The sequence below is a fragment of the Brachycentrus maculatus genome, unplaced genomic scaffold (genome assembly GCF_059751285.1).
Source record: "Brachycentrus maculatus isolate JH-2025_06_01 unplaced genomic scaffold, ASM5975128v1 h1tg000711l, whole genome shotgun sequence".
Taxonomy (NCBI): domain Eukaryota; kingdom Metazoa; phylum Arthropoda; class Insecta; order Trichoptera; family Brachycentridae; genus Brachycentrus; species Brachycentrus maculatus.
In genome coordinates, this window is record NW_028281442.1 from 699,617 (window position 1) to 771,705 (window position 72,089).

Sequence of the window (72,089 nt, forward strand, 5' to 3'; positions counted from 1 at the left end):
TCTCATAAGTTCAAAGTTACTAGAATTTCAACGACCTCTTAAGTTAAACGTAAGCGGAATTTCAACGACCTCTTAAGTTTAATTTGTGGAACTTCAATGACCTCTTAAGTTTACCGTTAGCGCAATTTCAACGACCCCTTAATTTTAGCGTTAGCGGAATTCCAATCTGGAAAACGGAAATTCGATTCGGTGTTCAGATTGAAATTATCCCGCGGATTTTGTGCTCCGTCGGTAAGTGGGACTCGGACGTCCAGCAGTCGCATCCGTCTGACCAAATTAACCCAGATTTATTTAAAGACTTCGGATGATCTTAGCAACACGGTCGGCAATACGTCGAGAAATCGGCTCAGTTTGTTGGGAAATTTCGGATCGACCGGTGAAAAGTCGGAACGCAAATAAGAATCTTTAAGTTAACAGTAAAGAATTGACGTTAACGGTAAAAAAGTGAAAAAAATTTAACAGTTTAAGTTTAAAATATCACTAATGTTTTAAGCAAATATTTATAATTTTTTACATATAGAGTGAAATCCGTTTAAGCCGAAATAATATGGACTATAATTTTTTGTACCGAACGAATTTCGAGTTAAAAAAGTGAATTTTAATATTGTCTTTTGTCGTGATTTTAAAGATTTAAATCAAAACATTTAATCACAGTGTTTTGAATGTGTTCGAATACTTATTCACAAATCTTTATTTTCTCTGCTTAGGAGTTATTTTGACATCTCATAATTAAAATTAAGTAGGGTAAAATGGTGAGAGTTGAAGAAAACAATGGATGTTTAGGTATTTATAGTGCTTATGACCTGTCAAAGAATAGTCAAGTGATCAAAGTGATCACTTGACTATTCTTGTGTAAAGTACACACGTGTAGTAGTCACCATTTTACCCATGATTGACAACCATACAATTTTTTTTGAACTCCTAGATATATGATTAATCTCATAAAACATTACAAATGAGTTCAAAACAGTCATCTTTGTTGGATTGAAAATTTTAATGTATGCAAGATCCGAACCCGGATTGTTTTTACATACTGGGAAACGATAGAAAACATGATTTATAATTTTTTGTGCTTTCAATTTGATCAGTTATTTATCTATATTGAGATGTCAAAAAAAGTAAATGTGTTTGTATACACCCAAAATGTTGTGAAGGAATTTATGTTTGGTCTTTTCAGTATGTACAATATGAAAGCATTCTGCGTAATCGAGCAATATTTTTTTTCGGGTTAGTCGATTGTTCGCTGTATCCATTTTCACTGTAAACGATTTTTACCGTGTATAAACAGAAATAATGTTCTCTGTTTTCTAAATACATTTTGGATGAAGTCATCCATCAAGTTTTCCTTTAATTAAAATGACAGCTGTTTCATCTTCTGACAGCGTTATTACGAAATTTAAAAGAAAATATCACTTTGAAACATGAAATTTATTCCACATTTTTGACATTTTTTATATTTTGACAGATGAAGAACAATATAAAAGTCTGGGCATTTGCAGGACTTAAAACCTGTCAAATTGTGAAATTTAAATTGAAAATAAAATGGACCTTCGTTATATCGTTTGCTAACGTAAAGAATTTTCTTCATATATTTCTTATGGTGGTATTTAGATCAAGCTAATCTTAAAGTAATTTGCTATCGACGAAATTCCATGATATGTAGTTTTTAAAAATATTTGGTAGTAATTTTAACATATGGAGTTATTTCTCCATGAAGACCTCATATGAGGGCTTCATGGAGAAGACAGTTATTTTTTTTTTATATCTTTTTAATATATTACAACATGTGAGTTATTTCCGTTGTCAGATGTCGCTTCAATGAAAATTGCGTGCTCCAAAATTAGACTGGAATTTAGGACTTATGACTGTACTATCATAATATATTTTATGAGCCCCTTGTTCTATTTTGTAAACCAGTTCTGTTGAGTCATGTTTGTGTATACAGGATTAAAAAAATAATTTCTCAAAAATTTTACAAATTATTCTTGATGATTTTTAATATAAATAATAATGACATTTTTTTCACTACCTCTATTTATACTAAAACTCCATTTAGGTTTTTTTTAGTCTCTTGAAGAAACGTTAAAAAAGCATTGTTTTTTTTAAAAAAATATTGTAATGATTTAATAATTCATATTGTAACTCATTGCAATATATTCAATGTTTTCGTACTCGTTTATGCAAAAGCAGTATCTGGCCACATATCGCTCACTCTTTTCAACAACGTCATAAATCAAAAAACATGATTTTTCTGGAGATCGTTTTTAACGTTTAAAAATATAATACAATGTATTAAAAATAAATATCACGCCACTTATTAACCTTTTTACTGTGCTACAGTTCTTTTAAGGTAAAACCCGAATGTTTTTCTCCATTTGAAAAATATTTAGTATATATAAAAAAATAATTAAACAATACCTTTTCTTCAAAATGCAAAAACAACACTTTCTGTCCTGTAGTGGGTAAATATTATGTTAAAAATATGCCGCTTTTGTTGGGATATAGTACATTTTTTGGGCATTCCGAAAACATGCATGACTGAAAATTGATGATTTTTGATTTATGACGTTCTTGAAAGGAGTGAGCGATATGTGTTGCCTACTTTCAAAATTCGCCAGATCCAATTATATAAGATTTTAAAATGAATACACTCACGGAATGCCAATTGTGGGTTTTATTGTTTAAAATATTTATATATTTGAAAACCCTGCTAAAAATACTTAAAAACAGCGTTGTATTTCTAATTCCGCTATATTCATGGAACTTGGCTTCCGACCCATATCGGCCAATCACAGAGCAGGGATAGCAAAAAAAAAGATGATGTCATTATCAGTTTAGGTGTTTTTTTAATACTGAAAACTTTTCCAAAAAAAATCACTATTGCATATTATTTTATCTAATGATAGACATTTTTTTAAACATAAATGTTGCCGGAGAATTTTGCATTTTTTGAAAAATTGACTCACATGGATCTGGCGGTTTTTGAAAGTAGGCGACACATATGTATAAATCAAGAATAATCAAAATAACGTATAAATCCTGACCATCGTCACTAGTTTAAATAAAGTTTACTTTAGAGTGTAAATCACTTATATTTATTTTCACCCCCCACTGGGAGTTAAATCCAGGACCTCCAGCACGGTAGCTAAATTGTGTTTATTCAGTGCATAAATATTTCATATATATTTATATTTTTTAAAATATAAAAATGTCTATATTTCCATTGTTGCACAAGTTATTTAACACTTCGGGCCTTTGACATTTCTTGCTGAAACTGAAAACTGAAAAGTGTCCACAACTCCGATACCGCTCATCTATCAGAAACTTCTGAAAACTTTCAGGAATACGGTTTGGGGCCTGAAATTCAAAACAACGCGGTTGTTTGTAATAATTGTTTCGGAGAACTTTGCTTCAGTTTGCCTTTGGAGTAATCAGCCAAGATTGTTATACATACAATTAATTTATTATTTCAGTTTGTATAAGAAAACCTGAATAATAGATTATTTATTATTATAATCAAATCAGAAACTTTTATTTTGAAATCATGAATAATTTTAATAAAATAAAGCCATCTATAAACTTTGGAGATAATATTAAAAGAAAAATCGCTTTTTATTTCACAATAATCTCGCTAGATGTCGTTTTAAATGTGCACGTGAATGGGCACTAGAAAATTTTATGACATATATACTGCTTCCAAAAATCATTTTAAGGGGGTCGTAAAAATAGGCAGAATAGTTTAAAGCAAAAGTGACGACTAAACCCAGCCGATGACAGGTTGTAAGCCTTTCAAATACCCGAAAAACCGTTTAAAAACAATTCTTTCTTTATATTAACATATTGATAATAAATATGTTATATCATTTTTCAATTATTAAAAAAAACTAAAACTCTCATAAAATATGAAAAATACATATCTCACACAGACAATCTTTACAACAGCATGCAAATAATACTTCATTAATTTTTGACATCTCATCAAAGATGAAGAAGATTATGGAAGTCTGAGCATTTACGGGGCTGACGACCATCATAGGCTACTATAAATAATCAATTTAAACACGTGTAACATTCACTAATTCTTCCCATGACTGACAACCACACTACTCAAATTCTTGAACCTTCTATTTATTTATCATGCAAATTCCAAATAAATTGCTTGAATTGACTGGATTTTCAATTTCAATTTCAGTGCCTCGTCAATGCCCAGACTTTCATATTCTTCTTCACCTATGTTGAAATGTCAAAATAATGATCTGAAAAATAATTCCTAATTGGATATAATCCAGATTTGTGAAAAAGTATTTGGACACAATCAAAAAGTTTTACTTCTATATGGTATTTATAAATGAACGTCCTACCCAAATAAGTGAGAGCAACTGCCACTAGATTATCTCGTAAACATATATATATATATATATATATATATATATATATATATATATATATATATATATATATATATATATATATATATACATATATATATATATATATATATATATATATATATATATATATATATATATATGTATATATATATATATATATATATATATATATATATATATATATATATATATATATATATATATATATATATATATATATATATATATATATATATATATATATATATATATATATATATATATATATATATATATATATATATATATATATATGTATATATATATATATATATATATATATATATATATATATATATATATATATATATATATATATATATATATATAAATATATATATATAAATATATATATATATATATATATATATATATATATATATATATATATATATATATATATATATATATATATATATATATATATATATATATATATATATATATATAACATTTATTTTTTTAAAATTTTATTCTTAAATTTTATTTTAAAAAAATAAATGTTTAGTAGCCGGGAAGTGTTTTCTCAAATGTGAATGTCAATACATTTAAAATAAAATGAAGTGTTTATGGAAGATCGTGATATTAATACATTGGTTCGTGTTGTGTTACGCCAATGTACAAGAGAAAAAGGTGTTCAAAGTTGGTAAGTAGAATATATATTAATTATTACTATAGTATTTTAATTTCTTACAATTAAAATAAAAAGCTGTGTTGTGATCAGTGAGTTTTGCTACCATGCTGGAGGGCTGGGTTTGTTTCCCAGGGGGGTGACAATAAATAATCGATTTTCACTGAAATATTTATAACATTTAATATATATTTTTTTACAAAAAGAGAAATATCTTTTAATTTTTATTTATTATTTACAAAAATGCTTCAATTTCATACTATTTCTGTGAGCCATTAGAAATAATTATTAAATGTTTGGATTCGAACGAATAAACTATGACTTTAGAGTCCGCGACACTAACCACCCGACACCCTTGATAAGTATCTGAAGCGCAGGGCTGATCACCCTCCTTTCATATATTTTTTAACAATCAAGATAACAATGATTATGGTGCATAGGGCACTGCATGAAATTGATGCAATGTTTAGTTGATTTTTAATTATATGAAGGGAAGTTGATTAGTTATACGTTTCAGGTTCTAGTATATAGTAAAATTATTAAGGAAACACTTGTTTTTTACCACTTGAGTTTATTCATGACTACTAGTTTCGGAAGCTAAACTTCCATCGTCAGGTCTGAATAATAGTGTTTCCTTAATCATTTTTACATGTCGTACCACAAAGTAAATACCGAAACAATAGATAAATAGTAACATTAAATAATTTTTAGAGCGAATAAACGCTTGTATTTATTTTGACCCCCTTGGGAATCGAGCCCGTGACCTCAAGCATAGTAGCCAAGTGAGCTAATCACTGCACTATGGAGTCGGACAGATAAAATACAGAAGAAACATTTGTATGTGATCAAAAGTGGGTTGTTTCTTTTAATGTCAGGAACATGTGGACATTATTTGTAGATTAGTCATAAAACAGTAGAGTTGCGTTCTAGGAAGAATTTAAGGAATGCGTTCGCTTGCCAAGTGACGTTAAAGGTAATATATGTATCTCCTACGACTGGTAGATTTAATTGTGATTTTTTATATAACGTCTTTGAAATTGTCGGAAACTTCTTAAAAGTCATTTTTTGCATTGGCTTTAGTACAAACAATGATAATTTGAGTTTTACTAAGTATATGCTATTTAATAAAAATCTATTATGACACGTGTTTCGATGCATTCTGCATCATTTTCAAACACTGCTAGATGATGCGCATACCGTTGTCTTCTTCGTTGTCTTGCCTACCAAACGACGTCTAGGATCTCGCATATTTCTCTTATATGTAAAAAAAAGCTGCATGTGTGAATATTAAAATATTTAAATTGAAACTCATTAATTTTTATTGAAAAATTGATCAAATACGTAACTAAGATATCATAACTGCATTATCACTAAAACCTTAGGAAAAAAACTATGTGTAACAAAAAATCAAGAAAATGTTATAAATAATCGTTTAAAAATATCATCCGTCCCTTATACCATAAATATGTGTGTAAATATAGACAAAGTATTATTATTAAACCATATCCGCCCCCTATGTGGAGTGTATGGAGTCCACAAATTGTCTTCAGGCTTTTCTGTCAGCTCCTAGCTCCCTTGCATCCTCCCAAGTCAGATCCGCGTCTCGATTTTTTTTTACGGGAACTGCCGACGAATTGTCAGCAGTGGTCGTCCTGGGCGGCGCGAACCTGATGCCTTGTAAAAGAGGCAATCTTGATTAAGACTCTCAGGAGGCATGCGGAGCACATGGCCAAGCCAACCGAATTGCCTTTTCTTGACAACAGTTGTGACCAAGATTTGATGCGTCCTACGCCTTATCTCTTCATTCCTCCCAAAGTCAAATCACCGCTCGCTTAAAATTCTTCGCAGCAACTATTCTCAAATTTGTTGTTGTTTTTTTTTTAAACATGATTATGTATATACATACATATAAATATTAGCATGTAGATAAATAAACATATAAATATGAATCATATACTGCATACATTCATTAAAAAATTAAAAAAATATATCTTTTTGGCAGAGACCCACTAAGCCACCTTGTGTCTCTTGTCAGTAGAGTTCTTATAACATACGTTAAAAAATATATAAAAGTATTTTCCAAAAAAAGAGAAAATAAAATATAAAATAACTATTTTAAAATTTTCATAGAATGAGTTAAGGGATCTTGCATCCCTTATGTCACAGTTGTGACCTCCCTGTGAATTAACTCTTAATCAGAAAATCTGGATTATCTTCAATTACAGGAGTTATTTTCACATTATTTTTTCATACATCGCATCAAAGAATGATGAGATGTCAAAAAAAATTAAAATAACTCCTGTAATTGGAGATAATCCAGATTTTATGAACAAGTATTTGGACACACTCAAAATATTGTACATAAATTAGCTGGTCAAAATAACTCTTGATCATTTACCCATTATTTTATTTTGCCTTTATTCCATATTTTGTTTTGACGTCTGACCTCCGTCGGCAACAAATTAAAAATCGACAATGTACCAACCGTAAACTTTTGTTTTCAGGGGGCATCTTTCACGAGAGTAATTACGATGCAGAGGTTGCCTTCAAGTACGCCATAGACAGAGTCAACATGTATAACAAGGATTTCGAGATTTCACCCATCGTCAGGACAATTACAACTACTGACAGCTTTAAGGCTGGCAAAGTCGGTGAGTTGCTGAAGTTTTGCCATGATATATATATAAAATAAAACCCTTATCCGCACCCCAATGGTGCATAGGGCACTGCGTCATATAAACGCAGTGTTATCTTGATCGTTTTACACATGAAGGAAAGGTGATCAGCCCTCCGCTTCAGGTACCAGTCCAGGGTAATATTGAATAAATATTACAGTGAAAAAAACACTCATATTTATTTTACCCCCCCCTGGGAATCGAGCCCGGGACCTCCAGAACGGTAGCCGAGCGTGCAGACCATTACACTACAGAGACGGACAAAAGTGCTATTATAAGTACATAAATCAAGAGTCTGTGCTGTCTGAAAAATATATGTTATTTACAATATAATTTATTCCCATGTTAAAATAAAGATATGGAAACATTAAACTCAATTGTGTCGGGCTATGTTCCCGTGGTTAGTGTCGCGGACTGTCGAGTCAGAGTTTCTCGGTTCGAACCCACTCTACTACAATTTGATAATAATTTCTAATAATGAGTAGCTTAGGCTCACAGAAATACTGTTAAATTGAAATATTTTTTTTAATAATAAAAATAAACAAAAATATTTCTTTTTTTCTGAATGTTTTTCGCAGATACTTTGTGGCACATTTTATAAACTTTATATAATAAACAACTTTGTTTTTAACCATTTTTTTATATTTTATTTTTGAAATATGTTTTTTTTCTCTTTTTTGAAAACAAAATCAAAATAATTGTGGAAAAAATGTATGTTGGGTAAATACAACTATTTCTGAAAATCTATTGTGACACGTGTGTCGTTACATTCCGTCTGTCATTTTTAAACACATCCTGTCGATGTTCAATAACCGAAACATGTGTCACAATAGATTTTAAGAAACACTGGTATTTACCAAGTAAAATTTAAATTAAAAATGGATAGATATAACTATAAAGTGCCTGCCAAGTCAAATAATGAAAATAAATTTTAGCAGTTAACGTTGGTTTGTTTTCGTAATTTTTTTTTTGAAGACCCTGTTTTGTGTGTATGTTTTTCTTCAAATTTCATGATGGAATTCCATTCAAATGATTTTACTTGAATGAAAATAAAACCATTTTCCGCTTGGAAGTGTACCAACTGTTAGTAGTTTTATTTCTGCAGAAGTAAATTTCATTACGATGGAATTCCGGATGAGATCATGTCAACAAAAAACATCCATGAAATTAAAATGATATGTTTTGGTTACTTTCAACATTGTTGTCACATATTTGATACACAGTAAAAATAAGGGTTAGAAATATTTAAGAAATAAAATAAAATAAAAATACTAAATATTAAATATTTTGAATTTACGCAATCGAAAGACTGAAATTTGAAATATTTAACCGTTTTATGTACACAATAATTTATGTATGTATATTACACTCGGTTTCTCTCTTCTCTGCTTCTACATATTACTAACCACATTCACCTTATAAATTTGTTCCTCTATCCTTTCGATTCACATGCACAAACCATCTCAACATCCCTTCCTTAATTTTTGAATAGTGCTTATCAGTCTTGTATTTATCAGATTTTGTTTTACAAACAATTCAAATGTATATTAATTATCCAAATATTCAAGGGGATGTTATAACAAGAGAAACATAAAAGGAAGACCGAGGAAAACTTGGCACAATCAGGTATGTCAAATACTTGAAAGCGGCCGGGTCAGGAGTCGTAATAATCGTCGGGTATGTATGAGGAGATGCATGAATGTAGAAGAGGCAAAGAATGTTTGCAAAGACCTAGTGGTTTGGCGTTCGATTCTCTCTGCCTACCCCTGCGGGGAAGCGGCGTGATGGTTAGTTAGTTAGTTAGTTACTTTTTTAATCTGGAACTTAATTATTGAAAAGAAAGACGGAATGACTTTTATAAAACTTTTTCTTGAAAAATATTTATTGAATGAATTTAAAAAATATTTTTTATCAATGTCTCAACAAAGATGAAGAGGGATATGGATATGGGAGTCTTGGCATTTACATGGCGTATGACCTATCAAGCTGGTTTAAGAGATCACTCTATACACGAGTAAAATTCAGGGTTACAATTGTTCTGGTGATTATAATGATAATTTATTTACACAGTAAATAAATTATCTGGTCAAATTATAAGCTAAAATAATAAAAATGAAAATGATATTTTCTGGCGTTTCTCATGTCGTTCACTCCTTTCAAGAATGTCATAAATAAAAAATCGTCAATTTTCAATTGTGCATGTTTTCGGAATGCCCAGAAAATGTACTGTATCCCAGCAAGAGAGGCATATTTTTAACTTAATATTTACTCGCTACAGGGCAGAAAATGTGGTTTTTGGATTTTTAAGAAAATGCAGAGTTTATTTTTTTTTTTTTAAATATATTAAATGTTTTTCAAATGGAGAAAACCAGGTTGTACCTAAAATGATCTGTGGCACAGTTAAAAGTTCAATAAGTGGCTTGATATTTATTTTTAATAAATTGTGTTTTATTTTTAAACTTAAAAAAACGTTCTAATGAAAAATCAAGTTTTTTGATTTATGACGTTCTTGAAAGGAGTGAGCGATGTGTGTGATAATGATCCATGATTCGGACCTCACATACTAATAAAAGAGTTTCTGGCTAGTTAAAAAGCTTCTTTTCATCTCACCAATAGATGTCTCTAATGAAGTTCTAGTGATTCACGAACAATGTTTCAAAATTGGTTCATATATATAGAACTTCCGAGAATTTGAGTAGTGTGGTTGTCAATAATGGGTAGAATTGGTGAATGTTACACGTGTGTAAAGTGATCACTTAAACCAGACTATGACGGTCGTCAGCTCCGTAAATGCCCAGACTTCCGTATTCTTCTTCATCTTGATGAGATGTCAAAAAACATTATTATTTTATGTAAAAGATAAAAAAAAAATGACTGAATGCAGTCAAAATGAGATCTCTCAAATGAATGTACGATAATACAATGTACGATAGATATTTTAATGGCGATATAAGGATAGAATGCAAGGTTAAAGTAAACATTATCAATAAAAAAAGTGTTTTGATATGGTTTAGGCACGTGAATATAATGAGTGAAGAAATAACAGTAAAACAAATTTGTGAGGTGAATGTGGTAAGTAATAGAAGGAGAGGACGACCGGGAAAAACTTGGCATTATTAAATATTTCAAACTTCAAAGAAAAAAAGATTTCAGGTCAGGAGTCGGAATAATATGCGGATTTGTGTGAAGAGAAGCATGAATGCAGATATCAAAATAGTTTGCAAAGACAGATTAATTAGCATTCTTTTCTCTCTGCCTCTCCTTACGGAAAGTGCTGTGATGGTTAATAATAAAAATAAATTTGGGTAATATATAAAGCGTCATTTTCTTTAAATACTACCTCAAGGGCGCTTCAAGGGTTATTTGTTTAGTTAGTTTAAAATGATGTTTAAGCATGCATTTTAAAGTATAATTTTTTTCATAGCATGGTATACAGGAAGTACCTAACCGATATTCAAAAAATAAAAAAGATTTTCAATGAGGTTTCATTTCATTGCCCTATTAAAAGATTAATTGTTATCTCTTGGGATGCCGTTAAAAGACTTCAGATCTATTCTTTCTTTAGGTTACAAAAAACCCTCATTCTTTAAATTCACATTCTGAAAACATCCCTCATGACAAATGCGGGCTCTTTAGCCGAGTCAACAAAACTTGAGAGGATATTTGAACTGCAAATATACTCTGACATGTTCCGTGCACAATACACCTGAATATTTAAAATCTACAGGAGGCTTTTCAGAGGATGGAAAAAACCGCAGCGAGCCTCCAAGCTTTCCATTTTCAGGTTTTTCTTTAAATCAACTGAAATAATATGAAAAAGGTTTTATGAAAGCGCCTTTGTAGGAAATTTACTGAAACAAGAGGCAGCGGGGTGAATTGCCAAGATAAATATTTCAGTGAGGGGGTGATTCGAATGAAAATGAACTACAGCTATGTTTTTTAAATTTTATTTTATATCGAATTGACAAAAAATAGTGAAAAATAAAATTGTAATAAATTATTTCATGTAACTTATCCTTTATTCTAGTTTTAAGTGTTTTTAAATGTATGTATGCAAAAATGCTTTAAAAAACAAATTAAAATCATAAATTAAGGTTATTAAAGGTAAATATTTTACAGTTAAACAACTAATTAACTAACTACCATTCCCGTCACTTTTCCGCAGGGGTAGGCAGAGCGAATAGACTCCTAACCTAACCACTTTTAAGTATTTCACATCCCTGATCATGCCAAATTTTCCTTTTATATAAATAACTGAAGGCGGGACATTGTTTAGTGGAAATATAGGCAATAATGGTGATGAATTTTAGAAAAGCATGTTATTGATTAAAAGTTATTACCTCTACCATACTTGAATAATTTTTAGCTTGTTAGTTTTTGTGATCACCTGTAATTGAAAACATCTGTAGTATTCAAAACTAGTCGTGTGAAATAAAATAAAACTCGATTCATCAACTTCTTCAAAACCTTATCTGCACCCCAATGGTGCAAAGAGCACTGTGTCATGTAAACACAGTGTTATAGTTAACATATGAAGGAAAGGTGATCAGCCCTCCGCTTCAGACACCAGCCCAGGATAATATGCAATAAATATAAAAGCGAAAATATCACTTATATTAATTTGATCCTCCCTCCCCTGGGAATCGAAGACGGGATCTCTAGTACGATAGCTGAGCGTGATGGCCATTGCACTACGGAGGCGGACATAATAAACAAATTAGTGGTATAATATGTACAAGTGTTTAATTTTTAATGATATTTTTTGATACACTGATAACAGTTACGATTACTTGTAGGATTCAAAGATATCGCTCACTTCTTTCAGGAACGTCATAAATAAAAAAAAAAACTAGATTTTTCAGGAGAACGTTTTTAAAGTTAAAAAGTATAATACAATGTATTAAAAATAAATATCAAGTCACTTATTGAACTTTTTACTGTGCAACAGATCTTTTTAGGTAAAACCTGAAGGTTTTTTCTCCATTTGAAAAATATTTAGTAAATTTTAAAATATAATTAAACCATTCCTTTTCCTCAAAAAATATGCCTCTTTTGCTGGAATAAAGAACATTTTTTGGGCATTCTGAAAACAAGCACAACTGAAAACTGACGATTTTTGATTTATGACGTTCTTGAAAGGAGTGAGCGACATGCCGAATGCCAGGTCGTAATCCCTGAGATGCACAGATTTTCATCCTCTTTCGAATAAAAACGATAAATGCTTAGCTTCTGGTTGAGACGTTTACAATATGCATAAATTGGGTAAATAATCTAGTGTGTGATATAAAAAAAATAAAAGACAAAAGGTTGAAATTTTGAATGCTGAAAATTCAGTATTGTGATTGTGATATTCAGAGTGAGCGATATGTAACGTTTTTTTCTCCTTTTTTTATTCTAGCCTGCGAGATGACTACAGAAGGAGTCGCCGCGATCTTTGGTCCAGAGTCCCTCGAATCCAAGGGGATAGTCGAGTCTGTCTGCGAGAACCTGGAGGTCCCGAACATCCAGGTGGCCTGGGATCCCGAGCCTTCTGGAAGGGTGACGAAGATGTCCATCAATTTCTATCCCGACCAGCAGCAACTGTCCCTGGCCTTGGCTGCTTTGGTAGCCGACTATGACTGGAACAGCTTCACCATATTGTACGAGGATAATGATGGTATTTTTTTTATTTATTTATTTAAACTTCACGTACAGAAATGAAATAAGTACATTATATATCAAAAACATATTATTTTTTTGACATATCATAAAAGATGAAGAAGAATATGGGATTTTATTAATTGATTCGACAGTCACTTTATGGTAAAATCTATCCATTTTTAATTAATGTTTTACTTAGTGAATACCACTTTTTCTACGTGTTATAGTGTTACTTAGTAAATAGTGGTATTTACGTAGTAAAACATTCATTAAAAAAAGAATATGGAAGTCTGGGCATTTACGGGGCTGACGACCGTTAAAGGCTGGTTTAAGTGATCACTTTACACACGTGTAACTTTCACCAATTCTACCCATTATTGACAGCCACACTATTCGAATTCTTGGAAGTTCTATATATATGAACCAATTTTGAAACATTATTCTTGAATCACTAGAGACATCTATTGGTGAGGTGAAAATAAGCTTTTTATTGACCAGAAACTCTTTTATTAGCATGTGAGGTCCGAATCATGGATTACAATCACACACATGAGAAACGCGAGAAAATACTTTTTCATTTTTATTATTTAAGCTTATAATTTGACCAGATAATTTATTTACAACATTTTGAGTGTGTCCAAATACTTGTTCACAAAATCTGGATTATCTCCAATTATAGGAGTTTTTTTTTTCACTTTTCACACTTGTAACATTCACCAATTCTACCCATTATTGACAACCACACTACTCATATAATATGAAAATCACTCCTGTAATTGGAGATAATCCAGATTTTGTGAACAAGTATTTGGACACACTCAAAATGTTATAAATCTTCTACTATTTTAGATTCATGTACTGATCTCATACATACTCGCCTTTTATTCCGACTCCTTAACACTTTTAAGTTCTTAAAATACTTGATTATGCCAAGTTGTCTTCGGTCTTCCGCTACTTCAATCCACTACAATACCAGTTACCAGTAACTGTATTTGTCTAACAACCAAAAAAGGAAAGCTAATCTGGCAGTATCCGATAAAGTCTGGAATTGTTTAATGAATGAATTTTTTTGTGGTGGTTAAAATTGAACCTTAAACCGGGTTAAAATCAAGAAGCAAAAATACTTTCTGGAGTCGTAAAACAGCGTCGTTATACGAAAAAGCTTGCAATTACATTGTGAAACGAAAGTTAAAGAATCAATTTAACTTTTATTACGGATTTGCAGTCAATAAACTAATAAACACAACGCTAAAAGTTTAATTGATCCGTTAAACTTTTCAAATAATAATTCCCTCATCATTCATTGCACTTTATTCAGCGAACTCTGAAGCAATAAATAATAGCATTATGCCCGCAGTCTATAAATCATTGTTTGAATACAAAGCTTTAAGCTTTATTAAAAGCTCTCTCCATAATTTGTAAGCTTTTCTATCAGTAAGCCACTTGACCGGGAAACTTTATTAGCTTTTGAATGTTTTTTTTTTTATTTTTATTATTTTTTTATGTGGGGTTAAAGTACAGAACGATGGGTTGATAAACAGTTATATGTATATTTATGTATATATATATATGTATATATATATATATATATATATATATATATATATATATATATATATATATATATATATATATATATATATATATAAATTATCTGGTCAAATTATAAGCTTAAATAATAAAAATGAAAATGATATTTTCTGGTGTTTTCATGTGTGTGATTATAATCCAGGATTCGTACCTCTCATACTAATAAAAGAGTTTTTGCTCAATAAAAAGCTTCTTTTCATCTCACCAACAGATGTCTCTAGTGAAGATCAGTGATTCAAGAACCATGTTTTAAAATTGGTTAATATTTATCGTAGTCATACAGGAGAAAGTGACCAAGTGCATTTGTTTACAAAAACGTGATCATTGACTATTTGATATCCTTCTAGCTAAATATTGCCCTGAAAAAATCCCAAAGGATTTTAAACTTGGAAGTATAATATATTGACTTGTTAAAAATGACTAACTGCATTGATGTTTATTTTCTTGCCAAGCAAAAGTGACTTAAATGGTCCTCCTGAACATTTTACGTTTTGCCAGTTGGTCACTTTCTTCTGTACGACTGCGATATATAGAACTTCCAAGAATTTGAGTAGTGTGGTTGTCAATAATGGGTAAAATTGGTGAATGTTACACGTGTGTAAAGTGATTATATTAAACCAGCCTTTGACGGTCGTCAGCCCCGTAAATGCCCAGACTTCCATATTCTTCTTCATCTTTGATGAGATGTCAAAAAATAATATGTACTTTAAACTTCATACTCGTACATGGTTCAGTGTTGTGGTAAATTTCTCAGGATTGATTCGCCTCCAAGAAGTGTTGAAACAGCACAAAGCTACCGATCCTCCCATCACCTTGAGGCAGCTGGAGGTCGGGGAAGACAACAGACCGCTCCTGAAGGAAGTCAGGTCTTCAGGAGAAGTTCACATTATTTTGGACTGTGCAGTCGACAGGATCCTGGACTATCTCCGGCAAGCTAATGAGGTCAAACTCATGGAAGACTATCAGGTATAGCCATCAAACCATAATGTTTTAACCAAACCGTTATTTTATAAAATTAAACAACTTTGTTTTAACCACTTTTTTAATATAAGTACACTTTAACCTACCGGTTTCATACTGTTTTAGGGTGATTCCATTAGTTGTTATTTGGGGTTGCTACGCAATGCATAATAAAAATAACATTCAGGATTTTTCACGGAGTGAGTGGAAGTTTTTGGTAAGGGAATGTAATTAATTATGAGTATTTTAATGTTTTAAAATTTAATAAGCCCTGATGATGACAAGGTTCTTGTCGAAACCGGTAGGTTAAAGTGTACACATAATAAAATATGGTTAAAACAAAGTTATTTAATTTTAAAAGTTCTAAGATTTAACTCCGTATAGACAGTACTGACCAAAGATAACATCTTACCATTCTTTGCTAAATTAGAGGTTATCGTTACAAAACGTAAAATAAAGAAACATAAAGCACATACATATATTAATTTTTTTTAATTTTCCAATGATGTGGGTACACAATATTTTAACAGCTGTAAAGAAGCATGCTGTCCACCATGAACAATATTTGCTATTTCATATGTTGCTATAGTTTAACAGGTGGCGCTGCCATCACGATAAAAAACCGTTTTTGTCAAAGGTATAACACCTCTCAAAAGTCTTAATTTCAAAGCAAACGGTAAATAATTTAAAGAAATTTAAGATTTTGAACAACCGAACATTTAAATTTTTATTTATAAAGATATCACATATTTTTTGGTTCTATTCAATGAAGTATTCTATACAGCAATATTCACAGGAAAAAAATAATGAAGGTATTAAATTTTCATTGTCGGTTTGTGTTAACAGTACTTAAGGATTTTTTTTTAATTTTCAGAGCTACATCCTCACAAACATCGATTCCCATACAATAGACTTTGCCGAATTGAAGTATGGGAGATCGAACGTCACCTGTTTTAGGATGCTGGACCCCACCAGCTACGAGCTGAGGAGCGCCGTCAGAGACTGGGAAATGGGTGAAAAGATGCATAGCAGAGTCACCGACATACAGCCTGAGAACGTCAGGGTAGGTAGCTTCCTGAAAAACTAACTACTACCTAGAAGTTCCTAGAGAGAACGCCACATCAGTCAGCCGTTGCAAACAATCTTTGTCTTTTCCATACGCATGCATCTTCTCATACATATCTACTGATTATTTCGGCCCCTGACCAGACTACAGTCAAACATATAAATGACTTAATCTCGTCAAGTTTTTTTCGGTCTTCCCCTGAAATCATTTTTCTAAGACGTAAAGAATGGGGTAATCGATGATGCTTATCGCAGCCTGGCATTCTTTCCTGATTTCACCATTCGTCATCTATAATACTTTGTTTTGTCGCATATTTGTTTGCGAGATTGCATTTCGACTGCGTTCAGTCTACATAATTTTATCCTTCTTTTACCAACGATATGCTTCGCTTCAATACATTAGCTTTACAATATTTTGAGTGTGTCCAAATACTTGTTCACAAAATCTGGATTATCTCCAATTACATTACAGCTGTCCAAACTCAAAACACAGTACAGGAAATTTTTTTGTGGTACGTTTTTTTTTATGGAATAAGTAGATTCTACTTAGTCCAGAAATGCAAAAAAATGTACTACAAAAAAAAGTCCTTTACTGTGTTTTAAGTTTGGACAGCCGATTAGCTTTGGTACAACTCCGTCATGTTCTGAAAGGTTAGCTTTCGCTTATAGACTTTTATTTGCTATAACTGAGTTCAATGTAATACACTATGTTCCCAGGATTAAATCTCCTTTCTTTATCATTATCAATCTTTCCCTTGAAAATGTACTTCTCAAATATAAGAAATGATCTAGCTGTATCAAAAATTTTCTATGTAGTAGTACCATATTTTACGCCTTGGTCTAGATCAATCTTTTTCAAAAACCGTTACATTGGATGAAGCTTCGTTATGAATTATTGACTTTTGATTCTGAACCCTCGTTTCAATCTTTCTTTAGCTTGGAGCTGCCCTGATGAACGATGCTGTGAACCACTTCAGTAAAGCTCTGGTGGACTTGTACCAATCGCAGGGTGTAGAGACCATGCCTGTTCCCTGTGACCAGTCGAACATATGGTCACATGGACTAGGTCTAGTGCAGTACATGAAAGTTGTAAGTACAATTATTTTATTGAAACTTCTTCCTTTGTGCGTGTCACGTCTGACGTTAACTATCACTTGAGAGTAATTGTCCTTGTCTTAGGCAGGTCTAAACAGCGTCTTGATGGCTCTGATCTCCATCCAATCTCGTATATTCCGGAACCAGGGGACCTGTCTTTTGCTCACATCTCGTCGACCATTTTTCCTTTTATGATTAAGTGAAATAGCTCGTACTTCTCTACTCTTAGCACATGCCGCAGATAGGAAACCTTCCGGACTTTGATATAAGTCAACAACTGTTTACCTACTCTTGCTCTTTGGAGTACACTCACGTATTAACGTGACCATATCGGTCCATGGAATGCGAAGCATTCTACGATGTAACCACATGTGGAATGCCTTTAACTAGTTGATAGTGATGATCTTGAGGGTCTAAGATTGATTTCTTGAATGTTTTTCGCAGATACTTTGTGGCACATTTTATGAACTTTATAAAATTAAAAATTGTTTTTTGGGTGATTCCATTAGTTGTTATTTGGAGGTGTTTCGCAATGCACAATAATATTTAGGATTTAGTTTTTGGTAAGGGAATGTAGATAAGTAAGAGTATTTTAATGTTTTTAATGTTTTAGAATTTAATAAACCCTGATTATGACAGGGTTCTTGTCAAAACCGGTAGGTCAAAGTGTACTTAAAATAAAAAAAAAGTGGTTGAAACAAAGTAGTTTAATTAATTAATAAAGTCCTAAGATTCAACTGCGTAAAGAAAGTACTGACCAAAGATAACATCTAACTATTCTTTGCTAAATTGTTAGTTAGAGGTTATAGCTACAGAATAAATTAATCATTTTATCAACAAAAATACGTACAAGCGTCTTCTATTCTGCATTTTACTTCGGCTTCTGATTACTTTTCGGTTTACTTTTTTAACAAAGACACTTCCCAGGTACTGAAATTTGTCGATGAATAATTACAAAGCAGAAAAAATGATTACCTAGGAACTTTAAAAATTTTAAAATTATTTGAAATAAAGCGCACACTCGTTACTGTTACGAGTATTAAAAAATAATGATGTTATCTGCAAATATTTTATTTGTAAAATATAACGTACATTAATGCAACCACAAAGCTTATTTTCAAATGCACCTTTGAAATGATAAAACCACATTCAATTAAAGCCCACAGAATCGAAAAATTACATTACTGTTAATTAAGGGGTGATCTCGAAAGATAATCCATAAAATATTTTTAAGTGTTGTTCAAATTCAAAAACGATTTGTGTATTGGTGATTTTATTCCCGATTTTGTTCACAGATTATTTATTTCCGTTGGTGCTAATATATAACTTTATATTTTCATTCTTTATTTTATTTCTTGATTCGGTAATAACTTTGTGGAATGACACGTTGATTATTATTAAAAATATTTGACACTTGAATATACCATTTTATTGAGTTTTATTTGTAAATACGACTAGTTTCGAAAACTTACAGATGTTTTCATCTTCTGATAAAAATTAAAACTAACGAACAAAAATATATTTAGGGGTATATAGGTTAATAAATATAGAAGAGCGGGGGGGGGGGGATAAAAAACAACATGAAAACATCAGTAAGGTTTCGAAACTAGTCGTATATATATATAAAACTCATTAAAGAGGTAAATTCAAGAGTTTAATTTTTAATTCTTTAATAAAATACAAAATTATATTACGGAGGAATATAAAAATTCTGAGCCCGCATCTATTAAATTTCATATTGATATTCTCATTTTTAAAGTAAAGTTTAAGTAAATACATGTTATCCCTGGAAGAGGAAGGTTAAAAAAATGCAATATGGATATTTAGTTATGGGTAGAGTAGTGGTTAACATTACACAAGTGTATAAAATGATGACTTAATCCAGCCGAGCCCCAGGTTGTAAACCATGGGATGCTCAAACTTCCATCTTCTTTCGTACAAAAACGATTAATGCTTCGTCTCACGATGAGACACCTGTAATAAATATCATGCAGAATTCTAGTGTTGTCATTTAAAGCGTTTTGAAAACATGGTACTAGTAGCCAGTATTATTTAGCCATGTTTATCATATCTGGTACTAGAAATTGATACTTCATGTCCAAAATTATTATCATTGTCGTTCCAGTGCAATAAATACGCTGTCACTAATAATATCCCCAGGGAGTCACCTAAAGTGCAATGCAAATTCACTCATTGCACTTCCATACACATACACACACACATACACCCTTATTACAATACAACCACAATTAAATATAATGTGAAATGTGTTTCCCACACGGTGTCACAAAAGAATTGTCGCAATTAAAATACAAGAGATAAAATACCTCCCATCAAAGCACACAAATCATAATTAACACACTTTATGGAAACGTCTGTAAAACCATAAGATAAAAACCAAATTTCATCAGACAGAAAAACATATACTTCTGTTGGTCAAAGCAACTTTGAATATTATAATTATACGTTACGTAAAACAATTATACGCTAAAACAATCCTAACGTATGCATGTAAAAATTGTTGGGTAAAATATCCAAAATTAAACACGGTTATTGGATTGAATTACACTTTTATTTACATACGTTACGTCAAACAATTATACGCTAAAACAATCCTAACGTATGCATGTAAAAATTGTTGGGTAAAATATCCAAAAATAAACACGGTTATTGGATTAAATTACACTTTTATTTACATGCGTTACGTCAAACAATTATACGCTAAAACAATCCTAACGTATGCATGTAAAAATTGTTGGGTAAAATATCCAAAATTAAACACGGTTATTGGATTGAATTACACTTTTATTTACATACGTTACGTCAAACAATTATACGCTAAAACAATCCTAACGTATCACAGTGATTCGCCCAGAACAAGCCAGCAAGACAAAAGTCAATTCAATGAATCGACTTATTGATGATAACATGATAATAACAACCCCCCATTAGTCACAATTCCAGGTAATTATTATGGCAAATATTCCAGAACGATGAGTCATAAGCGGTTGAAATGAAGTGATAAGGTTATTCCTTTTTTGTAAACAATTTAGTTGCTGTTTTGCAGTGCTTTCAATAACATCTTACAAGACTTGAAGTGAAGAATATTACTATTGCTGTAATGGATTTTACTTAAGAGGGTATGAATTTTTTTATTTTATTTTAAATTTGGTTCAAATGCACGACAGTATGAGTTATGATAGAGTTTGAAAAACTACGTAAAAATTGTATTATTTTTTTTCGTTTTAAATTTTTGAACGTATGCATCTTTTTGTCCCCAGATGTATCCAGGCTAATTTTTTGATATTATGTAGCTACATTTATTAGCTATACAACAATATATAATTTTTATAAGACATGTCGTAGCAATTTTCATTTATTAATTTTTTTCAGATCGTGAGTGCTCTCTCTCGAAATTAGAAGTATTTGAAGAATGGCGGAAACATGCGAAAGAAGAACGAAATTTTCGTCTGATGGATTTTATTATTAAAAAAATTAGTGTTACGGATATGATTTTTGATTCAAAGAAGCATTTACTGATAAAATTTTAAAGTGTTTCGTCAAAATTCTCTGAAAAGTGGGCTGCAGCTAATATGAAGACGGACCATTTTTTAAACAAAAATAAAAATTGGTTAGAGGGCGTAGATGTAAAATTTAATATAAAAATGCATCATCCCTGCGCTTCTTCATCATCTGGAGGAAGTCAACCTCAAGTCTAGTACACAGTACGGTGGTTTTTAAAACATTCATTCTTCCAGTCGGGGAGCTCTCGGAAGAATCTCAAGAGGCCCGAAATAAAGATTGTCGTAGATTCCGCGAGCACCATACTAGGAAACTGTCACGTACTTTATTGTACAGATTTATTGAATATGCTTTTGAAAACATCCGATCCTGTAATTAACTCACTCAGAGAAGTACCTAGAAAGAGAACCGATAAATTACCGTTGGAAGTTCTGAATTTAATTGTCCTGCCTTCAATAGCAGAACATCAGGTGGCAAATAACTTTCATCCATGTAACGATGGTGATTATTTAATATCTGATTCCTCTATTTGTGAGATTGATGATGAGTCGTGATAATGATTATTAGTTTTGTGTATTATTTATTAATGTTATTCTATGTTTATGGGTACAATAACAATAACTAAAGGGGGCTTCTGACAGCGACAGTTTAATCGCATTTTATGATAAAAATTGCTATAATTCTACAATAATATAGAGAAATAATTATTTGCCTACCACAGGTTTAATTTTTTGTTTAATCATTATTTAAGAATTAACGCGATTTTGGTCATAAAATGCCATTGATGTGTGACTATCGGAGGCCCTCACAAGTTGATTGTATAGTATTAAGAGTAAATTTATTTGTAAAATTAATGATGTGTTTAATTGTGTATCCGCGTCCGTAGTGTAATGGTCAGCACGCTCGGCTACCGTTCTGGGGGTCCCGGGTTCGATTCCCAGGGGGGTCAAATAAATAAAAGTGATTTTTTCACTCGAATATTTATTCCATATTACCCTGGACTGGTACCTGAGGGCTGATCACCTTTCCTTCGTGTGTTAACGATCAAGATAACACTGCGTTTGTATGATACAGTGCCCTATGCACCATTGGGGTGCGGATGAGGGTTTGTATTAATTGTGTATATTATGTATTTTCTTGTTATAACAATACTGTTTTTTTTAAATACTTTTTTTATTTCGTCCTTAAGTATTTTTTAATTAAAATATTCCCAAAGCTTCAAAATTATCAAAAAATGCATAATTATTCGAAAAATCAATAAAATAATATTGATCAATACCAGAACAATCAAATCGTAGAATAAAATGTTTTTGTCCACCTAGCTTGTTCTGGGTGAATCACTGTGCGTATGCATGTAAAAATTGTTGGGTAAAATATCCAAAATTAAACACGGTTATTGGATTGAATTACACTTTTATTTACATATATATGAAAATAATAATTTTGAAACAATATATATATAGAATTTAAGTTTTTTTGGATTTCTAAATAATTCATAATTTCAAAATGTCTTATCACAAAGTAAATTCCGAAACAATAAATAAAATATGTAATTATGTATACTATATGATGAAATATAAATAAATTAATAAAATCATTTGTTTCACAAAAAACGACTAAAAAGTTTTTGCATTGCAATATTTATTTGATATTACCCCTAATTGGTACCAATTACCTAACCTTCATTTAATAAACATAAAAATGTTTATTTTAAGTGTGCGTATATGGCAACTTTTTTCCACCCACCCAGTATGGATTAATTTTATTACACAATGTATATTGTGATACTAAAACTTTTGATATACCCAATACCGCAGGTTTTGCCAGGCATTGAATATCCAAAAACTATCGGTCACTAATGCATTTTTATGGAATGGAAAATAGGATACGTCCATTTTGAAATAAAAGCCTTTTTCAAATATTCTTTTGAAAATGTGCACTGAAGTCGGCTGGTTAAAATTTTACATAGAATGTAATACTACCTACATATCGCTCACTCCTTTCAACGTCATATATCAAAAATCGTCAATTTTCAGTTGTGCATGTTTTCGGAATGCCCAGAAAATGTACTATATCCCAGCAAAAGCGGCATATTTTAAACTTAATAATTACCCGCCACAGAAAGTGTTGTTTTTGAATTTTGAAGAAAAAGGTATTGTTTAATTATTTTTTTAAATATACTAAATATTTTTCAAATGGAGAAAAAACATTCAGGTTTTACCTAAAAAGATCTGTTGCACAGTAAAAAGTTTAATAAGTGGCTTGATATTCATTTTTAATACATTTCATTGTATTTTTAAACTTTGAAAACGATCTCCCAAAAAATAAAGTTTTTTGATATATGACGTTGTTGAAAGGAGTGAGCGATATGTAAGCTTATATTTTTCCGTTACAAGGGATTTACTGATATTAATCTGACTAGTATAGTCGCACCAGTTAAGGAACATCATTGACGATTTCTAATAGAACTTTTTGATTTTCCTTTACATAAAGGGTATTTTTTTTACAACATTTTGAATGTGTCCAAATACTTTTTCCAAATCTGGATTATCTCCAATTATTGGAGTTATTTTTCATATTATTTATTGACATCTCATCAAAAATGAAGAATAATATAAGTCTGGGCATTTACGGGGCTGACGATTGTCATAGGCTGGTTTAAGTGATCACTTTACACACTGTAACATTCACCAATTCTACCCATTACTTAAATTCTTGAAAGTTTTACAAATATGAATAAATTTAAATTAAGAAACATTGTTCTTGAATCACAAGAACTTCACTAGAGACATCTATCGGTGAGATGAATTATTTTTTGTTCTTCTTCACATTTTGAGTGTGTCCAAATACTAGTGTGATAAGTAGAATGGCGATGCTGCACGTGTGTAAAGTGACTCAAAAAGTTGTGAATAAAATAATTGGTTAAATTTTTAACTGCATAAAGTTAAGTATCATGTTTTCAGGCGTTTCCCAGTATGTAAAATAATCCGTTTAAGAACTTGCATACATCTAAGTAAAAGCTTTCCCAATCCAACCCTAGATGGCTCCAGTGAACTAACGCGTAGTGTCATAAGATATACATATAGGAGTTCCAAAAATTTCATTAGTGTAGTGTCAATCTTGAGTAGAATGGTATATTTGTGTAAATGATGACTTAACCAACCAATTACTATGGTTGAAATCCCTGTATACACCCAGCCTTGCATATTCTTCTTCATCTTTGTTCAGATTTCAAACACATTTTTTTTTATACTGGACACTTCTTTAAGTTATATTTGGTGCTATACGCATATACCCTATTTCAATAACACTTTTTTTTACCTAACGTGCAAGTGACTGTGAAATCTAGATACGGCTTATGCAACACCGCTTTTCATGACTCTACTCAGGCTTAAACTTTTTTAAGGTGTATAGCCTGTGCCTATTCGTGAGTGGATTTACTCTTTATGCTTAAAGTTACTATAATTTCATGTAATTCATGAGTGAATATTCTAGGCAATTTTTTTTTGAATTACCTAACGTCCAAGTGAGTCTGAAATCTAGCTACGGCTTATGCAACACCGCTTATCATGTCCCGACTCAGGCTTCAACTTTATAAGTTTCATGGCCTTTGCCTACTCGTGAGTGGATTTACTCTTTATGATTAAAGTTACTATAATTTCATGTAATTCATGAGTGAAAATTCTAGGCAAAAAAGAAGAAAAGCGTGCTTATTTACTCGTGATTTATACCGTGTCACAAACGCCAAATTGACATTTCATTTTAAAACAATTTTTTATTTATATTTTTGGAAATTCAAAAATAAATACTAAGATATGAAACCTTTTATGATATGTATATGAATATCATGGACGTATGAAGGGGATAATTTGCGAACGAAATAAATACTTGAATTAATCCGAAAAAGATGAGCTCTACGCTTTTAACAAGTCCACAAAGTGATTTAAGAGTAATTATGACGTGAATTAACCAATTTATGTTGACGACATGCAAGTGTACGAACGAAAGTTTAATTACCGAGGGGAAGTCGACCGGATATCCGTCATTTCAGGGGTGAGTGACGATTAAAATCTCGTTTAGGTAATTTGAATAAATAATCCACTCACCTAATACGTCACTTTCGCTGAAATTTCGTAATATGAAGTTATGCTTGGATATTGAGAAAGGTGTGTTGAGATGGTTTGGGCATGTGAAACGAATGAGTGAAGAAAGAATGGTAAAACAAAATTATGAGGTGAATGTGATTCGTAATTAAAATTTTCTGAGATAAGCGGAATTGAACATATCGCTTACTCCTTACAACAACGTCTTTTGCATTTTTTCGGAATGTCCAGAAAATGAACTATATCCCAGCAAAAGCGGTATATTTTTAACTTAATATTTACCCGCTACAGGGCAGAAAGTGTTGTTTTTGCATTTTGAATAAAAGGTAATGTTTATTTAAAAAAAAATAAACTAAACATTTTTTAAATGGAGAAAAAACATTCAGGTTTTACCTAAAAAGATCTGTTGCACAGTAAAAAGTTCAATAAGTGGCTTGATATTTATTTTCGATACATTTTATTATATTTTTAAACATTAAAAAGGATCTCCTGAAAGTTTTAGTTTTTTTTTTATATATGACGTTGTTGAAAGGGGTGAGTATATACATTTTTTTTTTTTAAATCTGAGTAAAGGTATATTTGTATATCAAAATCAGACATGTATTTTTAATTTTAATTTTTTGGGTTTTGATTTTAACCCTGTAATTATTATTGTTACAATAGCGCTTTGTATGCTCTGAAAAATCCACATTTAACCGAAAAAATAACAATTGATTTATTGGAGTACACCCGTAGCTTTATACAGTTTTTCGTCTGCCAGTTTATTACCGATGTAAATTTTGTATTCCGTTACATTTGTGGAAGTCCTCACCAAAAAGTTACATATCCAGTATTGCACAAAAAATCCTTTAAATGCAAATCTGTTCTGTTTACTGCATTTTATTGAAATCTTAATTAGAGTCGCGACAAATCGTGACCAATATGAAATCATTAAATCGCACCAAAACGTAACAATTTTACAAGCTAGAATTCCTGATTACTTAAAATCATTTATATTGGAAATGTAACGTTTTGGCAAGGACCTCCACATTTCACTCACAATGAAGCTTCACAGCGCAGTGTCCATACTGTCGCATAATCAATTCACAAATTAAATTGAATCGGAACAAAAATCGACACCATTTTGCCTGCAAAAAAAAAAACCATCACCACGTTACTGAATGCCCGTCGAAAGGGAAACAAATTGCACTGAATTTATTTCTCGAAACGAGAAACGGTTTGATTATTTTCCGGTAAACCGTTTAGCAGATGGAAAAATTTAATGGAAACATTTATTAAGCTCGCACCGTCGAGCGAATGAATTTGTTCTCATGTTTTATTGTTTATTTTGCAGTGTGTCGATATAATGGTTTACCCTTTTTTACGTATTTCAATCTACGTTGCCATGAAAGCTAGTAATTGGAAGACCACGTAACGGGATCAGGAACACGAGATTCGATCATTCTATGAGTTGATACTTGTATATGTATTTAATATAAATTTACTAAAATATGTACCGTAAAACGGGCCTACTTGAACTTTGATGTGTAACTTGAGCCTAGTTCAAAAAAATATTTAGATCGTGGTATCGATCGAAGATTCGTGACAATAAGTGTCACCTGTCAGGGAAACAATGAATCATGTCAATGCGTTCATTATTTTAGACCAAACACAGATTTTTTTTTACTGGGCTCAAGTAACACATCAAAGTTCAAGTAGCCCCGTTCTACGGTTAGTGAGTGTGACTTGGTGTGATAGATATTCGAATGGTGATATAAGGAAACAATGCAAGGCTGAGAAAATTAAGAAAGATGTGTTGAGATGGTTTGGGTATGTGAATCGTGTGAGTGAAGAAAGGGCTGTAAAACAAATTCATGAGGCGAATGTGGTTTGTAATAAAAGCAGACAAAGACCGAGGAAAACTGGGCATGATTAAGTATTTTTAAATTTTAATTGAATTTTAAATTTTAAAAGTCGTTAGGTCAGGAGTCGGAATAATCAGTGTGTATGTATGAGGAAATGCATGAATGTGGAACAGTGGAAGATTGTGTACAAATAGAGTTTATTAACCGTAGGGTGGATAACTAGTATATTTTGTATACGAAAAGCATTGATAAAATTGTGGTATGTTAATAAAACACTCTCCTTATCATCCATTATTTACTTTGTATAATACCACTTTTATAAAACTGGTATTACACAAACTATGTAAACAATGGATGATTAGGAGAGTGTTTTGGACAATAAGTGTCTGATTAATCATAAATCGTTATTTCAATACACACTTTATGGAAACGATCTTTATGGAACCAAGACCAAAACACACAAAAACTAACACACACTGTGTTTGAAAATGATGCGGAATGCATCGAAACACGTGTCACGGTAGATTTTAAGAAATAGTGGTATTAACTAAGTAAAACATTAATTAAAAACATTTTTTTTGGTCAAAGGAACTTGAAATATTATACAATAAGACTTTATTGTATAATATTTCAGGTAGCAGGAAGTACAACTGCACTACCTGCTTTTATTATCTTTATTAAAATATAATTAATTAACGAATAATATGTATAAATGAGCTCAAAATTAAATAATGGAGGTGAATAGATCTGAATTTAATCACATCATTCGGCCAAGTCTTATTTGTAGTACTAAAAAATAGATTGGACCTTTCCTGAAATAACGTGATCATTTCTAAAAAAAGCTCTTTAATTATACAGTCTGCAATTGCGAAAGGATGAAAAATGGATTGGATTGATTGGAACAAGTTTCTTGAAAGAAAATTGGAAAGGATTTTCCCGAATCCCAATAAGTTAGCTGGATTATGCAGCCTCTGCACGTTCCGTTGTTGGAGCAACACAACAATAAAGTGGAAATTATTCAAAGCTTTCACAACATTTGGCGCACTTCGACTTGTATCAGGATGCAAGCAATTTTGGCTTTGCATTTTCTGACGTACACCGGGCAAAACGAATTTGAATAAGATGAAGATACAACCGGTTAGTGACATATATTAAGAAGTAATTTAGATCCATTTGACGTTTACAGGCGCCGTGGCGTCGTAGGAAGAAAGTACCAAAAATAAATCTTGTATTTAAAAAAACAGCAATTCTTCAACTATTAAAGGGTGAAAAATACTCAAATCTAAAGAAAAGTTCATGTTTGAGATACCAAAATGCAATACTAAACAATTCCATCAAAACTTAAAATATTTGGGAACAAAATACTCCAATAACCTTCATATATATAAAAAAATAAAACTATTGAAATTCTAAAAAATAAATTATATACCTTATATACATGATAATGATAATAAACACACTCACGCAAAAAAAAACACGGTAAAAATGTAATAAATATAAATAGGATCTCTCACAAACACAAAAAATTAACAATGAGTGTAAGTCCCTCTCCAAACACAAGAGCTTAGTCACTTTATATGAGAGAACAGCGAAACTAATTTTCAGATTGCCAGAAGTAGTAATGTCTAGCAAATGAAATAAACCATAAAAAATCTTGTAATTTTAGAAAAATAAGTAAAAATTTATTTCTCAATTAGTCTGGGTGTTTGTTATCCATATTTTTTATATCTACCAATATTTTACCCTAAAAATCTTTATTTCTGATACTAATAATGATGATGATTATTTTACGCCTTTACATCAAATTCCTTGCACCAATTAAAATTTTTAATTGCTTTTCTTTCTCAAAGATCGCTTCAGAGGGTCTTACGGGAATGATGAAATTTGACGAAGACGGAAAAAGGAAGGAATTCATACTCGACATAGTTGAACTCTCGAAGAACGGGTTCAAGAAGATTGGCTTTTGGGACGCGACCAAAGGAGTCAACTACACCAGGACTACCGGGGAAGTCCTCGACATCCTGGCTGAGAAGTGGCAGAACAAGACCTTCATCGTGACGTCGAGGATCGGAGCTCCTTTCCTAATGATGAGAGAGGCAAAAAACGGAGAAATATTAGTGGGAAATAATCGGTACGAAGGATATTCTATGGATCTGATCGATGGCATATCGAAAATCTTGAATTTTTCGTACGTCTTCGAGCTAGTGCCTGATGGAAGATACGGATCTTACAATAAGGAAACGAAAAAGTGGGACGGTCTTGTACGAGAGTTGCTTGATAGGGTAAGTACTGAATAGTATTCATCACAGTGCTGATCCATCCATCTAACATCCATCCATCTAACATCCATGGGGAGGCAGAAATAATAGAATGACACACCACTCTGTCTATGCAAAAGTTCTTTGCCTCTTCTATATTCATATATCTCTTCCTTCTTCGTCAGCCGTCTCTTCATTGCTGGATGTAAGCGTCTTCTATTTTTTCCAGACTTCTCGTGTTTGAGTTTTTGAATTAACTTACCACCCGCGATGGGGACAATGTCTTCGGCCCATTTGTTCTGAGACCGGCCTATTCCCATTTTCATGTCCCAAGTCTCAATCACAGAACTCGGGATGACCTGATGGAACCGGAGTTCTTCATGCATACCCGAAGATTGTTTCACTTCCTGACCTGACCATCTTCAAGTATTTGAAGTACTTAATCTTTGCAGATTTTTTATTCAACCCCTGATTTGCCAAACATTTAAATAAAACAGCTACTCCACACTGAGAATCCTCCATTTTCTGAACTTTTACAGCCAAAACAGCAACTCCACACTAACAATTCTTCAGAGTCTGATCTCTTGCAGCTAAAACAGCTTCTGCATTCTAAGAATCCTCAAATTTCTGATTTCTTGCAGCCAAAGTAGTGTCATTTTCCTGTATCTTGCTTTTTAGTTCTTTACTTTATCATACATAGATTTTCCACTCATTTAATATGTTTTTATATTTTTTAATTCTATTTTCATGTTTTACTTTTAAATCAATAACGAGTAGAAGTTCCATAGCAATTTTTCCATCACCTACATTTCCATTTATTATTTTTGATCCATCTTCTTATAATTCAACAACATTATCCACTTTTTCAGTATTTTAAACCCTTTTTTCTATCCATGTTCAATTTTTATATGTTTTTTATCATTTTTTTAAACTCAGAAAGCAGATCTGGCAATCTGCGACTTGACCATCACCTACGACCGCCGAACGGCTGTTGATTTTACGATGCCGTTCATGACTCTCGGTATCAGCATCCTGTTCGCCAAGGCTGATAAGAAGGACCCTGATCTCTTCTCGTTCCTCTCACCGCTCTCCATTGAAGTTTGGATCTACATGGCTACCGCGTATCTTGGAATTTCTGTACTCCTGTTCATTCTCGGAAGGTAACGTTGCAATATTTGATAGCTTTTATTTTGAAAATACACCATTTATGAAATTATTTAAATATTATTTAATGTTTTCAGAGAGATCAAGGTATTTTCTGTGATATACATTTATATTTTTGGTTTTGATATTTGTCATTCTCAATCATTTTGATCAAGGGCTTGTTGGTCTATAATACATCATTACTATTCGATAATTCAATGGACCATGTTTATTTGATTATCCTAAAGGGAAGAGTAGATATATTAAAAAAAAGACATTAATATTGATGAAATCTATTTGTTATATTAGCAGGTGCAAGGTAGAAAAACGTTGATCAACTATTTCATAATAAAAATTATAGACATAAATCATAGCCCCAGTAAACTGCGATTTAAGCAGATAGTACTTAACGATCTGCGTCGATGAGATGCAGTGCCCTATGCACCATTTGATGTGTCACCAATGGTGAGAAGAATATGAGAATAAGATTCGTTGTTTTATATCTACAATTGATGTTTTACCTACAAATATATTACTATGGTATTTTAAAGCATATGCTAAGAATTTATTTATATATATATATATATATATATATATATATATATATATATATATATATATATATATATATATACATATATATATATATATATATATATATATATATATATATATATATATATATATACATGTATATACATTTATCATCTCTTCCCTTATTTTTATGAAATCGTATTTTGATTTCGTTTGACTTTTCTATTTGTTTTTATCAACAACATCTTTGAATAGCAAGTAGTCTATAAAAATAATGATAAATATATCCATAAAAGCTCATATTACTCATTTTATTACATTGTTAATAGCGACAGGATATAAATGTGTTCTACAGAAGCAGATAAAGGGTTTTTATGCCTCTCTAGGATGGCTCCTAAAGAATGGCTGAACCCTCATCCTTGTGAGAAGGATCCGGAGGAATTGGAAAATACTTGGAACTTGCTGAACTGCCTTTGGTTGACCCTGGGGTCTCTCATGGCTCAGGGTTGTGACCTAATGCCAAAGTAAGGTTCAAAAAGGTCAAGAAACCGTCACCAATATATAAGAGATTAAAACCCCCAAGAAAAGTATGACCAATTGAAGAAATTCAAACATAAATTATTTTGTAAATCAGTGATTATGGACAAGTTTGTATATACAATATCTATAAAATAAAAGTGTAAATGTTAGTTCGTTCAAAATTTCAAATCTCCTTAACTTATTAACCGATTAGTTTGTAATTCTGACACAATGCAGCATCAATATGCGCACCTATTTATGTTGGGATAAAACACCTGTAAAATGTGTTTTTTCATGTTTTAAACGATTTTTTACTACAATGGCAGCGCCATCTGTTCAAAGTAACACAAAAACCCACAATACTAAATACTGTTGATGGCAGATAGCGTTCTTCTTGGCAGCTGCTGTCACTTATCATATCCAATATTTACGATACTATTATTGATTCATACATTTATAATATGTTATTTTCATTGCTTCACTACATAGTGAAATTATGCATATTTAAATGTGTGTTTGACGACGTCATCGTTTTGACGCTGTCAAAGAAAAGCCATGAAATAAAACATGGATACATGGTTACTGGTGTAAATATGTGTATTCATTATTCATTAATTTTCAATGATATAAACGACATGAAAATTGCTTTTACCATTAAATATTATTATAAAAAGAATACAAAGTAAAAAAATATATAGAAAAACAACCCACTTCCCAGATACAATTTTATCCACAGAACCTCACTCCCAGACAGGGTAATTTTTCTTTGTCTCTTCGTAAGATAAAACGAATCCCTCTCTAAGTTCATAAGCACTGATTTAAATAAAATGATTTATCAATTCAGCCATCTTTACGTGGTACTTTCTGAAGGGTGATTTGGGTATAGTCTGTCCTAAACTATGTGATATTTTTTACTGTTGAATGTTGGTGTTGTTCGAGTGGCCCTTATCCCACAACTGGAGCATTAATTCTACCATATTAACTGTTAATTATTTGTATCGATAGATTTCTTGTCAGCTGCTTTGGTGTTTCATCGAAATGTTTACTGTCGTTGTTTTTAAAATTTTAATTTGAAATAAATTTATCCTTTTAACTGTCAAATACAGATTGAGATGTCTTTTAGGATAATTCAGAAAAAATAAGTGGTGACCATTTTTATATTATTTTTTGACATCTCATAAAAGATGAAGAAGAATATAAGTCTGGGCATTTACGGCGCTGACGACCGTCATAGGCTGAAAAACAACTACCGCTATTGGAGATAATCAAGATTTTGTGAACAAGTATTTGGACACACTCAAAATGTTGTAAGGTGTCCATTTTTGTTGACTCTACCATTTTAATACCACAAGGTATTCAAAAAGTTCATTATCTTAATCAAGTTTCAGGCGTCTGTTACAAAATTTCCATATTTGCACATTTGAATTTTCTTATTAATTTACAAGTAAAAGGTCAAGAGGTAATTCACAATAGGTTGCAATATTGCAACGTATTAAGAATTTCCTACTCAATTTTCTAGATAAGCTCAACAGTTCCATATTAAAACAGGTAGAAACATCTCTTAGGATAATTATGAGAAACTAAGATATAACGATTTTTGCCAATACTACCATTTTAATACCCTAAGTTAGTCAAAAGGTTGATTTAAGTTATCAAGTATCTCGTGTCTGTTCCAAAATTTCCTTGTTTGCACGTACGAATTTTCTAATTAATTCACTTGTAAAGGTTAAAAGTTCAATATTGGAACTTGTTGACACATCTCTTAGGATACAACATTTTGAGTGTGTCCAAATACTTGTTCACAAAATCTGGATTATCTCCAATTACAGGAGTTATTTTCATATTATTTATTGACATCTCATCAAAGATGAAGAAGAATATGGATGTCTGGGCATTTACGGGGCTGACGACCGTCATAGGCTGGTTTAAGTGATCACTTTACACACGTGTAACATTCACCAATTCTACCCATATCGACAACCACACTACTCAAATTCTTGGAAGTTCTATATAAGTATATGAACCAATTTAGAAACCTTGTTCTTGAATCACTAGAATTTCACTAGAGACATCTATTGGTGAGATGTAAATAAGCTTTTAATAAAGCAGAAACTCTTATAGTATGTGAGGTCCGAACCTTGGATTATAATCACACACATGAGAAACGCCAGAAAATCCCATTTTCATTTTTATTATTAAGCTTATAATTTGACCAGATAATTTATTTACAACATTTTGAGTGTGTCTAAATTGGTTCATATATATAGAACTTCCAAGAATTTGAGTAGTGTGGTTGTCGATATGGGTAGAATTGGTGAATGTTACACGTGTGTAAGGTGATCACTTAAACCAGCCTATGACGGTCGTCAGCCCCGTAAATGCCCCGACTTCTATATTCTTCTTCATCCTTGATGAGATGTCAATAAATAATATCTCTTAAGATAATTATGAGATCCTAAAATATGACATATTTATGCTGAAAGACAGTTAAAAGGATAAATTGCGTTGATTGGAGGGTGTACGAGTATATGCCTACATAGAACACACGCCACTGTCAGTAATATGAATGCATAGAAAATTTGATGGTGATTTAAAAAATATATGGCACATTACTTTCTTGTGAATGCAACGAGTACACCATATCATATGGGATTTAAAATATAACGCTCGGACTCCCTCCTATCAAAGCTAAAACTAAATTTATGTATTTATTATAATATTCAGCATACATATGTATTTGTGATGTAAAAGTTCACTCCATCACTGGGTGATTCAAATTTTATGTTTTCAGCCCTACCTACGAAAAAATAATGCAAAAAATGTATTTATTTTTTGTAGTGACTCTATGTGAGATTTTTTTGTGTATTGGATTGAAACATAAATTTGAAGATACAATTATAACAATGTATTCATTGATTGACTTAAAAATATTTATTTATATATTTTAATGGATAAATTACAATAATACAAACATGCATTAACAACTTTCACCCAGTTAAAAAAATTATTATATTTTTCCACAATTTAAATGCCAAATAATTATATTATATTACGAAAATAAAACATCTCATACAATTTCCAAAAATATTTGAAAATATCGTTACAACATTATTTGTCTAAAATACCAAGTAAGGTAACGTGGTATAAACCAAAGAAACAACTGTTTTTTGTGATATTCATAATTTTTTAATTTTTTAAAATTTAATTTAACCCTTTGGCTACCAAAATCTGATAAATTGGCTTTCCGTACTTTAGTGAGAAATACCGCATCCGGAGAAATATCGGATCAGGCGTCATGATTTATGAAAGTATCAGATACAGGGTTGTGTATTTTTTTCTATTCCAACTATATTTTTACTTCAATAAGTTAAACATCGATTTATGAATGAAATAAGGTTGCATATAGGATATTTAGTTGACGCCTCCGTAGTGTAATAGTCAACACGCTGGGCTACATTACTGGAGGTCCCGGGTTCAATTTCCAGGGGGGTCAAATAATTGTAAGTGATTTTTTCACTCTAATACATATTTATTCAATATTACCCTGGACTGGTACCTGAAGTGGAGGGCTGATAACCTTTCCTTCATGTATTTATAATCAAGATAACACTGCGTTTAAATGATGCAGTGCCCTATGCACCATCGGGTGCGGATAAGAGTAAAAAAAACTCCAACAGATATATCGTAGACGTACAGGAGAAAGTGACCGATTAACAAAATTTAAAATGCTCAGGAGGGCCATTTAAGTCACTTTTGCTTGGCAAGAAAATAAACATCAATGCAGTTAGTAATTTTTATGAAGACAACATATTATGCTACCAAGTTTAAAATCCATTGAGATTTTTTTCAGGGCAACATTAAGCTAGTAAGATATCAAATAGTCAATGATCACGTTTTTGTTTAAAATGCACTTGGTCACTTTCTCCTGTATGACTACGATATTGTCTTGGTGGCCAAAGGGTATTTTCGTGTCCTCATAACATTTGTCTGCGTCTGGCTACTGTTGTCGTCTCTCGCCCCATCTCCCCGCAGGATGTCCCCGAAGGAGTGGTCCAACCCTCACCCCTGCGATAATAACAACCCCGAGTTGGAGAATATCTTGACCCTGATGAACTCAATGTGGCTGATGATGGGCAGTTTACTGCAGCAGGGGTCTGACATCATGCCCAAGTAAAAGACACCCCATTCAGATTAGCACTTTTTACACCTGGCTTGCGTTAGCTTAGACTGCCTTTTTTCTAGACGTAGAACCCTTTATTTTTTACTCGACTATTTTCCTTATTAATGATAGAAGTGTGTGTTCAGGACAAGAAAAGGTATTAAAAGAAGAGCGAATGAAGAACAAGTAAAAGTGAGTACATTGATGAATCACCCAGGATCTCACCAAAGGTCAAAACATCCCGAATTTTCTTTATACCTTTAAACAAATATATGTTTTGTATTTAAACATTGCTGGTTTATGACCGCTTATGAGTTTTTTTTAATGTAAACGCGACTAGTTTTGAGAACCAAAGATGTTCTCATCAACAGGTCTCGAAACTAGTCATGTTAACGTTGATAAACTCGGAAGTGGTCTAATAAAAGTGTTTCATTGAAATCATCATGTTATTCCACAAAGTTAATGCCAAACCAGTAAATAATATAAATAAGTGTTTCTGATAGAACTCAAAAATATGCTAGAAGAACCTCTTTTTGTTTGTAACATGTACAAAAACAATCTCCTTCATTGAATTGAATGTTGCAGTAATATCAAGATGTTGATACCTCAACAAGATGTCCATTTTTGGTCGAAATATGAAAGTCTTGGCATTTACAGGGCCAATGACCTGCCACTGGTTAGTTTCATTTAAAGAGATCACTTTATATTCTGTGTAAAATTCAACATTCTGGCCATGATTGATATTCCCATACTTTTATACTTCCATATTCCCACCTCAAATAAATTTCTTCGTCCATGAGATATCAATAAATGTCTTAATGCATAAATAACTCTAGCGTGAAGCAAGTCTAGCATTTGTAAAAAAAATAAAAATTCAAAATATTGAAAACAGTTATATCTTTTATCCTTAGATAATTCATCTGGATTTCATGAAACATATATCGATAATCCGAGAATCTAGAGCACTGAACTGATCGAGTGTACACTGCGGATAAAAGCTAGAAGAAGAAAGATAATGATCGATTCTATGAGTGAATAAAATGTATGAAATGATTACGAATGGAGTATTTAGAAATATTGTATTTCCACGCATATAAATAAGCTAAGGTTATGCTAAAAATCAGTAGAACTTACCTTGTTACAAGTCTTTTAGAAAAAATCCTGAATGTATTTCATAACTGCTTACGTGGAGTCTTGCATGTTGCCTGGTAGCTTTAACCCTGGCGGGAAGCAGTGAGGATGAAATTTACATCTTTCGATCAGGTTTACAAAGTTGAAGCATAGAAGATTAAAAATACCAAAAATGATAAAAAAGGTTAATACACAATGAAACGAACCACTGAAATTCACGATCCCAAAAGAATTTACTCCTTACATATATTATTATATAATGTAATGTTGCATGCATAGAAACTAACATAATCGTAGATAAATAATAATTAACTATGTTTAATATTCAGATAAGCAACAAAAAGGTAAGTGAATTTTTATATATTTTTTATTATACCTTCAAATTATCATTTTTACAAAAAGTCGAAATAATTTAAGTAAACATTAAAAATATTTCTTAAAACACAGCAAAAATTATAATAAAAAATAAGTGATTACAAGAATCAAAGGAATGAAATCACTGACAGCCGTTGAAATGCGATATCTTACACGAATGAGTGGAAAATCGTTGTATTTCTGATTATTTAAAATGAAAATACTAGATATGAATGTAAAATTGAGTTAGGGATAATTAAAAAAGATTTTTGAGATGTAGAAAATGTTTGATGAGAGAATGACCAAAAGAGTATAATTATGTAAATATGAATGGAAGAACTGAACGAGGATGGGCAATAAAAGATTTGGCACGACCGAATCAATTAGAACATAAAATCTGTTCCTGTCAAATGTATCCGTAACAGGAGGGGCATGTATGGGTAGATGTATGGATGTAGAAGAAGCTAAGAGTGTTGTCAAGACACACGAGTATAGCATTCCATCTTCTCTGTTTATCCTTATTGATACCGTAAAAAAATATTTAAAAGCATTGTTTTGTCAAAATAAGAGTAAATTAATTATAAAACATTATTCTTATACTATTATAATGTGAACAGGGCTGTATCCACAAGAATGGTAGCAGGAATGTGGTGGTTCTTCACCTTGATCATGATATCCTCCTACACTGCCAATCTAGCCGCTTTCTTGACGAACGAGAGAATGGATGCCACTATCGGAAGTGCGGAAGACTTAGCCAAACAGACCAAGATCAAATATGGCGCTGTCGCAGGAGGTTCCACGTCCAGCTTTTTCAAGGTAAACTAAATAAGCCAACCTCCACGCCGCTTTCCGCAAGGGCAGACAGAGAGAAACCTCTCCCACTGCATGCCCAGATGTGATACAGAAGCATCTAGGCTTCCTGACAGACCTGCTCTTTACGTGAAAACTTTTGCAGGATTCAAATTTCTCAACGTATAAACGGATGTGGGCAGCCATGGAGTCTACCAGACCCTCTGTATTTGTGAAGACTAACGATGAAGGAAGGGAGAGGGTTTCCAAGGGGAAGAGGCTTTATGCCTTCATCATGGAGTCAACTTCAATCGAGTACATTGTGGAAAGGCATTGTGATCTTCAGCAGATTGGTGGTCAATTGGACAGCAAGGGATATGGGATTGCCATGCCGATGAGTAAGAACGTTTCTCGTTGACTATAAAATACCGAAACAAAATATAAAATCATCATCAAAATATCAGTCCATGAAAATCCATTGTAGAAGGCAGAGTTTTGCTAGATTTTATTACGAAAATCGCTATAATAATTAAGATATTATTACTTTATAAGGGTGTTACACATGGCATACTTATTGGTCCCATTTCAACACTTTGAATAAGAAGAAAAGAAGTTTCTTTTTACTTTTTCCAGTAAATGAGCATCTATCATGGAACCATCTAAATTTGTTACTTGATCATAAGCGTCTTGTTGTGTTCCTGTGGTTAGTGTTGTAGACTCTGAATCAAAGACTTTAGGTTCAAGCCTCACTCTGGCATTCTTGATTTCAATGATATTTTAAAACAAAAGCTGATTATCTGAACAAAATATTCTTTTGATAAATTTTTGATTATAATATAAAAATAATGCTTTTTCATGAGATATTTTTTTATTATTCCTAAATAGTATTTTTATAATAATTAATGTCATTTTTTGGTATTTTTAAGACTCTCCGTACCGGACAGCTATAAGTGGAGCGGTTCTAAAAATGCAAGAAGAAGGGAAATTACATCAATTGAAAACAAAATGGTGGAAAGAAATGTACGGAGGAGGATCGTGCAAGGTAAGAACATATAAAAAAAAAATGTCAAAATATTCATGTTAACGTTAAAGATATATTGAATATCGTTTTTTGCTTTAGATTCTTTAACAAAAACATGATCAAGTACAATGATCAAATGTTACTTGTGGTATTGCTCTGAAGCGTGAACTGAGAAATATAAGAGATTGGACCAGAATAAGAAGAGTGAGGGAGTTATTCAGATGACAGGGAAGTTTAGTTAGAGTATACGCGATATCAAGAAGACCTTTTAAATGACCAGAAGTGGAATAAGGAACACCCTCAAAACAATCAAACAATTTTAGAACTGCTACCATAAATTCGTTGATTGATGATAAATTATTATTTCCTGTTATTTCTCAGGATGACTCTGGAGGAGATGACGCAGCCAGCGCCGCAGAACTTGGTATAGAAAACGTTGGTGGTGTGTTCGTTGTATTGGGGAGCGGTTGCGGTATAGCCTTCTTCATAGCGGTCATGGAATTCCTGTGGAATGTACGGAAAGTCGCTGTCGAGGAAAAGGTAGGATCATACCATATATTGATAGCTTTACTTACGTCATGTATCATATTCATCAAAGCAAAATGAAGAACAATATAAAAGTCTAGGTATTTACAGAAATTACGGCCTGTCTATTAATTTAAGAGTAACATTAGCTATTCTACTTATGATTTTTTTAATCAAATCCACTCTGAAATTTTGGGACGATAAATCCTTCAGTTGACACTTTCTTTCACATGTGAGTTCTTGGCACCATCTATGATCGGGTTGGGTAGATTTTTTTTAAACAGGGACGTTCATGTGATGTAGGTATGATTCTTCCTGAATTATTAAGATACTATGAGCTATTTTATATCCATATTCTTCGCCATCTATGTTCAAATATCAATAAAAAAATTAATCTTAAGTGGACAAACCCCCATTTGTATAAAAAAATTGAACACTCAAAATATTGTGAATTATGTATTTTTAATAAGTTCAACCCTAAAAATAGGTCTATTTTTAACTGTGAACGTGAAAATCTAGTTAATAGTTTACGAAAATATCTTCAAAGGTCCTTACTGATTTTATACCGTCAAACATACTGTTATTCATCGAAGTTTTATTATGGATCATGTTTACAAGTTGCGATCATAATCATTCCATTTCATTATCATAACAAACGATGTAATAAAACAACTCTTACTCACAATCAGCCCAAAGTCCTAACCACGATATAGAAAAACTACAACACAACGTGAATTATAACGTAGATTTTCACGTCTTACATAAGAAAACACCCTTATGATATGTACTGTGCCTTCGATCAAACAAAATTATTAAGATATCGCAAGTACTAAAGCATTCTACAACATCAAAATCAATGATTTTTCTTCTTATAAAATTGTCTTTTGGATTTCACGCTGCGCAGCGATTACCGTACATATCTGAGTTTCTAGCAAATCATAACGAAGAAGACAGCATACTAAGCTAGTTCTCTGGAATCTTTTAATTAAGGGTTTTTTTTTGCATTTTTTCTCAAGTGCAATTAGGGAGGGAGTAAAAGCGGAGTTGCTTTTTCCCTAATGGCGTCCACAGGATAGAAGGGATGTCTGGGAATATGGATTATGAAGTAGAAATACTCGCTTTTTGTTCCACTTCGATGTTAATTACTGTAAGTAAGTGGAATAGTTAAAGGCACCGAAGTTATCTAACGAATAAAAATATATTAAAAATATTATTTTCATAATTTTCTTTTGGTGTGTACAAATCCTTGTTTACAAATTTGGGTTTCTCCACTAAGGATTTATATTTACATTTTGACATCTCAGCAAAGATGAAGAAGAATTTGAAAATCTGTCTAATTACAGCTCTTATGACCTGTCATAGGCTGGTTAAGTGATCAAAGTGATCAAAGTACATACGTTTAATATTCACGTTTGTACCCATGATTGACATGATGCATTTATGGAATAAAATAACAACTCGCTCACTCCTTTAAAAAATTCATATAAAAAATTGTAAATTTTAATTTGTGCATGTTTTCGGAACGCCCAGAAAATGTACTATATCCCAGCAAAAGCGGCATATTTTTGACTCAATGTTTACCCGGTACACGGCAGAAAATGTTGTTTTTGCATTTTGAAGAAAGGGTATTGTTTGATTATTTTTTTAAATGTACTAAATATTTTTCAAAAGGAAAATAAATCTTCAGGTTTTACCTAAAAAATTATGTTGCACAGTAAAAAAGTTCAATAAGTGGCTTGATATTTATTTTTAATACATTTTTTTATATTCTTAAAGATTAAAAACGATCTCCAATTTTTTTGAAATATGATATTATTGAGGAGTGAACGAACTATGTATGTAATTTTTTCCACATAAATTTAATTTGACCAGCTACCGGGTTTCATCGTAAACGACATCATCAGACTGGACAGACACCAGTGATGTCTGTCCAGTCTGATGGTGTCGGTTATGACGAAACCCGGTTGCTGGTCAAATAAAATTAATGTGGAAAAAATTACATACATAATTGTTATTTTATTCTATAAAATGCAGTTCAACCAAGAAACGTCAGTACAAAACTTAAACAGTGCATTTATATTCACTGGCAGGTACTACAGTATGCAGGATGTATATGTTCATCTTTTCAGACAAGTCAGAATCTCTTTACTCTTTGATGACTTAAGGTTTTTGTTATTTTTTGGCAGGTCACGTTAGGGGAGGCTCTGAAGGCAGAATTGAAATTTGCCCTTAATATATGGGAGACCACTAAACCTGTGCATACTCCATCATCAGAATCTTCATCGTCATCGTCCTCCGCTAAAGAAGACAGAGAAGGAAGAGGCGTCTCCGAAGCCAGGAGTGTGGCCGACGTTCTTCATGCTGCTTCTTCTTTCATGAGATTGGACAAGATCTTCTAAAATAGCGATGTTGTGAATGATTATATCATTACACTCTCCTTATCATTCATCGTCTTCGTGAAATACAATGAAAAGACGTTTTTGAGTGGTATTAAAAAAGTGATTGATGAATGATGAGAAGAATAATATATTACCATACCAAAAATTCAATAATGCTTTTGAAATACAAAATAAATTATAATATTCATTGATTTGGCATTACTTTGTAGCATAACATGATGATTGATATAATATATAAAAATAAAACATTTGTATAAAACCACTTTTTTGAGTTTATAAATGCAAACACGACTAGTTTCAAAAACTACAGATGTTCATATAAGAAGGTGAAGGTTGAAAATTTGTATTTTCACCTGTTGATGAGAACTTCTGTGGGTCTCGAAATAAGTTGTTTTTACGATAAAAAAATGATCTTCAATGAGTAAGTGTTTTATTTTCATATTGTTAAAATTATTCAGAAGCAATGCTAAAAAATATCTGCAGTGAGTGTATTTATATAGTGTAGCAATACCTTCCTTATGGAATCATAGCCCAGATGTGTAGATTTATGACGTTATTTTAATAAATAATTCATACTAACTAACTAACTAACCAGTACGCCGCTTCCCCGTAGGCACATATATAGAGGATAGAACGCCATACAATTCTGTCTCTTGCAAACATTCTTCACCTCTTATCCATTCATGCATCTCCCTCATACATAACCGCCTATTGTTCTGAATCCCAACCTGAGCGCTTTCAAGTATGTGACATATTTGATCATGCCAAGCGTTCCTCGATCTTTAACTGCTTCTATTCCTAACTACAATCACCGCATAATTTTAATTTTCCGTTATTTTTTCATTTTATCGATAATGCTTATCTCAGCCTTGTATTTACTTGTATTCCTCATTTCACCATTTAAACATCCATCATTCAACATTCTGTCTACTTTCATCCTTCTTTGGCCAATTCTATGCTTCACTTCCATACATCAGGGATGGTACAAGGACTGCATTGATAACTGCCAGTTTAGCTTTCACTGATAGGTTTTTATTTGCTATTCACTCTGTTCTCAGCATTCACTCTCCTTTCTATATCTTTTTCAAATAATAATTTAAAAATGACAACATACAAAAGTAATGTTATATCAGTCTTGCATTTCAGATACCCTAGTAATAATCCCGAGTAAAGTATTATTATTTGTTGTATTATACTAGGAGATAAATGTAAAATTATACAAATTTCTTCGTTAATTCTTTCGGGAATCAAACCTCAAACATACACCTTTCGCTTTGTAGCTAAAAATTATTAACATTATACACAGAAGGTAAAATAAGGCAATTTTTATTGAAACTTAAAATTAACTTTCGTTTGGTTAGTAAACTGTGTACAGCTTTACGAAGCTTTTGTTATAAGTACACGTTTTTCTAATTAATTTCACAAGGTTTGTGGATTTCATTATATTTAATCGTGTAGGTATTTCACTCAATTTATTTATTTATATTTCATTATAGTACACATAATTTAAAATTGTTTAAACACTGATTTTTGTAACTTCTATTAGATTTACATAATGAAGATATTTATTGTTAATTCAATAATTGATTCGGCAGTCAATTTGTCTATCCATTTTTAATTTAAGTTTTACTTAGTAAATATAATGACTAATGTTTTCGCCTTATTATCTATGTTCCCACTGATAAGAAATAAAAAATAATACTCATTATTGAATAAATAAATAAAAATAAGAAACAGCCCTTCTTCATCCTTCAACGTCTCAAGGACCCAATTATGAAATTAAGAATTAGCTTCACATTTCGCTCACTCCTTTCAACAACGTCATATATATAAAAAAAACTTGATTTTTCAGAAGATCGTTTTTAAAGTTTAAAAATATAATACAATGTTTTAAAAATAAATATCAACCCATTTATTAACCTTTTACTGTGCAACAAATCTTTTTTAGTAAAACCTGAATGTTTTTTCTCCATTTGAAAAATATTTAGTACATTAAAAAAAATAATTAAACAATACCTTTTCTGCAAAATGCAAAAACAACACTTTCTGCCCCGTAGCGGGTAAATATTAAGTCAAAAATATGCCGCTTTTGCTGGGATATAGTATATTATTTTGCCATTCTGAAAATATGCACAACTGAAAATTGACGATATTTGATATTTGACGTTGTTGAAAGGAGTGAGCGATATGGTGTTTGAAAATTGAAACACATGTCACAATAGATTTTAAGAAATAATGGTATTTACTAAGTGAAACTGCAATAAAAAATATGGATATTGTAACATGATTTGCGTATATATTAAAGTAATAAAAACATTACTATTGTTTCTGCGTTAGTAACTAGCATTTTAAAGTGATCTTTGCTTTTTCGTAATCATTAGGTTAGTTTAGATGCCAGATTGACAATTTTTCGCACTAAATAAATTATTTTAAAGATATTTATGTTTCATATTATTTTTTGACATCTCATCAAAGATGAAGAAGAATATGGAAGTCTGGGCATTTACACGTGTGTAAAGTGATCACTTAAACCAGCCGATGACGGTCGTCAGCCCCGTAAATGCCCAGACTTCCATATTCTTCTTCATCTTTGATGAGATGTCAAAAAATAATATGAAAATAACTCCTGTAATTGGAGATAATCCAGATTTTGTGAACAAGTATTTGGACACACTCAAAATGTTGTATATTTATGTTTTGTGTTTTATATTGAAATATTTCTTTGTGATTGTGCATATCTTAATTTTCTCTAATGTATATTTAAGGATCAAAATAAAAGACATGTGAAATATATTCCTTATATTTATTTACTCTACCATTATTATTTACTTTACTCATGTCTGTTGAGATATGTAAAAAAATTAAATAAAACCCTTATGCGCACCCCAATGGTGCATAGGGCACTGCATCATATAAACGTAGTGTTATCTTGATCGTTTACATATGAAGGAAAGGTGATCAGCCCTCCGCTTCAGGTACCAGTCCAGGGTAGTATTGAATAAATATTACAGTGAAAAAATCACTTATATTTATTTTACCCCCCTTGGGAATCGAACCTCTAGAACGGTAGCCGAGCGTGCTGACCATTACACTACGGAGGCGGACAAATAATATGAAATAAAACTAATATTTGGAGATAATCTTGATTCGTGAACAAGTGTTTGGCCACACTCAAAATGTTATGAAAAAAATAACATAATAATCTTTGAAACAGAGATATCAATAAAAAATGTTAGAATTTAAAAAATATAGTGAAAATCTGAGTACAAAAATGGTTTTTTGAAAAGCGTTATTTCATTTTATTATTTTTTTCATTTATGAGTTCAAAGGATCTTGCATCTTTTATGTCACTGCGATCATATTAGGTCTATTGTGACCTCTCTCTGTATCATAGCTCACTGCCAAGACCTACGTGAGTCATGTAGCTCATGACCTGTTTTGGTGGTAAGAGCTTCCCCTTCTCGGAGTCTAGTAGAGGTCCTCCAAGGATGTGACTTCGTTTGCGAGCGAGTGCATCAAAATTATAGAGTGTGGATTATTGTTATCCTCCATACAAAATCTGCGTACTGGGGAGACGTGTCGTCCAATTTTTGTCATGTGTTTCCTCAGTCTGCAGTGTCCTGTCAAGGTCCTGGTAAGAATCGTTATTTGTGTTTTGCTAAGCTTTAGAGCTTCTGTGGTGGATTTCCGTGAGTACCCCATGATCAGTTCCTTTGCGTGTTAAAGCATCCCTAAGCTGGGATAAATCCCTAAGCTGTTGGACCAGATTTCTTGGCGAAAAGCGATATACCCTAGTTCTATTAATAATTCTTGTAAAGGGTCCAATTTAAATACGTAATCAGATTTAATTGAATTGAATCAAATAAATGAATCGAATCTAAATAGTATCTTTACATCACTTTGAGTCCCTTTGTACCTTAGAAGTTTGACCCTTATTCCAACCCTTAATTGAAGGGTGTAATTGATTAATTAAATGGGAATCCCTCACCTTTCAGAAGGTGTCAATCAAATGAAATATCTTGTAGATGGTCGCTAGGAAAAATGTCTGAAAGCAAATGCGATGAAAATCTTCCCTAAGAAACGACATGAAAATTCGATTTTTTTTATGAAATTTTCTATTTTTTCACTAATTAAAAATCTAACCCTTTGGGGGTCACTTCAATTACTTTAAAAATATGAGAGAATTTTCATTTTATTTCTTTATTAAACTTCTAAAAACTTTACTAACTAAGTATCACGCTGCTTTACTGCAAAAGTGCTGTGAGATAATAGAACGCCACACCAATCTGACTTTGAAAACAATCTTCGCCTCATACATTCGTGAATCTCTTCACTTATACCCGCCGATTATTCCGTCTTGAAAAAGAGTTGGTAAGTTTCCTCGGGACCTCCAGAACGGTAGCCAAGCGTGCTGACCATTACACGTGCTGATTACGGAGGCGGACATAACTGTACAAGATCAATTCACTTTTATTATTTTTTTTTCAAAACATATTACATACATAAGTCATATATACATATAATCTTCCCGATGTGTAATTTCTATTTCTCATTTTGGGACATGAAATTAAGGTTTACAAGACTGGAACACAAATAATAAAGTGACAAAAAAGATTTTCTTTTTTTAAATAACCAAAGCATGGCAAAATATAAAAACAATAAACAGGTATAACAAATAGCCATGAGAAGCATATTTAAAAGAAAAAAATTTGAAAACCATAAGGTAAGAAGCATATTTAAAATAAACAAATGAGAAAATATAGAAAAATGAGAAAATGTAAAAAATATAAGGGAAAAACAAAATAAGAAAATTTTACATCCTCTCTTGCAAATCTGGTTACAAAACAATTTAGGGTGTAAAAAGTTAAGTCTTCGCTATGTTACAGTAGAACTTAAAAACGTTAACGAACTCAGATTGTCCCCATTACAAGCTTCGTAATAGTATTAATAATGTACGCTCGCAGTCAATTGAATGGTCCACTTCGCCTGTACATTTCTCGGCAATAAGGCAGATAGGGTGTGTGGTATTTCGACCACGATACTTCCCTTATAATTCAATGCACCTCCCCGTAATAGCGTTAAACCTGAAAGCATCCTTTTAGTCCGTGAGTCCGCCTTACTTATGTATGAGCTCAGAGGTTCCTATTTGCCAGGACTCGATTATCCTTAGATCCTGTACGTATTTATTTAAAGGGCCGAAAATACTGGAATGCTTTTCTTCCCGCGAGATTTGTTTGCGAACGCGAAATCGTTTTCGTTCACGAGAAAAGAGTTAGAGTTAGATATATATATATATATATATATATATATATATATATATATATATATATATATATATATATATATATATATATATATATATATATATATATATATATATATATATATATATATATATATATATATATACATATATATATATATATATATATATATATATATATATTTATATATATATATATATATATATATATATATATATATATATATATATATATATATATATATATATATATATATATATATATATATATATATATATATATATATATATATATATATATATATATATATATATATATATGGAAATAGAAAGAATCAATAGGATATATTTATTCTCAATATTATCAATATTAAGAGCATTAACATTTTAGTATTTTTATTTTTAATTTTGTACTTTTTTCAATAAAATTTTAGAAATATTAGTATATGACCACTTACCAAAATTTTTGTCTACCGGTTTCGAGACGTACCCGTCTCATCGTCAGGATACAACTGTTGTAGCAATTATCTTGACTGCGATACGGGTACGTCTCGAACCGGTAAAAAAATCTCAGTGAGTGGTTATACACTAATATTACTTTTTTTATTTTTAAATATATACAAATAGGATTTTTTAAAAGATTTCAAATTGAATGATGATGGCTAGTTAGTTTATTTTTAAAGTAGTATTAGGAACAATCTATTAATGTCAATTTTATATACACAAAATCAATTTTATAGACATATTTTACCATTTTGTGTTTTTTTTTTTTTTTTTTTTTTTAAACAACTTTTTTTGTAGAACTTCACAATGTTGGTTAATTTACCATAGAGATGGGCTCAAAAGTTTGTAAAATGAAGTCATTTGGGTAAATACTATTTAAAATTTTATACGGCGACTCTCTGGAGCTGACTGAACAAATAATTGAAAAAGTACGCAAACATTTTACCGAGATTGGTCGCTTTTTTGTAAAAATCTACATTCACCGAGGGACTCAGAAAGAGAGGTTGATTTGAATCGTTCGATTTGCGACTTTTCCAATCGCAAAGAAAAATAACAAAATAAATTCGATAAGGGATAAATCTAATTTTGATTTTAAAGGAATGCCCTAGGACTGGAATTCCTTTGATTTTCTCGAATTTCTTTCTTATACATATATTGATACATATATATATATATATATATATATATATATATATATATATATATATATATATATATATATATATATATATATATATATATATATATATATATTGTATATATATATATATATATATATATATATATATATATATATATATATATATATATATATATATATATATATATATTTATAAATACATATATATTTATATGTATGTATCGTAGACGTACAGGAGAAAGTCACCAACTAACAAAAGGTAAAAAGTTCAGGAGGGCCATTCAAGTCACTTTTGCTTGGCAAAAACATCAATGCAGTTAGCCATTTTTACCAAGTCAATATATTATACATACAAGTTTAAAATCCTTTGAGATGTTTTCAGGGCAATATTAAGCTAGTAAGATATCAAATAGTCAATAATCACGTTTTTGTCAAAAATGCAATTGGTCACTTTCTCCTGTATGACTATGATATATATTGTATGTATATATATTTATATATGAAGGGTGGTTACTGCTTTAAATCAGACAATTCTTTAACATTAAATAGAAGTAGGTATGATACTACATAGTAAATTAAAGAAATTTCTAGATATTACATATGGAAAATGAAAATGAAAGGGTATTTTTCACCCACAGCTCAGATATCAGCACCTGAAAATAATTCAATTATTTCAGGGAAATGATATTTCAGAAATTCATGGAATTTTTCTTTCGTTTTCGTGATATTAAATTATTTTATGATACTCGGTTAATTAGGAACGTATAAAAATGCTGAAATGAAGATGGATATGATGTAATACATTACAAATGTGACATTCATGAAAAGATTTATCTTTATTAAATAAAATACGGGGAAACTGTGGCGTAGCGCGGGATGTCGACCAACTTTCTTAAAACAAGAAAGAGATTTAGAAAATTATAAAAAAAATATCACACACAAGCGATTTATTAAAATAGAAATATCGTAGTCGTACAGAAGAAAGTGACCAACTAACAAAACGTAAAATATTCAGGAGGGCCATTTAAGTCCCTTTGATATGTAAGAAAATAAACATCAATGCAGTTAGACATTTTTAACAAGTCAATATATTATACTTCCACGTTTGAAATTCTTTGGGATTTTTTTTCAGGTCAATTTTAAGCTAGTAAGATATCAAATAGTCAATCATCACGTTTTCGTAAAAAATGCACTTGGTCACTTTCTCCTGTATGACTACGATATGTAAGCGAATAGGTAGCTCGCTGACCCCCTTGATATTAATTAAATATGATAAGCCCATAGTTAAATGAAATTTTTCTAAGTATAATTCCTCAGTACTGAGGGTTGTGACCCTTGTGGAAGCAATGACTCTTCTCCAGTTATCCCTTGACTGCACTGCACCTAGCGCTCCAACACTCTCTCTTAACGTACATGAATAAATAACAAAACAAAACATATCTTTTTTGTGTGTCCAAATACTTGTTCACAAATCTGGATTATCTCCAATTATAAAAGTTATTTTTCATATTATTTTTTACATCTTATAGATGAAGAAGAATATGGAAATCCGGTCATTTACTGGTTTTACGACCTCCATAGGCTGGTTTAAGTGATCATATTACACACGTGTAACATGCACCAATTCTACCCATGATTGACAACCACACTACTCTAATTCTTGGAAGTTCTATATATATGATCCAATGTCGAAAAATTATGCTCGCGTCACTAGAATTTCACTAGAAACATCTATTGTGAGATAAAAGAAGCTTTTTATTAAGCGAAAACTCTTTCAATTGTATGTTATGTCCAAATCCTGGATTATAATCACATACATGCGAAACGCCAGAAAATATCATTTTCATTTTATTATTTTTAGCTTATAGTTTGAGCAGTTAATTGATTTATTTAGGCGTCCAAGACGCCTAAACTAACATATGACGGTTGTAACTCCAGACTTTCAAATTTTTCTTCATCTTTGTTGAGATGTCAAAAAATAATATTAAAATAAGGTGACAGTCTGCTTTTTCTTCATTTCATCGATAATGCTTATCTCAGTCTTGCATTATTTTCTTATTTCACCATTCTATCATAGGTACATCGATTTTCCGTACATTCGTCTGAGGGATTACACTTGTATGTATCGCATATAATCATATAATGTTATGCTCATTATATTAAGTAATAACATCTATTGGTGAGATGTAAAGAAGCTTTTTATTTAGCAGAAACTCTTATATTAGTATGTGAGGTCCGAATCCTGGATTATAATCACACATACTAATATAAGAGTGTCTGCTTAGTAAAAAGCTTCTTTACATCTCACCAATAGATGTCTCTAGTGAAGTTCTAGTGATTCAAGAACAAGGTATCTAAATTGGTTCATATATTTAGTAATAACGATTATTGAGTGACCCATCATGTTCAGATAATTAGATCCCCCCTTGCAACAACCCTCTTCAGCTGAAAGCTCTTTACGTAATATTGATGTAATAAAACCTCCCAAACTATGCACTAAATACCGCCGAAATGTATCTCTAACCCTTTGTGGTAATACCACCCCCATTGATGCCATATAACTACTTATGTATTATTAAGGTTATTGATATTAATCAATTTGTCCCCTCCATAGTGTAATTATAATAGACATACTCAACATCACGCCGTTTCCCCGCAGGGGTAGGCAGAGAGAATAGAACGCCACACCACTCTGTCCTTGCAAACATTTTTCGTCTCTTCCACGTTCATGCATCTCCTCATACATACCCGCTGATTGTTTCGACTCCTAACCTGACCACATTCAAGTGTTTGGCATACTTGATCGTAAATAAAGTATATATAAGTCATACTAAAACTAAAAATAGTAATAATTTTAGTTACTTTCAAATGAGAGACTATATATATAGCAATTCCACTTTAGCCTGTACTCGATCTGATGATGGATTTGTTATTCCGAAACCAGCAGTCGTAAAGCAAAGTTTTTAACCTATCGACATACCAGCCGCCATATCTTTGCGGCTAGTAATTTTTTACTTCAATTTTAAATTTTTTATATTATTTTTTTAAGCTTTCATTAAGCAGAAATAACACATTTTTCTGATCAATAAAAAGCTTCTTACATATCACTACAGATGTCTCTAGTGAAATACTTGTGATCCAAGCACTATGTTTCGAAATTGAACCAAACATATGTAGAAGTTCCAAGAATTTGCGTCATACGGTTGTCAATCATGATTAGAATTGGTTAATGTTTGCACATGTGTAAAGTGATCACTTAAAACAGCCTATGACGGTCGTAAGTCCCGTAAATACCCAGACTTCCATATTCATATTCATGTTAAGATTTAAAAAAATTATATAATTGGTATTACACAAAATGGGCGATGAATAGTATCATGGTGTGTTCATTTCATGGTGGTTTTACCTTACTATTCATTTCTTCGGTATGTTCAGAATAAAGACACTCCATGTATTGTTGAAAGTATTTAGAAATCCAACCCTTAAGTAACTAAATACGTCACATCTACCCCCTGCGGTTAGTGAATCTCTTACATGCTAGAGCGCCGAATCGATTCTCGGTATCTTCTACCTAATAAGGTCAGTGGTCCCAAACCTTTTTATTGCTGCAGACCAGTCAACCTTTGATAATTTTACCACGGTCCGCTGAGGGGAGACGTTGATTGTTTATATCTTGAATTTTTTCTTCTTCTTTTTCTGTTTAGTGTTGGTCTTGTGACCTTAGCCATTAGCATACTGCGATTTTAATTCCCAGCTGTCAATTTATCTCTTTGGTGGCCTGCTTGGGAGTCGTTTACCTTGGGGATTTTTTCTTATCAATTTAATCTTATTAAATAAATTATTTACCTCACTTATTATGTACAAGCTCAAAAGATCATTGAGTGGATTTTTAATTTTTTGGAACTTAAAAAATGTTTTATTTTTAACTGTGTTGGGAACAGGAGAAAAAAATTAGTGTGGGCCAAACAGGAACTTCCCGACATTTACTCATTGCTTTGCAGAAACCACGTAAAACTCCTCAGGAGAAGGCGGACTGTTGACTGTCATCAACAGACCTTCCGTCTTCCTTCTACCTTGGGGTTGGCCTTGCAGTGCAATCTAGGGGAGTCAGATTCTATTCTTCTCACATGCGCTTACCATTGTCTTCTTCGTGGTCTTCCCTACCTAATCCAGCATATTTCTCTTATCCTGGTGTTCCTTATTCTATCTCGCAGACTTTTGCCATGTATGCTCCTTGCAGTCTTCATTTCTGACACTCTTAGCGCTTTTTTGTTACTTTGGTGTCCACTCTGCATTAGATCCCATACATCATGACGGGTCGCACACAAGTTTTATTAATTTTAATTTTACGGCCGATCTTCATATCTTTATAGAATTTTTTTATTCTTTATGAATATTTTGTTTTTTTTTTCTCTATGCACAGCTGACAGTGTCCAGTAAAACATGGCAGAGCCTTGGGCGGCCCGAGTCTTAGGTTGAGGACCTCTGGGCTGGTGATTAGCATGTAAAACCAAGAGTATGCGCCGATGACGTCACAAGTTGATTGATGTTTCGGCGAATACCAAACGCTAAGTGCTCCAGAAGGGACCGACAGGTATGTTGATCGGAAGTGTCGAGCAGCGACTCCGGGACGGCCCACGGCCCACCGGGGTGATTGATGGCCGGGTCCAGAAGACCCGATCACTTAGCGTCTTCGAATTTATCGCTCTTAATAAAACAAGACGTTTATCTACCAGAGATTTATGCGTGGGCGATTGGTCATGGTAATTTCACGATGTGTTTTTTGCCCTGATTGGTTTGGCGGCGCAGTTATCGGCACGTTTGATGGATGGACATACGTCATATCTTCTGCATACATCGCTCACTCCTTTCATGAATGTCATAAATCAAAAATCGTCTATTTTCAGTTGTGCATGTTTTCGGAATGCCCAGAAAATGTACTATATCCCAGCAAAAGTGGCATATTTTTACTTAATATTTACCCTCTATGGGCAGAAAGTTTTGTATTTGCATTTTGAAGAAAAGGTATTGTTTTATTATTTTTTTAAAAAAACTAAATATTTTTCAAATGGAGAAAAAACCTTTAGATTTTACCTAAAAAGATCTGTTGCACAGTAAAAAGTTCAATAAGTGGCTTGATATTTATTTTTAATGCATTGTGTCATATTTTCAAACATTAAAAACGTTCTGCTGAAAAATATTTTTTATTTATTTATGACGTTCTTGAAAGGAGTGAGCGATATATAAAAAACATCACATTATTTTGCACAAATATTCATTTTATAATGTTAAACTCTTTTTCTTCTTCTTCTTCTTCTTCTTTTTATAGATCCTCAGGATCTGTCAGTGCCTCCGCCTGTCGCTCTTGGGATGTTGACTACCAGCTATCTCTCCACATTTTTGGAGGTCTGCCTGGGAGTCTACGTCCTTCAGGGTTTCCTTGAAGTAAACCTTGGGTTAAACTCGATATATATTTTAATTAAAAAACAATAATGTTTATTATTTTGAAACGTGAAGCGTGGAGTTAGCAAAAGAAGGATAAAAGAAGATTGAATGCAGTCAAAATGCGATCCCTCAGACGAATGTGCGAAAAAACGATTTACGATAGATGTTCGAATGGTGAAATAAGGAATGAATGCAAAGCTGAGACAAGCTTTATGGATAAAATAGAGAAAGGTATGTTGAGATGCTTTGGGCATGTGAATGAGTGAAGAAAGGACATTAAAACAAATTGATTTGGCGGATGCTGTTGGTGATAGAAGCAGAGAAAGACCGAGGAAAACTTGGCATGATCTAGTATTTAAAATACTTAATAGTGGTCAGGTCAGGAGATTGAATAGTTGGCGAGAATGTATGCGGAGATGTATGAATGTTATTTGCAAAGAAATATTAGGGTAGAAAGGGACCACTGCGAGGAAGGGGTGTGGTGGTTAGTTAGTTAGATATTAAATTTTTTTTATCAGCTTCTTTTGTCCCTATTTTTAAATGTTCAACAAACATTCTTGATGGGAACATTTTTCAATGGAAAGGTAAAATTGTTTGCTTAGTGCGTTGTAGATAATCAATAAGTCAAATAAGTTGAACGGTCGAAAAATCGAATAAAGTTGAAACGTTGTTCCTAGAAAAGCTCAAATCTGGGAATCATCAAACCCAATTATTAAAGAATTCATAAATCAAAGGTATTTGACTTCACTATCAACGATCTAAAAATACCTGGTCTTAAGAATCCCAAAGCCCTACAAAGATGATACGTTTGACGTCATGAAGGTCGAATCACAAAATGAACTTCAGATTTGTTTGTATGGATTAAATAGAAAGTTTATAAAAATAAATCAAAATTTCTTGCTGAAACCTACAAATAAGTTTGTACGATGTTTCCAATAAAAGCAGCCCTTTTAGTGACATTTTTGTGAAAGTTTGCACAAATAAAAGTCACAGTTGACTACCTACAGCCTACGACGGTCGTCAGCCACGTACCTAGACATCCATATTCTTTTTCATCTTTGATGAGATGTCAAAAAATAATCTACCATGCATAGTTTTGCCATACTAAGAGATCGCATTTCGACTGCATTCTGTCTACTTTCATCATTTTTCCACTAACTCCACGCTTCACTTCCATACATTAGCTTTTGTACTGGATTCCATTGCCTAATGCCAGTTTAGTTTTCATATTTATAAATAAAACTATTTGTATGACGTGACCTTTTAGACGCCTCGCGTACTTAAAGGTTAAATTCAAGTTTTTACAGAGGCTTTTTAAAGGATGTTTTTGTGTAATCTCGCGGTCTTTTCTAGGAACGATTTTATGTATTTTTGGTACTTGATACTTTCGTTTCGGCTTTACCAAAGTCAGATCGTATCTGATGCAAGCTGCGGTTAACAATTTGTTTTACTCTTTTGGTCGGTAAGTCAAGATTCTGAGAAAGAAAAAAAAACACCCCAGCGGTCCTTAAAAGGACCGTTTGCGGTTAGAAAAGGTTTTGTTAATTTAACAAGCGTTCAATGAAGGGGTATTTAAACAATTTGCATTAATCCGCTAATAACATATTGGTTTTAAATCAAATTATAACATTCCAACCGTTTAACGCAGTTGATTTATTAAAAATTTATTGCAATATTGCGGTTTTATAATTATATGAGTATCTACTGAAGGATATTTGCGTTATTTATTTTTTGGCAGTTTATTCCTTTGATACCTAACCGCACTAGTTCATTGGTTCGATGTGGCGTTAAATTGATCATTATTTCTTCTTCCCTTTCATTCATCATCAAATAATCTTTTTTTGCTCCTATTTCCAACTTTGCTCACCTCGTATTTTTTAAATTATCTTCTTCTTCCAATCCTTATTTGCAATATTGAATAAATATTAGTGTCAAAAATCACTTATATTTATTTGACCCCTCCCCTGGGAAATTCGGGACCTCCGGCACGGTAGTTAAACATGTTAACCATTACACCACGGAGGAGGAAAAATTATACGATAGCAATAAGTTTTTTCCTTCAGTTTACGATTTGAAAAAGTGGACATAATATTTGTATGCAATTCATTGTGTTTGAATACCGTCTTGAAATTTTTGAAAATATTCTACATCTAACTTACTATCATGCCGTTTCCCCCGTAGGGTAGGCCGAGAGAATAGAATGGCACACCAATCTGTCTTGGTAAAAAAAGTATTCGCCTCTTCCACATTCATGCATTTTTGTATACAAACATGCCGATTATTACAACTCCTGACATGACCACTTTTCAAGTATTTGAAATATTTGACATAAGTTTTTCTCGGTCTTCCTCTACTCCTATTTTCAATACATTCCCCTTATAATTTTGTTTTACCGTTTTTTCCTCACTCATTCGTTCACAATGTCTAAACCAACTCACATACCTGTCTTAATTTTATCGATAATGCTACTCTCAGCCTTGAATTTTTTCTTTATTTCATCGTTCGAACATCTATCGTACATCGTACTTCCACACATTTATCTGATTCACATATTTATGTCGTGACATTAATGTCCCTGAAAAGTGTATTTTGGTCACAAAGAAAAACAGAGATAAAGAAAGAAGAAAAGGTAGGAATAAGTCAGAAAAAAATATAAAAAAATTATGATTAAACAGAAGGAAAAAGTTTTAGATTTCTTTAAAAGTACAGAACGCTTTTACAGGATTCGTAACGATAGTTTTTCTCGGAATATTAACTAACCGGTTAGGAAGCCATTGATGTTGAAGTAGAAGCCGAAGATTTCATTAGTTATCAAGTTACAAAAATTCCTCGGATTCCTGTAATAACACTTTATGTACAGGTACTACTGGCTGGGTAAACAGCCGCAGGGGGTCGAGGCATTGTTAAGAGGCCAGTCGTAAAAAATAATGTGATTGTTTTTTATTGCAAGGAATGTAAGGCTAAACAAAGGATTGAAACTTTGACATCTGAACAAAGATGAAAGAGAATATGGAAGTCTGGGCATTTACAGGGATTACGACCGTCATAGGCTTGGTCAAGTGATCACTTTACACACGTGTAATTTTCACCAATTCTACCCATGATTGACAACCACACTATTAAAATTCTTAGAACTTCTAGATGTATTGATCAAACACAATACACAGTATGCGAGAGTTCACTAGAGACATCTATGGTGGGATGTGGAAAGTTTTTATTAAGCAGAGACTCTTTCATTTGTATGTGAGGTCCTAATCCTGGATTATTCACATACTTGAGAAACGCTAGAAAATACCATTAATTTGTTTTTTATTTATTTTATTTTATTAATAATTTGACAAGTTAATTTATTTACAACGTTTTGAGTATGTCCAAATCTGGAGTGTCTCCAATTAGAAGTAAGCCCCGTAAACGCCCAGACTTTAATATATTCTTCTTTATCTATGTTGAGATGTCAAAAAATAATGTAAACACTAGTTTCGAGAATTGCGAATGCTCTCATCAACAGGCTAATAAAATAAAAAAAATACTAAACATACATACTAAATAAAAAGTTTCTTTCATCTTACAATAGATATCTCTAGTGAAGTTCTAGTGATTCTAGAACAGTGTTTCAAAATAAGATCATATATAAATAAAGAACCAAGGGAAAAAAGGGAAAATTCCAAGAATTTGAGTAGTGTGGTTGTCAAATCATGGGTAGGATTGGCGAATGTTACACGTGTGTTAAGTGATCACTTGCTCTAGCCTATGATGGTTATCAGCCCCGTAAATGCCCAGACTTCCATATTCTTCTTCATCTAAGTTGAGTTGAGTTCATCTATGTCAAAAAATAGTATGAAAAATAACTCGTAATTGGAGATAATCCAGATTTGTGTACAAGCATTTAGAGACACTCAAAATGCTGAACGTTGTAAATATAAATGTTTATAAAATAATAAAAAATTTCTAGGTTTGCAATGAAATAACATAGGAATATGATTTTAGTTCTATGCTTTGACTTGTTTGTTTCATTGGATTTGAGAGATCAAGCTTAGGATGATTTTTGTGTTTTTGCAGTGGCCTCTTAAGCCCCGTGCCCCTCGGTAGGCCCGCGGCCCGCACACAGCTAGCGCCGGGCCGGACAGTGATTGATGGGCCCATCTCGCCCCGGTGCCAAAGGCCTCAAAGCGCCGCGCGGGTCTGAGAGACCGCTACGGAATTAATTATTATTCATTTATTTTAACACTTGCGGACCGTTGCCAAGTTGCAATGGTATTTATTAATATATTTATTTATTGCCTTTAACATATTACATATATACAATATCACATATAAAAATACACTAATGAATACACTAATAGAGAAACAAAAAGTCTTAAACACAAAGTAATACTTAAATAGCAAAAATAGCGAAACACTGGTAAATACACGTCTCCTTCACACACTATCAGCGAGCAGCGAGAGAGAGTGAAACACAACGTTTTAATTTATCCATTATAACATGAATAAAGATATTTATAAAATCTGGTGGTATGTATAAATGTGAAGGAAGCGAAGAGTGTATGTCAGGACAGAAGTATGGCGTTCTATTCTCTCTGCCTAACCTTACGTGATGGCAGTAGTATAGTTATAAAAATCTTCTTGAAAATAACGTTCTCCTTATCATTTACGTTCACTTTGTGTAAAACCACTTTAAAAAAATGATACGTTATGACTATGTTTACTATGAATGATTAGGAAAGTGTTAAATTATCGTACTACAAAGTTAACAATGCTTTTAATGTACAAAATATCTTCTTTTTCTTCTTTTTTATTGGTGTAGTCCTTTTGGTCTGTTTTTAAGAGGGATAAGCCTCAAGCTGTCAATTCATCTCTTTGGTGGTCTGCCCGGGAGTCGTCTGATTTAGGGTTGGCCGTACAGTGCAATGTGGGGGAGTCTGGATGGTTCCATTCTCCTCAAATGCGCATACCATTGTTTTACCGTTCTTTCCTCACACATTCGTTCCACATGTCTAAACCATCCAAACACACCTTTCTTAATTTTATCGATAATGCTTATCCCAGCCTTACATTCTTTCCTCGCAAAATAATATAATGATTAAAGAAAACACTTGTTTCTATACCACTTGAGTTTTATTAAAGACTACTAGTTTCGGAAGCTGAACTTCCATCATACAGGTCTGAATAATAACTAAAATATAAAATTGTTCTATAAATAAGAAGAAGGGAAAGGTAGGGGGAGGGGGTTAGTCAACTAAACCTAAACTAGTAGTCTTTAATAAAACTCTAGAGGTTTAAAAACAAGTGTTTTCTTTAATCATTGTAACTCTTTATCATCATCAGCCTGTGTCCGTCCACTGTTGAACGTAGGCCTCCCGCATGAGTCTCCATCCTCTTCGATCCTCCGCCTTCCGCATCCAGGTCACTCCCGCTATTCTTCTTACATCGTCAGTCCATCTTGTAGGGGGGTCGGCCGATGCTTCGTTTGCCAGTTCTTGGGCGCCATTCCAATACTTTTCTTCCCCATCGACCGTCGTCTCTTCGACAGATATGTCCTGCCCATTGCCACTTGAGTGTGCCTATTCGTTGGGTAGCATCCACTACTTGAGTTCTTCTGCGTATTTCCTCGTTTCAGATTCTATCTTTTAGCGACACTCCGAGCATGGATCTCTCCATAGCATAGGTGACTTTTATTTTATGAGTAAGACTTGCTGTTAGATTCTACGTCTCTGCGCCATAAGTTAATACAGGGAGGATGCATTGGTTAAACGCCTTAGTTTTTAGACACTACGGAATTTTCGCTTTAAAAATGTACTTTACTTTAGTTTTCCAAATGCTGCCCATCCCAGTTGTATGCGCATGCCTTACCACAAAGTTAATGCCGATACGATAAATAAAATAATAAAATTAAATAAACTTTTTTGCAATGTTTTCGAAACCCCTACAAAACTTAAAACGAGAGTATGTATTATGTAATGAATTATTGAAAACAATGGATATTTATAAACAACGTAATTTTAGTATTGTAAAATACGTTCGAGTAAGGGTACGGAAAGAGTTAAAAGCTTTATGATTCGAGCTTAAAGCTCCGAGCATTATCCGCTTAGCAGAGAAACCTTTTCTTTGTTTGCACCGCTACCATTTCGGTTACGTCTCAATAAAGACCTAATATTTCTGATTTATTTGCTTTCAATTTCCTAAATACGTTGTATGAATGTGGGCTCTGGTCATAATTCATCGTTTCTAATAACTGCTTAGCTGAAACTATTATATTTATTTATTTATTTATTTATTTAAACTTCATGTACAGAAAATAAAAAGTACATTGGCGGGCTTATTGCTAAAAAGCAATATCTTCCAACCGACGGACTAGTGATATTGATCAAAACGTTTGATACCATATATAGCCGTTTGCAATCAGTGGGCAGATAGTACTTGAACAATTAAAAAAAACATAAATTACAAATTGACATTTAAAAAGAAACATAAATTAACAAAAGACGATAATAAGGAGGGCAAAGGAAGAAGGGAGATTAGGGAAGGAGGTAGAGGGAGGAGGTTTGATCGACAGTTAGGATTCTAATGACAGATAGTAATGTCTCAGACGTTTTTAAAAGTTAATACATATTATTGTCTGATGTAATAGATGTATGTATATATATGTATGTATATCAGTGAACTACTATTATACAATATATATTATTAGTCCGCCTCCGTAGTGTAATGGTCAGCACGCTCGGCTATCGTACTGGAGGTCTCGGGTTCGATTCAAAGGGGGGGTCAAATAAACATATGTGATTTTTTCACTTTATATTTATTCAATATTACCTTGGACTGGTACTTGAGCGGAGGGATGATCACCTTTCCTTTATGTGTTAACGATCAAGATAACACTGCGTTTATATGATGCAGTGCCCTATGCACCATTGGGGTGTGGATAAGGGTTTGAATCAACTATTATACATATTATACATATTAAAATCAAATTCTTGTATAATTCCACTTTTTGAGTTTATTAATGTAATTACAACATTTTGACTATTTACAACATTTTGAGTGTGTTCAAATACTTGTTCACAAATCTAGATAATTGTTCATTTTATGTTTTAATTGGATCAAACATATAGAACTTTTAAGAATTTGAGTAGAATTGGTGAATGTCACATGTATAAAGTGATCATTTAAACCAGCCTTACGTAGCGGCGATAAAAAAATCGACTTTCCTATCTTAAATTAAATGTAATACAAATGCATTATTTTTTGTTATTTTTCTATCAAGCATTTTATTTTTTTATAAAATGAAAAATATGTGTGTTTTTATATTTACAAAAATACATTTTATTTTACTTCTTAATTTCATATTATTTCAATTTCGTACTATTTCTGTGAGCCTTAGCGGCTCGTTATTAAAAAAAAAAGGTATCAAATTGCGGTAGAGTGGGTCCGAATCAAGAAATTCTGACTTAAGAGTCTGCGACACTAACCACGGGATCACAACAACATACGATTTTCACATTATATTATATTTTTTACAATAATATTATACAGGTCTTTTGACGTCATCATTATTATAATTATTTGGACGTAGACATATCGCTCACTCGTTTCAGGAACGTCATAAATCAAAAATCGTGAATTTTCAGTTGAACATGTCATGTTTTCGGAATGCCCAGAAAATGTACTATATCTCAGCAAAAGAGGCATATTTTTAACTTAATATGTACCCGCTACAGGGCAGAAAGTGTTGTTTTTGCATTTTGAAGAAAAGGTATTGTTTAGTTATTTTTTTTAATTTACTCAATATTTTTTTAATGGAGAAAAAACTTTAAGGTTTTACCTAAAAGATTTGTTGCAAAGTTAAAAATTCAATAAGTGGCTTGATATTTATTTTTAATGCATTGTGATATATTTTTTAACTTTAAAAACGTTCTCCTGTAAAATCAAGTTTTTTGATTTGTGACGTTTTTGAAAGGAGTGCGCGATATGTGTACTTACATTTTAACCTGTCACTAAAAGTCGTCATCAATTTTGACATAGAATTTGTACAGGGTTCTCCCCCGAAGGCTCGTCGGCTGTATTCAAAGGGCTGTTTTAAACACACCCCATCATTCCCTTTACAGTTAGCGTGTGTTACGAATCCACTCGCCTTGACAGATTAATGACCGTTTGCTGAGACACCCCCCACCACGTTGGATTTTTGGATTTTTTTGGCAGTATAAAAGAAACAATTAGAAATAATAAAAAAAAAATAATTAAAATGAAAATGATATTTTATGGCGTTTTCATCACATACAATTAAAAGAGTTTCTGCTTAATATAAAGTTTCTTTCATCTCACAATAGATGTCTCTAGTGAAATTCTAGTGATTCAAGCACAATATTTCAAAACAATATCACATATATATATATATATATATATATATATATATATATATATATATATATATATATATATATATATATATATATATATATATATATATATATATATATATATATATATATATATATATATATATATATATATATATATATATATATATATATATATATATATATATATATATATATATATATATATATATATATATATATATATATATATATATATATATATATATATATATATATATATATATATATATATATATATATATATATATATATATATATATATATATATATATATATATATATATATATATATATATATATATATATATATATATATATATATATATATATATATATATATATATATATATATATATATATAATATATATATATATATATATATATATATATATATATATATATATATATATATATATATATATATATATATATATATATATATATATATATATATATATATATATATATATATATATATATATATATAAATATATATATATATATATATTTATATATTTATATATATATATATATATATATATATATATATATATATATATATATATATATATATATATATATATATATATATATATATATATGTGTATATATGTTTATATATATTTAATAATTTACTGTGTCATGAGATTATCATTATATCTAGGAGTTCCGAAAATTTGAGCAGTGTGGAAGTCGAAAGAATGGAAAATGTTCTTGAATAAATAATGAATACTGTGGTAAAATGATCACTAAACCAACATTTCACAGGTCATCAGCCCTGTAACCAGAAACTTCCATATTCTTCACATTGAAATCGACCGATGCAAAAAGGGTCTGGTAGACCCCTGATTGACCACTCCAGGGTTTGACCCAAGGCGGCAAATACAAAGCCAAACTAACTGATGTTATCAGTAACCTAACGACGTACTTAACTTTTAATACTAAATACGGCAGGTGTCTTAAACCCTATACCATATTTTATTAACTACCTGAAAAGTATAATTCACGTTGCCATTCGAACAGAAAATCTACACTGTACATCACTAGACGAGATATGCAGAGAGGATAAAATACCACAGCAATCTATCCTGGCAATTACTCTAACTTAATTAACTTTGAAATCTTTCAGTTTACAAACAAAAGGAATTTAAAAAAAGTGTCTAAACATAACCATCATAGGACCAACCTGTCGGTGGTTATGCCTGTAGTAAGAGCTACCGCTATGTTGAACAATATCTCATTGGATATTGATCTGTTCCATGTGTCTGAAGGAGTTTTCCGAAGTTGGATTCTTTTACACCTTCTTCTTGATTCTTTTACACCTTCTTCTGGATTCTTCTACAACAATAGTACTCTTGCTTATTTTCTATTTTTGTTAATGTTTACGTAAATGAATATAATGAAATTTATGTTTGTAATGTGTATATTATCTGTAAATAAAATAAATTTAACTGAATTGAATCTGAACAATATAGCATCGTTCGGCCACGTCGCATTTGATAGTCTTAAAACAATTTTCTTTTTTATAGTCTTTTAAATATATGTATTGTAAAAAGTGCCTCGGCAAGGAAAAATTTCAGTGAGGGTAAGATATTGTAAGTTGTAATTATGTGTGTGATGAAATATAAATATATTAATAAATATCTCTGAAAAATTCATGCAAAATTTGTAAAAATTACACATGTCGCTCCTCCATGTGTAATTTTTCAAGTCACTCCTTTCAAGAACGTCATAAATCAGAAAACTTGATTTTTCAGGAGAACGTTTTTAAAGTTTAAAAATATAAAACAATGTTTTAAAAGTAAATATCAAGTCATTGATTGATCTGTTGCACAGTACAAGCAAGCTTTGTACTGTGCAACAGATCTTTTTAGGTAAAACCTGAAGGTTTTTTCTCCATTGGAATAAAAATAAAAATAATAATAATAATAAAACCCTTATCCGCACCCCAATGGTGCATAGGGCACTGCGTCATATAAACGCAGTGTTATCTTGATGGTTTACACATGAAGGAAAGGTGATCAGCGATCCGCTTCAGGTACCAGTCCAGGGTAATATTGAATAAATATGACAGTGAAAAAAATCACTTATATTTATTTTACCCCCCTTGGGAATCGAACCCGGGACCTCCAGAACGGTAGCCGAGCGTGCTGACCATTACACTACGGAGGCGGACAAATTTGAAAAATATTTACTTTATTTAAAATAATAATAAAACAATACCTTTTCTTCAAAATACAAAAACAACACTTTCTGCCCTGTAGCGGGTAAATATTAAGTTAAAAATATGCCTCTTTTGCTGGGATATAGTACATTTTCTGGGCATTCCGAAAACATGCAGAACTGAAAATTGACAATTTTTGTATAAAGGGATCACATAGCCTAGTCAAATGCCAGGTCATAACCCCTGGAATGCTTGATGAGGCATCCATGTTTTTTCGTGTAAATAAAAAATAGATGCTTTTTATACCATAACTGAAGGAAGGAATATTTACATATTTCTTTTTATACAGATTTTATTTAAAGAGATCAAAATTATTCTACATATGGCTTTGTTCCAACTTATCGTCCTTGCAGACTGTTGGGGTTAGCTCTCCTCGTCTTCAGGTTGTAGGTCCTTCTATCATATATAATATCACCTAGGCAAAAATAATCGTAAAAAAATAAGTAAAATGAAAGACAATAAAAAATATTTGGTTTTCGACAAAATTGAAGATTAAATATCAATTTTTTATTTTTTATTTATTGATTTGGCGTTTAATTTGTAGAATTCCATTTTAATTTATGTATTCATAGTTAAAATCAAACGCAGTTTTTTTGAGTCATTTTCAAACGAAAGTCTTCGTTTAAAAATGCCATAGCTAGGCAAAACAATTGTCACAATATTATTTTTTGTGTTTTTGTTAATAAAATACAACTGAGAAGACTCAGAAAAGACTTGGTAGTCTGTATTTGATTTAAAAATTAAAACGTACATAAAATGTCGAAGTTTAATTTTAACCTTATTTAAAATTTGAAAACATTAAGGGTAAAGTTTAAGTGATATTATTTTTAAGACGATATTTTTTTTAAAGTTCAAATATCGTTTATTGAATTTAGATCGAACGGTCGGTGATTCGAGGACTAAGCCAGGGGTGTACTTGGGGTGGATATTTTTTATGCTAATTTCTCACGACTAGAGGAATCTGTGACCAACTTTCCGCGGAGGGTTGCAGCCCACTTTCTATGTAAATTACTTCCCGACATGCCCTCCAGTAATAATGTTAACGCCTCGTGACGTCACCCGGTTTAGAGAAACTTTTAATTGGACCTGCCAAGTGAAAGATGACCAAGCCACGATAAATCTACCTTTCTGTTGAAACTGGTCATTTTTTTGGCCAATTGTTTTTTTCTTCTTCATCTTTCAAGACCCTGGGGATCCATCTGTTCCTATTGGGATATCGACTGCCATTGAACTCTTCACATTTTCGGAGGTCTGTCTACGTCCTTCAAGCTTTCAAGTAACAGTGTCAAGAAGCATGTTGTTCGCCATAATAAATGTTTAGTTTTCATTTTGTTGCTATAACATTCAACAGATGGCGCTGACATCGTAGTAAAAACCGTTTTGTTGCATTTCTTTTATCCTCCTGTGAATTAAACCGTGATGTAATTTAACATTTTAAAAGATCCGCTTAATTTTTGTTATTGTATGGATTTCAACAATCTTCTTCTCCATCTTATTCCTCATTGCTGAGGGTTGTGACCCTTGCAGAAGCAATGACTCTTCTCCAGTTATCCCTTGACTGCCCTGCACGTAGCGCTCCAACCACTGAGGTGCCTGCTGCTGCCTTAATTTGATCGGTACATCGTGTGGCGGATCTTGCTCTCCCTCTCTTTCCCTCCAGGCTACCGATCACAACTAGTCGTTCCAGGCTGTCCTCGTTGCCACGCGCAACGTGTCCAAAGAACTGGAGAATCCGTCGGGTACAGATATTGGCCAGAGTCAACAATAAGAAGGTTTAAAAAAGGATTAAACGGCAAAGTCTCTATTAAAAGGCTCTGCACGTAGGATATTAAGGATAAGGAAAGTAGGTAAAAATGACATGTCAGAAACAAAAATTGAAAATGTATATTACTCGAATTAATTTGTAAATTTGGCTAAAATCGAACCTGCGATGCTCGTTTCACAGTCAAGCATCCACCCGCATACGCCACGACGCCTGTCAAATTTTCAACATGCATGTAGAATACTGGCATAACATATGTAGGTTGAGAAAACAGACACGGCAAAGTAAACGCAAATTGATGAAATAATTACGGCTGTATTATGTAAACACCGTCATTATTGTGGGTTAGGTTGGTTATGCGCAATTCCACGAGCGCAATGAAAGCAAAGTTGACGAGAATCAGCTTCGGGGATGACAAATTAGAAGTTCAGAGGTATAACGGAGCAAGTATGACAACGTCATACGAGCTTGTTGCAAATGATGTACCTTCAATGAGGTTTTAACGATGTACCTACTCGTATTAATATTTTTCAGAGTGCGCTTAGCTTTCTATTAATAATTTTATGTTAATTGTAAATAAAAAATGATATATACATTTTTTTCACAACATTTTTTTGGTGTATCCAGGGGTTGGCTGCCATTTTTTAACAAGGGGTAAGTGGAAGGAGAAGGGGGTTGGGATTAATAATTTTTTTTTAAATAACTCCTAAGTAGAGATACACAGACTTGTACAAAAAGATTTAGATGCACCTATGTATTTTTTTAAAGAAACGTTTTTGAATCACGACTACTTATTGAAAATAATTTTTTTATCAAATATTATATAACGTCGTTTTTTTGTAAATGTCCAATTAAATATGTTAACCATGCAATTTGAAATGAAAAAAGTAAATTGATTAGTGATTCCTGATTCGTGTTTTGATTTTCTTAAAGAATTGTTGGCATAATCAGGTATGTCAAATACTTACGTATAGTAAACGGCCGGGTCGGGAGTCGTAATAATCGTGGGGTATGTATAAGGGATGGATGAATGTGGAAGAAACGAAAAATGTCGGCATATACAGAATAGTGTGGCGTTCGATTCTCTCTGCTTACTCCTGCGGGGAACCGGCGTGATGGTTAGGTAGCAGTACTGAAAAATTTAGCCTAGTATTCCAAATTCCTTTTTATAACATGTACATTTTTTGAGACATCTCATAATTTTTTTTTTCCTGTTTATATAGTTATTTAAAATAAAAAAATAAATATATATATCGCTCACTCCTTTTAACAACGTCATTAATAAAAAATCGACAATTTTCAGTTGTGCATATTTTCGGATTTCCCAGAAAATGTACTATATCCCAGCTAAAGCGGCATATTTTTAACTTAATATTTACCCGCTTCAGGGCAGAAAGTGTTGTTTTTGCATTTTGAAGGAAAGGTATTTTTTAATTATAAAAAAAAAATCAAAATATTTTTCAAATTGAGAAAAACCTACAGGTTTTACCTAAAAAGATCTGTTGCACAATAAAAAGTTTAATAAGTGGCTTGATATTTATTTTTAATACAGTTTATTATATTCTTAAACATTAAAAACGATGATTAAAGAAAACACTTCGTTTTTTACCACTTGAGTTTTATTATAGACTACATGTTTCAGAAGTTAAACTTCCATCATTCAGGTTTGTATAATAACATGTTATTATACAGACCTGAATGATGGAAGTTTAACTTCTGAAACATGTAGTCTATAATAAAGCTCAAGTGGTAAAAAACGAAGTGTTTTCTTTAATCATTGTAACATGTCTTACCACAAAGTTAATGCCGAAACAATAAATAAAATATTAAAAACGATGTCTTGAAAAGTCAAGTTTTTTGATATATGACGTTCTTGAAAGGAGTGAGCGATATGTTCAAGGTTTTGTACCAGTTTCGTTTGATGTATTACTTTGCTCAGTATACTGGTGAGTCACAGTAGTGGTAAAGTAGCAGATTGGATGACAAGTATCACGTGACACAATGTTAGTTGTATACACAAAGTTCCACGCGGTTTGCTGTTAGAATATTAATTTGCCGTGACGCGAGTATACCACACACGGGTCTTATATAGATGAACGAGTATGGCACCCTTGTCACATGCACAAGGGGGCGATTCGGCCTACCCGCTTCGCCCCCCTATTAAACGATACTCAACGTGGTAGGGAAATTCTGGGGTCAATTATTAATTTTTTATGGACGTGAAGCATGGAGTTGGCAAAAGAAGGATGAAAGTCCAACACCAATGTATGGAAGTGAAACAATGAGTTAGAAAAATTAGGATGAAAGTAGATTGAATGCAGTCGATATGTGATCTCTCAGACGAATGTGAGACTAAGCGTTGTATGATAGATGTTCGAATTGTGAACTAAGGAAGGAATGCAGAGATAATATAAGCATTATGCATAAAATTAAGAAAGGTGTGTCGAGATGGTTTGGACATGTGGAAAGAGTGAGTGAGAAAAAAATGGCCAAACAAAATTTCGAGGTGAATGTAGTTTTTGAACGGAATGTGTAATCATCTCAAAACTCCTTTCTTAATTTCTTCGATTATTTTTATCTCATCCTTGCATTATATGCTTATTTCGACATTTCGATATGTATCATGCATAGTTTTGCTGCACATTGATTTTAAAGATAGATCTGCATTTAATCATGTTCATCTTTGTTCTGCCAACTACATTCTTCGCTTCCATACAAATGGGTTCATTGATATTTTTAGTACATCAATTAACGTCTTTATGTCAAAAATTAAAGAGCACTTTTTGGATGTCTTTCTATAAATTTTATGGTGATTATTAGCTTCCTTAATTTGTACCAATTAATTTTAAAAAAAAATCACCATGTTTTGTATTTTTTTATAACTTGTACTTATTTTTTTCTTTTTTCATTATTTTTTAAAATTATATATCATTTATTATTATATCGTATGTAATCCATCTAAATTTCTAATTTCTACGTTATTTTTTGTAAAATGCAATAATGCCATAATAAACAAATAAATAAGTAAACAAAAACTGGCATTTAACAGATTTTGCTGTTAGGTTTTTATTTGGTATAACTGATTTAAGTGCACTGTTCAATTTGTTTCAAGCAGTCACTCTCCATTCAGTCTTCATGCAGTCGCTTTCCAAAAATCAAATATTTTTTTACATAAAAAATCTATATTTTATCAATTTTCCATCTCTAGAGAACATAATTCTGAAACATATTCGACCTGTTTTACCATAATTTTTTCATTTACCAATATTTTACACCCAGATCTCTTAACATTATCTTACATTTGTCTCTTCCAAAAACCAAATTTTTGGATTTGACAACATTAATCAGCAAATCATTGTAGGTACACAATAACTTTTGTCACCAAAGCCTGATTTTACAAACAGATTGCTTTTCCATAGTAGTTCGTAGTTTTTTAACGAAAGTTTTCTGTCTTTATATAAACTTAAGTGAAATATCTGTAACATATTTAAATTAATTAAAAATAAGAAGATTGAAGAATTAAACATCATATCGATTTCAGAAGCTACTAAAAGCACAAGAAGTCCTGAAATACAGTTAAAAAATAATTTAAATATTTCATTTTCTTTAATAAATCGTTTAACGTTTCATGCGATATTACGTTTATATCGTAAATCATAATTTTTCATCGCAAATTCAACCCCCAAGTGTTTTGGTGAATTTCAGATGAAGAAAAATGACTGTTCTTAGGGGGCCACTGAAAAGGATCAATTTGACGTCAAATTGAAATAAACATCCCTCTATTTTCAAATCCTTTGGGATTGAGGAAGAAGATTAGAACGAAAGAGATTACAAGGGTCCTCATACAAAACTCCAATATAAATTATATTCTTCCTACAAAATAAATAAAAAATAAATAAATACAAATTCAAAAAACAGTCCCTTCAATGTCCCAAGGACATAATTTTAAAATTTAGACCTAGCTTTACGTATGGTATTTGAAAAATATGCAGAATGCACTAAAACATATATTGCTATAGATTTTAAGGTTATATTTTTATTTATTACATGCATAAGTCACATATATAATATTCCCGATGAGTAATTTCCATTACTCATTTTGGGACATGAGATTAAGGTTAACAAGACTGAAAAACAGATAAAGTAAGTATATTTAAAGAAAAACAAAAAAGAGAAAAAATAACTAAGTATTTTTTAAGTTCATTCATTTTAGATCCTTGACTTGCTTCTATGTTGTGCCAGGCAGCTGGTTAAATTGATTAATATTATTATCCAAGTAAAATTACAATTTTAAAATAAAAATTATATTTTGATTGAAAATCCTGTTTGTAGTTGCTTAGTACAGAACGCAGTGTAAGTTTAAAGAATTTATATCACAATTTCCTGGACAACAGATAAATTTGAAATAGACTAGATCTCAAACGTTTCATGGAAAACTAACCTTAAATATAAAATTTATTTTGATCAATTTGAGGCAAAATGGTCGAATTAAATTTCTTAAAAAAAACGCGTCTTATGCGTTCAGAATGTTTTTTTTTTCTCACATCATCTTTTGGTAAAAACGCTGTTTCAATATATTAATTAATAATGTTTCTTTTACTTTATTTTTATTTCATTTTATAAAACTTTTAAATTGTTTACAAAATAAAGCTGTCTGAATATTGCACCAACCTCTTAGTCAAGGTGGAATAAAATATAAAATATTGTTGTTATAAAACAAATATAATTAAGAATTATCGAGGAGTTTTTAAATAAGTGGTGCGAGGATTTTTAAATATGAGAGGAATTAATATTAAAGAGATATTTCTGTGTCCTTCAAAAAACGTATAATGTAATACATTAATATCTATCATGTCAATATTGAAAAAAAAAAATGAGATAATATAATAATAATAATAAATCCCTTACCGCACCCCAATGGTGCATAGGGCACTGCTTCATATAAACGCAGTGTTATCTCGATCGATTACACATGAAGGAAAGGTGATCAGCCCTCCACTTCAAGTACCAGTCCAGTGTAATATTGAATAAATATTAGAGTGAAAAAATCACTTATATTTATTAAACCCCCCTGGGAATCGAACCCGGGACCTCCAGAACGGTAGCCGAGCATGCTGACCATTACACTACGGAGGCGGATATATAAATATTTGTATATTATACTATGAGATAATATAATATACAAATATTTTTATTGAAAAAAAAAATACAAGCAACAATTATCAGACACTAAATTTACCCTACGGATGGTTTATCAGTATTGTAGGTATCTGAACTTAAGATAAGGTTTTTGTCGTTTTTATATGAAGAAAAATGAAAAGGAAGTTTTTGTCGTTTTTATACAAAAGAAGAAGATGAAAAAAGTCTTGGCATAGAAGGGCTTACAACCTGACATTTGATAAATACCACTTTATACACTTGTGTAACGTTCACAACTCTGCCCATTATTGAATATCCAAATTGCATT

At 31.8% G+C, this 72,089-nt stretch overlaps 1 protein-coding gene across 4 annotated transcripts; it reads left to right on the top strand.

Annotated features, from left to right (window-relative positions):
- The first annotated feature begins 321 nt into the window (after positions 1–321).
- LOC148300477 (glutamate receptor ionotropic, kainate 2-like) lies at positions 322–43,845 on the top strand. Of its 4 annotated transcripts, XM_088274712.1 has the most exons (16): positions 322–436; positions 4,939–5,076; positions 7,566–7,712; positions 13,135–13,392; positions 15,721–15,932; positions 16,801–16,989; positions 17,928–18,080; positions 29,406–29,837; positions 30,750–30,973; positions 31,877–32,014; positions 36,042–36,179; positions 38,271–38,469; positions 38,609–38,840; positions 39,369–39,484; positions 39,845–40,003; positions 42,175–43,845. In XM_088274712.1, the coding sequence occupies exons 2-16, from the start codon at positions 4,989–4,991 to the stop codon at positions 42,385–42,387; spliced, it is 2,898 nt and encodes a 965-aa protein (XP_088130838.1). In that variant the 5' UTR covers positions 322–436; positions 4,939–4,988; the 3' UTR covers positions 42,388–43,845. The 4 variants fall into 4 exon arrangements, with proteins under 4 accessions (XP_088130838.1, XP_088130836.1, XP_088130835.1 ...); XM_088274710.1 differs by lacking the exon at positions 36,042–36,179; XM_088274709.1 differs by lacking the exon at positions 31,877–32,014.
- The last annotated feature ends 28,244 nt before the right edge of the window (positions 43,846–72,089 follow it).

Coding starts and splice junctions, on each gene's coding strand:
- LOC148300477 (XM_088274712.1), top strand. CDS start 4,989: ATGAAGTGTTTATGGAAGATCGTGATATTAATACATTGGTTCGTGTTG. Junction 7,713..13,134: donor CTTTAAGGCTGGCAAAGTCG/GTGAGTTGCTGA, acceptor TTTTTATTCTAG/CCTGCGAGATGACTACAGAA. Junction 32,015..36,041: donor GGTTGTGACCTAATGCCAAA/GTAAGGTTCAAA, acceptor ATCTCCCCGCAG/GATGTCCCCGAAGGAGTGGT.